This window comes from Culex pipiens, chromosome 1, assembly GCF_016801865.2.
Source record: "Culex pipiens pallens isolate TS chromosome 1, TS_CPP_V2, whole genome shotgun sequence".
Lineage (NCBI taxonomy): Eukaryota > Metazoa > Arthropoda > Insecta > Diptera > Culicidae > Culex > Culex pipiens.
The window spans coordinates 58,036,943-58,109,031 of record NC_068937.1 but is presented as its reverse complement, the minus strand read 5'-3'; the positions used below and the strand labels follow the sequence as shown (position 1 = coordinate 58,109,031).

The following is a 72,089-nucleotide window of genomic DNA, read 5'->3' as shown; positions in this document are numbered from 1 at the left end:
GGTCACCAGCGATGATGTACTTTGCACTCCGCCGTGTCAGCTTCTGGATATCGCCCTTCAGTTTTGCTGCTGAACCATCTCTGGAATTCACCTGACGTGGGCAGTAGGCAGCAATGAAGAGTACTGGGCCAACAGAAGTGGGAATTTCCACCCCAACGGCCTCGATGATGTCCAGCTTGAAGTGTGGCAGCCGGCGTGGCTTGAGATCACGATGAACAGCGACAAGCACACCTCCTCCTCCAGAGGTGGTCCTGTCGAGCTGCGTCGCGATCTTGTAGTTTTGCAGATAATCTTTTTCACCGGGCTTCAGATGAGTTTCCGTGATGGCAGCTATGTCGATCTCCTTCTCGCGAAGAAAATCCACCAGCTCTAAATTCTTCCTCCTAATCGAGCAAGCGTTCCAAGTCAGCAGCTTGAGGGACCTACGATCCATACTGTATGACTAGGGTTAGTGAAATTTCACGATTTCGCGGACAGCGTGAAATTCGCGAAATTTGGCTTTTTCCGCGAAATCCCGTGAAATTTTATGTTTTTGTGAAGCTGTAACGATTTTCCTCAAAATATTTTATCAAACTCAAATAGGAATAAACATAATCTTGAAAACTACTGTAGAATTAAGCGAGTGAATACCCTTGTTCAATTACTTATGGTCAGTGAATTTTGACGATTCCGCGGACGGTGTAAAATTCTTGAAATTTATCAATTTTCTCAAATCATTTTTTTTTTCAAATAACTTCATAATAAACATTTCAACCATAAAGACTATTTAAGTAAATTTTATTAATCTTCGTTTGATAAGCTTGATATGAACCATTTGAAGAATTATTAAAATTTTCAGTTTTTATAGCAACTAACTAAATTTAGTAATATTTTAATTCGCTGTAGTACATATTTTACTACTATTTTAATAAAAAAATTATGATTTCTAAAGAAATTAAAAGAATCAAGCATTGTTTTATTTAAGATAAAATGAAGAGTAATAACCTTTTTAAAACATTTCAGATTTTTTTCTGAGTCCTGTTTTATTTTTAAAATATTTGATTATTTGGGTGAATAATTCCCTTGAAAGTTAAAAAATACACTCTTTTTGTTTTCTGTTCTTATTTTGAATAAAAATTTCGATTTCGTAACCATTTGTTATATTTTTGCCTATGGATTTTAAATTTAGTTTTTTAAAATGAGAGATGAAAACCCTAAAAAATATTTTGATTGGTCTAAATGTTGAAGAAAATTTAAACTATTTTACATATTTTGGATGGACAAGATTGTTGAATTTCGCTTTGATATAAAATTCAATAAAATTTAAGCTGATTAAACAGAAGCAAATCAGCGAAAACTTTTTAACCTTTTATAGTTGAATATTAAAAAAGCAATTCAATAAATGAGAATACGCATGCCTTACATTTTGTTTCAAAATATAAATTGAGCCCATCCGTAAACCAGACGTTTTTTTTTTTTTTTTGATAATTAGGAGATTTTTTTTTGTCACGTTCACGTAAGTTTATTGAAGAATAATATATAATGAATAGGCTTAGTGATTTTTCACGCTCGAAAATAGCAAATTTCACGGGGACCTCAATTTCAAAACACCGAATTTCACGCAAATTTCGCGGAACGTGAAAAATGTTAAAATAACTCTGAAAATCTTATATTTAAATCACAGAAACTACTTTTTATGCTTCATTATATATTATTCTTCAATAAACTTACGTGAACGTGACAAAAAAAAATCTCCTAATTATCAAAAAAAAAAAAACGTCTGGTTTACGGATGGGCTCAATTTATATTTTGAAACAAAATGTAAGGCATGCGTATTCTCATTTATTGAATTGCTTTTTTAATATTCAACTATAAAAGGTTAAAAAGTTTTCGCTGATTTGCTTCTGTTTAATCAGCTTAAATTTTATTGAATTTTATATCAAAGCGAAATTCAACAATCTTGTCCATCCAAAATATGTAAAATAGTTTAAATTTCTTCAACATTTAGACCAATCAAAATATTTTTTAGGGTTTTCATCTCTCATTTTAAAAAACTAAATTTAAAATCCATAGGCAAAAATATAACAAATGGTTACGAAATCGAAATTTTTATTCAAAATAAGAACAGAAAACAAAAAGAGTGTATTTTTTAACTTTCAAGGGAATTATTCACCCAAATAATCAAATATTTTAAAAATAAAACAGGACTCAGAAAAAAATCTGAAATGTTTTAAAAAGGTTATTACTCTTCATTTTATTTTAAATAAAACAATGCTTGATTCTTTTAATTTCTTTAGAAATCATAAATTTTTTATTAAAATAGTAGTAAAATATGTACTACAGCGAATTAAAATATTACTAAATTTAGTTAGTTGCTATAAAAACTGAAAATTTTAATAATTCTTCAAATGGTTCATATCAAGCTTATCAAACGAAGATTAATAAAATTTACTTAAATAGTCTTTATGGTTGAAATGTTTATTATGAAGTTATTTGAAAAAAAAAAAATGATTTGAGAAAATTGATAAATTTCAAGAATTTTACACCGTCCGCGGAATCGTCAAAATTCACTGACCATAAGTAATTGAACAAGGGTATTCACTCGCTTAATTCTACAGTAGTTTTCAAGATTATGTTTATTCCTATTTGAGTTTGATAAAATATTTTGAGGAAAATCGTTACAGCTTCACAAAAACATAAAATTTCACGGGATTTCGCGGAAAAAGCCAAATTTCGCGAATTTCACGCTGTCCGCGAAATCGTGAAATTTCACTAACCCTAATAATGAAGCATAAAAAGTAGTTTCTGTGATTTAAATATAAGATTTTCAGAGTTATTTTAACATTTTTCACGTTCCGCGAAATTTGCGTGAAATTCGGTGTTTTGAAATTGAGGTCCCCGTGAAATTTGCTATTTTCGAGCGTGAAAAATCACTAAGCCTATGTATGACGAACGAGGTCAGCACTTCAATCTGCTGGGTCTTGGTTTTGCATCCACGCAGTGCAGCGGACATATGTTTGAAAATATTGAGGAGTTCGGTTGAGGTGTAAAGATCATTACCATTTTCCTCAACTGCTGGTTCTTGGGTTGGTCTTGGCTCCTGGCTGAAGAACGGTGGTGACGGTCTCGGCTCCTGGCTGGAACCCGGCCGCGGTTGATTCATCTCAGCTCTCTTCCTGGGATCCAACGGCAACGGTGCCAAGTTCGGGACCTGGCGTCGCGGTTGAAGAGGTGGAAAGTTTTGCTCCACCAGGGCTGGAGGAGTTCTACGACGCTGAGGCTGATTCTTCGTCGATGCTTGCTGCCGAATTTTCACGAACTCAGCTCTCTTGGGGCACTTTCGGTCGGTTGACGAGTGCTCACCGTTGCAGTTGAGGCACTTAACCAGCGAATCTTGGATGCACTGGGATGTGATGTGCGCATCGGTACCACATTTGGCGCAACGACGCTTTAGGTGGCAGTTCTTACCTCCGTGCCCGAAGCCCAGGCAGTTGAAGCATTGTGTGACGTCACGGTGCACTGGTCGGTATCGCTCCCACGACACGATAATGTTGAAAACCGCTCGGATTGCCTTCAGCTCAGGAAGCGTCGTCGATCCCTTAGCCAAATGCAGCAGGTAGAGCTGGTCACGGTACTTGATGTCTTTGTTGCGTCGGCTCATTTTGTGCACGGCCAACACATCCAGTTTCAAAACTTTTAGCTCGGCAGCTGATTCCTCCACTGGCATGTCGTACAGACCTCTGACGACGATTTTGTACGGCTTATCCATGACGACATCATGGGTAAAGTACTCCGCCTCGTTTTCGGTCAAGTAATCCTTGACCAGTTGATAGTGCTGCCTGGATTGCACCAGCACCTTAAATCCATCCTGACACAGACGAATGTTGCCTTGGACTTTCCCAGACTTGATGAGTTCAACCAGCCCCGCTCGAAAGTCGATCGTTGCTGCTGATTGCCGTACATAAAAAGGAGGCAGTTTCTCCTTTCGCTGTTTCACTTCATTCTCCTTTGCTTCCGCTACCTGGTCCTCGTCAGGCAGTCCAGCGAACTTGTTGTTCTTCAAAAGCTGCTCTTCGTGCGACGAAGAGTTCTCCTCCTCCTCCTCATCCATGGGTACAGTACCGTCGCTCTTTTTCGTCTTTTTGCTGTTCGATGTCACTTCCAAAAGCAACTTCCTCTTGGAAATCCCCGGTTTTTGGCCATCAGTTGAGGCCTCAACCTTTCTTTTGGAAATTCCCACTTTTTTGCCTGCTTGAGCCGCAGGTAGGGCGATATTGCCGGCGTTTTGCGCCGGGACGCGACGAGTCATGTTGAATCAGACAACCTTCTCCAACGAATGCTCGGATAACAATGAGACAGTTTGCTTTGCGCATGGCAAAACATCAAACTTAAACCATCTTCAACTCATTTTAATCATGAAATATCTTCATGAAACTTTCAGCAGTGATTGGAAATCATCTTTTGCAAGGATTTAATGTATTTTCGGAATTATAAAATTTTGAGATTTTCTATATGTATGTAACCCCTTAACTCGCTGTTTAGGGTTGTACTTTTCAATACTTGTTGAAGATTCAAAAGCAGAGTTGGGTGGTAGAGGGTTAAAGCTTTATACATAAAAATTTAGAGAAAGCAGCTTTTATGATGCTACTATACATCACTTACATCATCATTTACATAATTGTTTTACAATTTTTACCGAGTTTGCAAACCAAAAAAATTGTTGCTATTTTCACTGTAAAGGTTTTAGGTTCTAAAATTACGGAAACTACTCAATTTCATATGGGCAGTGAAAGACCGCACAGGGTAAAGCCCCCAAAAATAAATAAAAATTTTCTTTCAAAATTTCAAAATTTTCAAAAAATGAGTTCATTTGAGGTAAAAAAATGTTTTTGTTCAAGTCACATTGCTCAAAATTTTATTCAATCTTGTTGGAAATAAACCAGGCATCACTTCCTTGACATTTGCTGTGTCAAGACGTAAACATTCCAACAAAAATGAAATTGATTTTTTTAAATTGATAGTTCTGTAAGTTTTTGGTATACAATGCTATACTTTCTATACATCAAATTGAAGAAAATTGTCTAAACTAAAACCTGTCGAGACTAGTTTTTCCAAAATAAAATATGTTTTGTTTTCTTCTACACGAAGGGGAACTTAGCGGAAATGTTACGTTCAACAAAAGTTGTTTACAAATTTCATATTTCTATGAACTAGAGATTACCTACAAAGCTCATATTTGCACAAGACATACTCTGAAATGTCCTTTAGGACCTGTCGGGATTAGTTTTGCGAAAACTTTAACCATTTTCGAGAAATTTGGATTTTTTTTTTCAATCCTTAACAACAACACTCATTTCATATGACTCGAATCAATTTCCCTCAAAAGGTTTTTCCCAAAATACAAAAAAATGCATCTCAAAATTGTATAATCACGCCACCAAAAATAGTTAGACGTGCAGTCTCCTCACTTTCAGTGCAGTAGAGGAAGGGAGGAAGCGAAATGACATTGTAGAATAGCTACTGCTGCAATACAAAATTAATAATAAGAATCATAAAACATTCGCGAACGGACGGACGAACAGCAGCGCGCTTTATCCCATCAACGACGAGTTGGACAAAAGTGGACCAACCGACCCACTGACAGTGGCCATAACAAAAACCAGCTCTTAGTGGGACGCATTTCGCAGGATAACTAAGAGAAAAGGGGTTGGAATAATAGAAGGGCAAAAAAGTTATAAATGTGTATTAATATTTAATTCTTATTTTTCGTTGAAACGTTTCACTCACTAGACCGGACCGGAATCGTTTGATTTCAGTTCAGTTTGCATTCTATTTTTTGCACTTTTGCGCCAGTAGATATCACTTGAAGCTATACCAGTTGTAGGTAAAAGTGGAGCGAACTCTTTTGTATGTTTGCGTGTTTGAAATAAATAGTAGTGGTGATTTTGATTAAATGCGATGCATGCAGCTTTAGCGTGAACGTGGCCGCGATTATATCTATATTTCTGGTGTTTTTGTTTCAACTGTTTCAATTGTTTCTGATTGATTGGGTTTCAATTCGGACTTTAAATGTAAAAATTGTCGCTTATTCGGTTTTATTACTGTTACCGATCAGTGGGTTGAATAATTCGTTGAACATGACCGTTTGTCATTGATTATCGTTATGTAAACTTAAAACAGTATAATCAAATTAGGTCGATACGACAATTTAAACAGTCAGCAACATACTAAGAATCCAATATTCTAGGAGCATTTTGTAAAGTGATTTGGGATGAATAATTTAATGAACATGATTTATGTTTTCTCGATTTTTCGAAAATGGGAATATCGAGGAAAAAAGACCATCGTATGAAGTTGGAAAGATATGACCAAACTATCGAAAGATGGAACAATATTGAGAAAGGAAAATCGACAACCACAGATTCGACTTTACCTTATCTTATAATAAACAATGCCAAACTCCACATTTTGATTAATCAAATTTCAACGTTGGAAGAAAAAAATCTTTGCAAAGTGATTTCTTCAAGAACTCTCGGACAAAAAATCTATATTCGCTAGCGTGGTATTTTGAAATAGCATCTTCATCTTGCCATTTTGCGGAATAGATTTTTCTCTCAGTAAAGTATACTGAACAGACCCTAACCCCTCATACACGCAGATGGGGGGAGGGTGTGATGGGAAACGCAGTGAATCAGCAAAAACGGGGTCCTCGAAAGCACAAATCCGTCCAGATCTCGTCGAAAGGATTTATGATACTTTCCACTCAGCGATAGATCCCATATCATAGCAAAAATGAGTAAAAGAAAATAAACCGTAAATATCTTGGCTTCATCCCACTGAGTGAGTGTGTGAGTTCACATGGTTATGGTAGAAATGAGGCGCTTTTCCGCTGGCGAGAGTTTGTTGACAGCGTCCTGAGTATGATGAAAATGCGTGCTATACATCTTACAGAACGAGCTTTGGCGGAGATCAGAACAGATCCGAGAAAATTGTGTGCTCTGGACATGATTAAAATGTTGTATAAAGTGGCTTTCGCTGTAGCCTTGCTTTTACCGGAAGTCTGTCTAGAAGTGATTTGAACTATTCAGATGATATCATCGAATCTGGTAGCGACTTTATATTGATTGGAAAAAATCAATTGAATGCGTCTGAATAACAGAAATTCTAAATATTTATTTTTTAATTCAACCACTCTGAACTATTCACATACTTCATCAAACTGTACCCGGGTGGCATTACCTGCTAAACCACATCCAAAATTGGTTCTGTCAAAATAATCGGTGAAAATGAAGCCACATTTTCACACTTCTTTACTCGATCCTACCAAATTACAGCTGGGGACGACGAGGAAGAGATGGGAGCACGTTTTCCAGCCATAATTAAAACGCAACACGTGGTCCGCTATAATCATGCTCATAAAACCTCATCCTGCTGCCTTGCCTGGTTGCAACTCCCTTTTGCTACTTCTACCCACGTGGCCACCAAAGTGTTGGTGGGTGGTTGTTGGCCAATGTAGCTGTACGAGCTCATTTCATTCTGATGCTGATTGAAGCTTCAAGAAGGCTGCTTTTACTCAGATAACTTTATTATTGAAGAGACCGAAAAAAAATGATTTGATAAAAAGAAAAAAAAACTGATTTTATATGGTTTCCTAAAAATGCTGCTCATTGTTCCACAAGAATGTACATTACATATAGGTTTTGGAAAGGGGCAAAAAACAGTTTAAGTTCGACTAACTTACATTTTTTATTGCCACCCTAAGGAGGTAAGACATTGCCACGCATGTTTGGCAAAAGTCACATTTAGTCATGCAAACCGACCGGCCGACTAGTGCTTAGCTTAACCAGCAGCCAGTTATGGTGTGTGAGTCTTATGGCCTTTCAATGTGCATAATTGATACATTCGTCAGGAGCTACATATTTAAGGTGCTAATTAACGCTTAACACCGACTGACGTGGGCAAACATCGTTAGGGGCCATATCATACGTCTGCTCTTCTTTTTGGTTGGACTTGACAGCTTTTAGCCAGAATGCGTTTCTGTAAAGTGAAAGCCTCCAGAATAAAAGATGCAAACATATCAATCTCGAAGCGGTGTACGGTCAAGTTATAAAAAATGTATCTGGTTTGGGTACAGGAAATGCAGTGTTGGGTTTAGATTTGGATTTAGAAAGCTCATATTACAAACAGTTTATTAAATCTTGTCTACCCGTAAGGATGAATCAGACCTCGCATTCGACTAAACAATCCAGAGGTCTAGGTTCGAATCCCGCAGTAGACGAAAACAACTTCACTCTTAGAAGACCCGGGAGGTGAAGATGAAGGTCTGTAGCAAAATGCGATTCCAGCCAATGGTACATGTAATTCTAGCCAAGAACGGGACACGACCACGAGCCACGACGTTTGTATGGTCCCAAAAGGCGTCACGTCACTACACATTGTTTTTTTGTATCGTAGTGATAAGTAGTTGTTAATGTCACAGTAATAAAAAGTATTTAAAAAGCCTTTTCAAATACTTTAAAAAAAATAAGGCGTAAAAAGAGAAATATCTAAACATGAGCACTTCAAACGGGTCCTCAAGCAGTGCAAAAAAGTTTATATCAAGTCATCAAAAAAAAAAAAAAGTCGATTTGCAAAATCATAGGGAACCACTAAATAAGGGAGGTCCGTTTATTCTACTATATCAATTAGGCCGACAATTTCTGGGTTTAGTAGTTCATAAAAAATTGATGAATTTAACGATTTTAATACCTACTTCAGGAAATGTCATACAAGCTATCGAAAAAAAGACTCCAAATTCAGAATCACACGGAGAAAAATCAGTTCCCAAAGTCGTGAACAAGCGTTTATTAAATTCGGAACCACGAACAAGTGTTGGCAGTTGGACTCACAATCCAAAGGTCGTCATTTCGAATCATGAGGTATGTTTAACATCCTACTATGCAGCAATGTGTCTATAAAAGTCTCTCAATGGATCCACTACTTAACCCTGCCCTAGCTTAACATTGAGGCGCGCAACATGATGCCCTATTAAAACCGGACTCCCATATAGGGCAATGGCACGTTTCGGAGTCATCTTACGAGGCGGGCATGACTTTCACTACAAGAAGCAAACGTGTTGACGAAGGCGACGGTGCGACTGACTACGGATGCGGACGAAAGCGCGATAACGACACTGCCCCTCGGCACTTGACTTGGCCCCCGGACCATCCAACCGACCAATGTGTGTCATGTCAATGCAACGGTGCAGCAAAGTCGTCACTCACGACGACGTAACCTAATCCAATATTCCAAACACACTCGAAACTGTAAAATTTGAAATTCAGTGTGAATACTGAAGAGGAACTGCTTTGGCAGACAGCAACCAAGTTGGAAGTATATTGTCGATTCAAAGAAAAATGGCCATCTCGCCGGCGACGGGGCATCTTGTTCTTCTCCGCGCCAGCCTAAAAACTAATGTTTCTGAAACAAAACATCAAGGATTTCGAGTAGCTGTGATGAAAAACTGTTGATTTTCAAGCAGTTAGGCAGATTTCATGCAGTTTTTCGTTGTTGTTTTGCAAACCCCTAAGGTTTTCATGCAGATTTTTGTTGACAAAATATTTTTTGGTTCGATTTTCGAGCTGCGCGGAGAAGAAACCGACGGAGCCTTTGGACACGTTTCATTTATTCGGCAATACTTTTTCTGCGTTTACTTCTACTCTTTGCCAACTCTGGGCAAAATCTGCTTACAGAATCCAAACGGAAGAGATCTACCAAAGTTTAGAGGAGGAAGATTCAAAAATTTCGTTGGAGAGAGAGAGAGTCATGTTATTTTTTGCAATGTCTGGCAGATCCTAATCTTTTAAATCGTCCTGCAAAACGAGACTCAAGTTTTGGAGCAGAGCTGCGGGGAGGACGTTAAGGTCGGTTGGTTGGAGGTTGGTCGTCGTTTTGGCAAGAACACCACGGGCAGGCGGGCTTCTTGCCCGAGCTGCGGCAGCGATGATGGTTTATTTCCGGTTCGTGTGTCTGGATGTAGGATAACAAATTATTAGCAGTTAGACAGAGTTAATGGTCGTTAGCAGTCTTTAGGCGTGAACGTGGTGTGTTCATTTTTCAATTCAAATTTTGCATGTCGGTGGAGCCGATTTGATTTCGGCTTTTCTAGATTGGCCGACTTTAGCTCACCAAAAAGGACTCGAATGTTGAAACTCTGACTCCAACATCAACTCTAATACAAAGTTATTCAAAATTAGCTGATTCTGAATCTACCGAACTCGAAACCCAGACATTTTTTGATAAATTATCGAAAAGTTTTGAGCAGGTGCAGTCTCCTTCACAAAATACTCAATCCCGATGGTTTGAAACTTTTTGAAATTTTTATTTTGTACCCCTTGGTTCGAAAAAGTTAATCAAACCATTTGCAGAACAAAGAAAAATGCATTCTTAGTCAACAACGACACTGCCTCCACCTCTGCAATGGTGTTGCCTGCAAGCCAACGCATACATGAACCAATAAAGTTGTCGGGCAAGTTTCGTTCCGGATCAACTCGATGCTGGAACGTCAAATGGCTGCGTAAAAGTTCAGTGGTAGTACATGTAAAGCAAGCATGGTTCTAGAATATACTCCATCGACAGTTTTTACTGTGTTCTTCGCTGATTGGAAGATTTATATAAAAAGTAAATTTACTTAGTTTAATTCTATCGCTATTTCTGTTTATAAACTTTCATAGAAAATGTGGTCCGAAATTATTCATTCTATACTGTGCACATATCGAGCAATGAGTTCATTACATTCCAGCAACTTTTTTCCTGTTTGCTAATTTCAGCTCCTACCACCAAGTACTAAGTGGCCAAGTAGGACCACGGAGAGAACACGAACGGAGACCTTGTTTACCTTCGAATCGATTTTGCCGGTATTTGCTGCACTTTTGCTGTTGTTACACCCCTTTTACGTCACCGGCCATGGCTGCTGGACCGGGACCTGGTGCGCCGACGAGAGCAAATCTGGTGATACCTTTTCCTGCCTGAGCTCTCCTTCTCACTCTCAGTGATTTCGTTCGTTATGAGTATAGTTAGTTATGGATGGAAGCATGCGGTCAGGTCATGGATAGAAACTGAATGTGCCACTCAGTTTTGAGCTGGCAGTGGGTACCTGCAGCGAAGAAAACAGCCCTTTGAAATAAGCTCTCGATGAAGAATGAACAACTGAAGCATGAGATGTCCATGAAGACGACGACAACGACTGGAGTGGAACAGAAATTATAGATCTCTACTCAAAACTCTTCAAAAGTTAATAAATTTGAGAATTAAGAAAACTGCTCAAAACATTTCAAAATATTTTTAAAAGCCTTACTGAAAAAGAGCTAGATAGATGTCTAAAAAATCCAATCTGATTGATTTGATTTGATATGATACGATTTGACTGTTGACGCAACGTGCTTGTATTTTTTTGGAGAATTTCTAATGAAAGAATTAAGGCTACATTCCATCTGGGACAACTATGCAAGTTTTTCCTAGTTTTAGCAGCCGTGATGGGGTCCAATTGTTTGAAACAAGAGAGAAAAAGTTAAGTGCAACCGTGAAGAAAGTGAGAACAACAAGAATATCTCCACAGCTCGATACCCACTGCGAAAGGAATGCGAACAGACAACTCGATGACCTGGCCCTCATGCACTGCAGCCTGCCGCTATTCAACCGACTTCTGGGACACCTTGGCGACCTTCAAGCAGTTTTCCTTCTTCTCGACGTTGCCGCGTGGATTGGCGTGTTTAATAGCTTGAGTGTTTATCTTGTCATTTACCGCTGAGTCAACTAGTTTTGTTTGGTAGTAGAGTATTTTGCTGAAATAAAGTTGATTTGATCCATTTATAAAGTAAAGTGAAGATAGTTGTTTTTTCATTCGTTTTGTTCCGTTCTGTTTTGTTATATTTTGTTCTGTTCCGTTCTGTTTTGTTATATTTTGTTCTGTTCCGTTCTGTTTTGTTTTGTTTTGTTCTGTTTAGTTCTATTTTGTTCTGTTTTGTTCTGTTTTGTTCTGTTTTGTTCTGTTTTGTTCTGTTTTGTTCTGTTTTGTTCTGTTCTGTTCTGTTTTGTTCTGTTTTGTTCTGTTTTGTTCTGTTTTGTTCTGTTTTGTTCTGTTTTGTTCTGTTTTGTTCTGTTTTGTTCTGTTTTGTTCTGTTTTGTTCTGTTTTGTTCTGTTTTGTTCTGTTTTGTTCTGTTTTGTTCTGTTTTGTTCTGTTTTGTTCTGTTTTGTTCTGTTTTTTTTTGTCTGTTTTGTTCTGTTTGATCTGTTTGTTCTGTTTGTTCTGTTTGTTCTGTTTTGTTCTGTTTTGTTCTGTTTTGTTCTGTTTTGTTCTGTTTTGTTCTGTTTTGTTCTGTTTTGTTCTGTTTTGTTCTGTTTTGTTCTGTTTTGTTCTGTTTTGTTCTGTTTTGTTCTGTTTTGTTCTGTTTTGTTCTGTTTTGTTCTGTTGTGTTCAGTTTTGTTCTGTTTTGTTCTGTTTTGTTCTGTTTTGTTCTGTTTTGTTCTGTTTTGTTCTGTTTTATTCTGTTTTGTTCTGTTTTGTTCTGTTTTGTTCTGTTTTGTTCTGTTTTGTTCTGTTTTGTTCTGTTTTTTTGTCTGTTTTGTTCTGTTTGATCTGTTTGTTCTGTTTGTTCTGTTTGTTCTGTTTGTTCTGTTTTGTTCTGTTTTGTTCTGTTTTGTTCTGTTTTGTTCTGTTTTGTTCTGTTTTGTTCTGTTTTGTTCTGTTTTGTTCTGTTTTGTTCTGTTTTGTTCTGTTTTTTTTGTCTGTTTTGTTCTGTTTGATCTGTTTGTTCTGTTTGTTCTGTTTGTTCTGTTTGTTCTGTTTGTTCTGTTTGTTCTGTTTGTTCTGTTTGTTCTGTTTGTTCTGTTTGTTCTGTTTGTTCTGTTTGTTCTGTTTGTTCTGTTTGTTCTGTTTGTTCTGTTTGTTCTGTTTGTTCTGTTTGTTCTGTTTGTTCTGTTTGTTCTGTTTGTTCTGTTTGTTCTGTTTGTTCTGTTTGTTCTGTTTGTTCTGTTTGTTCTGTTTGTTCTGTTTGTTCTGTTTGTTCTGTTTGTTCTGTTTGTTCTGTTTGTTCTGTTTGTTCTGTTTGTTCTGTTTGTTCTGTTTGTTCTGTTTGTTCTGTTTGTTCTGTTTGTTCTGTTTGTTCTGTTTGTTCTGTTTGTTCTGTTTGTTCTGTTTGTTCTGTTTGTTCTGTTTGTTCTGTTTGTTCTGTTTGTTCTGTTTGATTGTTGTGTTTGAATGTTCTGTTTGTTCTGTATTGTTTTGTCTAGTTCTGTCTTGTTCTGATTTGTTCTAATTTGTTCTGTTTGTTCTGTCTTGTTTTGTCTAGCTCTGTCTTGTTCTGATTTGTTCTAATTTGTTCTAATTTGTTCTGTTAGGTACTGTTCTAAGCAAGGCAAACTACTTTTGATATGGAGCTCCACCTGGTCCACGATTCGACCATGACTAAACATTTAGTGATTTTAGTAGTTCAGCGTGTATACAAAACATAAATAAACAAACCCCTTATCTGTTTAAACATATACGCACGCGTGATCAGTTCTCATGCCACTAATTTATCACCCGGTTGTGTCGGACAGCAGGCTGCATCTGAACCGATAGCAAAAAAGCACCCTGCCAAACCACATCATTGTGGTCGGCACTCGTTCGAGACAAAGCATTTGCACCTGACCAATCCGGCCCTGGTCGGCTTGACCCAACCTTCCATGGTATTCAGGCACGGTCGTCTACCTTCAATGTCAAACGTCCTTGTTGGTCGTGTGTAAAACCAGTATTCGAGTACGGGTTTTGTTATAAAGCATCCGTTAGTGGAGATTAGTTCAAGTGAGCACCAGCAGCGTTGTATCGCGATAGTCACGGGATTAATTGATGATTAAATTTAGAATGGTTTCAACTGTAATGGATCCATGTCCAAATGTTTCAATTGGATGTTGCGAATATATTTTGAATACATTTTGTAGGGTATTGTAACGTCGAAATAGATTTGGATAGTATTTTTAAATACAACTTTGATTTCAAGTTACACATATGTACATTAGGGTGCCCAGAATACGGGACTTTTTCTCAAAACCTCGCTCCACAAGCTGAATATTGTTCCTTGAGCTATTTTAGAACTCTGGGCCAAATATGAGCAAAATCGGTTAACATTTACCCATTGATACTCGGGGGTGAAGTTTGTATGGGAAAAATCGAAAAAATGTATGAAAAACCCTATTTTCATACGGTTTGGTCTACACGGTGCGCTACTTACATCCAAGTATTCCCAAAAGTGAGATTCTCATTGGAAATTTAATGCTCCACAACTTTGTAGAACATACCAAAGCTGTAAAACTTGATCCTGAAAAGTTATTAGCGATTTAAAAAAGTCATTTTTGTATGAAAAACATTTTTTTCACCAACTTTAGGCTCGGGTATCAATGGGTTAATCTCAACCAATTTCGCTCAAAATTTGCACAGATGCTTAAAATAACCCAATAAACCGTTTTCCGCTTGTGGAGCAGGGGGTCATTTTTTCTGGGCACCCTAATGTACATCCTAACACTTCTGCAAAATCATGAGCATTTCTATTTTAACACATAGATTTTCTTCAGAAAGACCGATAATTTTAATTTCAAATGCATAATTTAGATCGATATGGTGTCTTATACCAAATTGAAGGTATTCATAATTGCTAAAAGGGGTTAGAATTGTTAGAATAGTCAAATAAAATGTCGCAGTATGTTTTGTTTTCAATGATAAAAACTAGTAGATAAAATAGCAGTTGGCTGCCGTTTGCACAAGATTGATACCATTTTGAGCGCATTTGAAAAGCATCTTACAAAAAGTGGCCATATTGCAATTTCTGCGGAATTTTCATCCTGTGGGTGTAGCCGAGCCTCAAAGTAACAAAAGAAACACTACCAGCTGCAAAATAATTCACGCTGGGCTAATATTTTAAACAATCCCATAATGTTGCTGAGTGAGTGCTGAAACTGGAACCTTCTATTTTATTCCTTGATCACTTACGGTGACTGGAATGTGAATTGCGATGGCAAATTACAGATCGAAGCTTGAGTTCGCCAATCCGCCCGCAGCTGTAAGTAATTCTACACCACCCCAAGTTGAATCGCTTACCGACATTCTTCTGCACTCGATAGGGTAGTGGCCAGGAACCAAAGACGGAACGATGGCGACAATGTCCTTGAAAATAAGAGAGAGGAAGCAGAGGTATAACGACGACAGAAGAAGGAAAAAACTGGTTTACCAACAATTCCACTTGGCGATTGTTGATGGTTGATGTAATAACTGATTTAACTTGAGCTACTTTTTTTCGAGAGCAACTTTCGATTCACGGCCCACAACCAGCCAGAGTGGACAATGCCAATTTTCATCTGATTGTCATTCGCTGCATAATTCTGTCATCCATCAAACTACTGGCTCACTTTTGGCGTGGCGTGGCAACAGCAGTTGCTTACGGACTATCCAAAAAGTGAACGACCTTTCTCTGTTGGCAGTTGAAATCTTTCTGACCGTGAAGGAAATCGCTTTTTCTCGCGAGTTAATTTTCTACCTTTGATGGACAGGTTTACTGTTGCACGAAGCCAAGTTGGTGTGTGCTATTAGTAAAACCCAGCAACAGCAGCAGCCCCTAAACGGAAGATTGCGAGAGCAATTTTACGAGTGAATAATATCCACATCATGCAGGTCATAAATTTTTAAACATGACCGATTGCTGGCAAGGTACCGAACGGGGCTAAATTGCGTTATAATGTTTTTGATTTGGTTTGTTATCTTTCAAACAAAGTCTGATGGTTCAATAAATTGATGGGCTATAAAACGAATATTTAGAATATTTATAATGTTTGGCAGCACATTTTGTTTAACTCCAATTTTATTTCCTTGATTTTTTTCTGAAAATTACAAAGATTTTGAATGTGCACTTAAAAGATTTGAAAGAAACTGTTTGCTTATCAAAACATGAGATGAACTCATGCCAAATATGAGCCCTTTACGATAAAAGGAAGTGGGATAAAACGGGCGTTAAAATCTTACAATTTGCTTGCATTTTCAGACTACTTGATGAAATATAATTGTCTTGGTTGCGGTTGCATTTGAAAGTTCATTTGAAACATTTTAAAATGTGACATTAGGATTGGTTTGACTTTTTTCTCATAGCTTAAGCAAATTACTGTTAAGTATTTTGCAACAGCGTCCAACATCCTTACTCCATTAGACAAACACATCATAATCGGAGTACCTCGATACGACCTCTAGAACAAACAGAGCAAAATCTACAAAAACTGGATCTTAAGTGAATCTTGTTAAACAGTTCAGTCCGGATGCGAACCGTTCTGCGTGTTTCTGATTTCAAGTGATTCAGACATTTTACTGAAATCATGTTATTTGTTTCTTCTTCTAACTTTTGATCTAATCTGAATTATTTTATTACTTCAACACAGACCTAATCGGTGTGGAGGTACACCAGGTTCGCACTTTTATAAAAAAAAAAAATGTTATTAATTTTTTTAAAGTTACATTGGGATTTGAAACCAAAATGATTTTTTACATTTTGTGACAACTTGTAGAAGTGCATTAACACCTAAACTCCCAAGCTCGAGAAAAAGGGGTAATTTCCACATAAATTTGCCCTTTTTCTTAAGCTTGAGAGTTTAGGTGTCTAAAAAGTCTAATTATACTATATTGTCTCGTCAAAAAGGCTGGAGGCAAAGATAAAATATTGTCCATGTTGTTTCTGTATACAAAAATGAAAACAAAAAAAACTGGATGTGTCTCCGTTATTTTGGCCTTTACAATCAAACGCGGAATTTTTTTTGTAAAGGGAGTCTAAGAACCGGCTATATAAGTTTGTTTCATAAATCGATGTTTTAACATTTCATTGTTCAGAACATATCTATAAAAATTAAAAAAAGTAAAAAAAGCAACAAGCATTTTCATATAAAAAATATTATTCAATTTCATAGCACTTGAAACTCGAAACTTTTTTTAATACCCTCCAATCGGATTAATGACGCCTCTTTTTCAGGCTCATTAACGATAGACCTCCCAATATCTGCCTACCTCTCTTCATCTATCCGTAACCATGAGAACATATTTTCAATCCTCTTCCCCGTTACCCCAAACCCGACTCTGATTGCCGATAAGCATAATCCACGTCATTAGCAGGCATTTCCAAAAGTCACGTAACTTTCATCCTTTCGTACACCTTCATTTTTTCATCATCCACTTCAGACTGATCCACTTGGCCCTAGCCGGGGAATAAAGTTCAAATTCCCTCCGCCTAACGATGGTTGATGAAGAGTCTCGAGCCTCGATGTGTCTGTGATAGCGTGGAATGTAATTTTGCAAATTCCACCCCCACAGCAGAGGCAGCATCCATCAAAAATCCTCTCGGAATTTGATTTGTGGTCGCCAAGCTGTTTCCCACGGGTTCAAATCGATGATAAGGAAATAAGAAATTTGAAAAGATATTTAACAAATGGTTAACAAATTTACAAAAGAACACATTTTACAGAACAATATTTTTCAAATTAAAAAAATGTACTTGAATACCACTGACTGAAGGGGTTGGATGGAGAGCATCACATCAAATCGCATCACTTGATGAAGCCCAGTACTTCCAACAAACGGCAAAGTGGCAGGTAATCAATATCAATAAGCGTTGCATTTAATCGTCTGCGGTGCTCTTGCAAAAGGTCTGATTCCGGTCATCAGTCTTGAAACCACACCAATGGGGTTCTTTGTGCTGGCTCAGTTGGCGCCTAGGCCTTCAGACTCGTTCTATTTAATGGAATTTCCAGCGCCCTAGGTTGTCCGAAGAGAATGGATGTGCACCACGGTGTGGAAAATACTACACGTGATGGTATGTAAATTTCACGCCGCACACGGTAAAACTGAAGGATTCACCACCATCAGCCCAAATTAATCTCCTGTAGCGCCGACAACGACGACTGTTGACGTGACGTGGAACCGCTTGACGGAATTTGTGGAATGTACCCGTGAAACCCAAAAGAAGTGGTGAGGTTGAATGTGTAGATCGAATCGAAACCGCTAAACATGAATGGTGAAAATTGTGTGGAATCTGTATCGACGATCCTCTGAATGTAAACATTGACTATTAAATATGTTAACATTGATTAAATAGCTATTTTTACTGAATCCGTTTTTTAAATGCTTGTCCCGATACATTTCAAGGAAAATATAAACCTTGAAACCTTAAAATATGTCGCTGTCCCAAATACGGTTCATTACAGTCCTAACTCGATTATTCGAAGCCTCAATTTTCCGAAGTTTTGATTTTCCGAAGGTTTGTTTGAGACTTCTGATAGCCGAATCACGAAGAAAAAAAAACATTTTTTTTTATTTTCTTACTTTTGACAACAAATTCGAGTTATGCGACCCCATTTTAGCCAAATTAAAGAAAATGCATTTTTTCAATATTTCAGCACCTCTATTTTGGCCGTCATCTTGTATTAAAAAAAAATCTGAATCAATTTAGAGTAGTTAGAGTAGGCCATACTTAAGGCTACCAACTGTACGGATTTTTTCCTTACCGTACGGATTTTTGACTCTCTTCGCGGATTTTTAACAGGCTGAATTTTTTGCATAATACGGATTTGTACGGAATTTTAAAAACTTAAAAAAAATAATTGCTTTTTTGATGTGGCCAAAGCTTTGCCAACTAGACATTTTTATTTAACTGTCAGTTTGATTTTAAATCAATAGTTTTCATGTTTTCCTCAGTTCAAAGTTGATTAACAATAAGGCCGATGCAAACAAATTTCAAAGTTTTTGTCCTTCGGCTCTGGCCGAGATCGAGGGGGGGGGGGGTCAAAAAAAAAATAAAAAAAAATATTGAAATAACAAGCCATACTTTCAACAGTTGCATGGAAAAGGTGTTTTAAATTGCATTTTACACTACTTCAGTTGTTTTGCAATCATTAGTTTTCAAAAATGTAAGATTTGACGAAAACAAAACATAGCAAATTGAAATTTGTCAGCTGTAAAAACGACACAGTTTTATATTTTTAATTCGCAAATTCCAAATTTACAATTTTTGTTATACCATGGTGTCATATCGGCAAAATGTACGAATTTTTGCTCAGCAAGAATTGGTAGCCTTAGTCATACTTAAGCTCGACAGTCAAAAATATGACAACAACAACAAAAATCCTGATTCGATTATCCGTAGTGAAATTTGTCCAAGGCCTTCGGATAATCGAGACTGAACTGTATCATGAAGAAACAGAGAATGCAAATGAAACTAAATTGGAAAGGAATAAATTTGAATCTTTTTAATATGTGTGACAATATTTTTTTTAATAATTTTAGTTGCTAAGGGGGCACCGACACTTGATTCTCCCTTGTCTCCTTTAAACAAGTTTATCATCAACACACTCCGTCTTCCAAATCCCTTTCCTTGTCCGAGTGCGGTGGAAATGGTAGCGGCCATCAATGGAAGGCTGTCATGGAGTTGAGGTTGGTTGGTTCTGTTCCCAATTATCAATTCCTGGGTAATTGGTTTTTCGGATTAGTAAAAAAAGAAACCAGGCAAAATTCCTAGAATATAAGATTTTGGTACTTTTTTTGTTTCAGTGTAACTTCAACGTTTAGAGCAGTGTTTCCCAAAGTGGGTACTTAGCCCCAAAACGGATGTATGGAAGGTGGGGCCTGAAAAATGGTTGGGAATCAGTGGTCTAAGGGAACAGCATCTAAAGTGCCTCTAATGTTGCCATATCGACTTTGAAGTTCAATTACTGCTCATAAAAAGCGTTTTCAACTAAAATCGAGGGATAATTCCAATTGGAAGTGACCATGAAAGTTTATATCAACAGTTTTACAAAAACAAAACTTGTTTAAATAGTGAAAATCATTTCCTCTACTTCGCTTCCAAAAATTGCTTTAAAAATGGTATTCAAATAATGAAACGAAATAAACATAATTTATTAATTTTTAAAGTTGATTGTTCAGAGAAATAAATATTTCTATCTAAATTTATTGCAAATATCAAAGGGAGCGTTCTTTTATTTCGTAACGCAGTTGGGGGGGGGGAGGGGGGATCGGAGGCCGTGTTACGCCCCATACATTTGTATGAAGATTTTGTTCTGAGGGGGGGGGGGTCAATAAATCCAAAATTTTGCGTTACGTAATAAAAGAATGCTCCCAAATTAAAACTGCAAACTTTTGTTCAAAATGTTATCTAGATAAAATTGCAAAGCACAAAAGCTCTGCTCGATATACACGCCATCTGGCTGCGAATAGCAAAATAAGTATCAAGCTTTTAGAGCTCAATACATTTTGATGGGCACGTTTAGTACGGGAAAAATGTTTGTGGTGAGAAGGCAGCCAAAAGCCATAATAAAATGAAAAGTTAAAAGAATTATTTTAAGACTGTGTCACCAATTATTCTTTCATGTCCCAAACTTCATTTTAACCTTCCTAGGATGTTAAGAAAAACTTACGTTAAAGGTGTTAAGGGGTCTATATGACCCCGGAATTGTAAATGCTGGCAAAAATCCATTTTGCAACCGATTTTCGTTCTTTTGGACGCAAATGAAAGGTATGGATGTCTAGAAAGGCACCTGTGCTATGCGGACCCGATTTGGCCACTTTGGTTCCTGGGAATCGATTCCAAAGGAACAAATTTTCCGGCAAACCGGCTCTCATAAGTTTTATTAGATTTAGCTATGGATTAATGCATAATAAACTATAAATAATCTCTAAAAATACGATTCATACGCTCCGGAACAGGTTGCATGCCATTTGGATCATATCTGGCCACTCTGGAACAGGTTCCGGATACCCTGGAAGTGGCCAGATTGCTATTTTGGTAGAAGCCTATCGTGCGACATATCAAACTTCATGGAATTACATGCCATGGACACTGGAACCAGCCAAAAGACAATTGGACCATATCTGGCCACTCTGGAACCGGTTCCGGATACCCTGGAAGTGGCCAGATTGCTATTTTGGTAAAAGCCTATCGTGCGACATATCAAACTTCATAGAATTACATGCCATGGACACTGGAACCAGCCAAAAGACAATTGGACCATATCTGGCCACTATGGAACCGGTTCCGGATGCCCTGGAAGTGGTCAGGTTGCTATTTTGGTAAAAGCCTATCGTGCGACATATCAAACTTCATGGAATTACATGCCATGGACACTGGAACCAGCCAAAAGACAATTGGACCATATCTGGCCACTCTGGAACCGGTTCCGGATGCCCTGGAAGTGGTCAGGTTGCTATTTTGGTAAAATCCTATCGTGCGACATATCAAACTTCATGGAATTACATGCCATGAACACTGGAACCAGCAAAAAGACAATTGGGCCATATCTGGCCACTCTGGAACCGGTTCCGAATACCCTGGAAGTGGCCAGATTGCTATTTTGGTAAAAGCCTATCGTGCGACATATCAAACTTCATGGAATTACAAGCCATGCACATTGGAATCCGTAAAATGGTGGCCAGATATGGTTCAGTTGGCTTTTTACTAGTTCCAGTGTGCATGGCATGTAATTCCATGAAGTTTGATATGTCGCACCATAGGCTTTTACCAAAATAGCAATCTGGACACTTCCAGGGTATCGGGAACCGGTTCCAGAGTGGCCAGATATGGTCCAGTTGGCTTTCTACTAGTTTCAGCGTGCATGGCATGTAATTCCATGCAGTTTGATATGCCGCACGATAAGCTTTTACCAAAATAGCCATTTGACCACTTCCAGGGTATCCGGAACCGGTTCCAGAGTGGCCAGATATGGTCCAATTGTCTTTTTGCTGGTTCCAGTGTCCATGGCATGTAATTCCATGAAGTTTGATATGTCGCACGATTGCCTTTTACCAAAATAGCCATTAGGCCACTTTCAAGGTATTCGGAAGCGGTTCCGGAGTGGCCAGATATGGTCCAATTGGCTTTTTGCTGGTTCCAGTGTCCATGACATGTAATTCCATGAAGTTTAATATGTCGCACGATAGGCTTTTACCAAAATAGCAACCTGACCACTTCCAGGGCATCCGGAACCGGTTCCATAGTGGCCAGATATGGTCCAGTTGGCTTTCTACTAGTTTCAGCGTGCATGGCATGTAATTCCATGAAGTTTGATATGCCGCACGATGAACTTTTACCAAAATAGCCATTTGACCACTTCCAGGGTATCCGGAACCGGTTCCAGAGTGGCCAGATATGGTCCAATTGTCTTTTGGCTGGTTCCAGTGTCCATGGCATGTAATTCCATGAAGTTTGATATGTCGCACGATAGGCTTTTACCAAAATAGCAATCTGGCCACTTCCAGGGTATCCGGAACCGGTTCCAGAGAGACCAGATATGGTCCAATTGTCTTTTGGCTGGTTCCAGTGTCCATGGCATGTAATTCCATGAAGTTTAATATGTCGCACGATAGGTTTCTACCAAAATAGCAATCTGGCCACTTCCAGGGTATCCGGAACCGGTTCCAGAGTGGCCAGATATGGTCCAATTGTTTTTTGGCTGGTTCCAGTGTTCATGGCATGTAATTCCATGAAGTTTGATATGTCGCACGATAGGCTTCTACCAAAATAGCAATCTGGCCACTTCCAGGGTATCCGGAACCGGTTCCAGAGTGGCCAGATATGGTCCAATTGTTTTTTGGCTGGTTCCAGTGTTCATGGCATGTAATTCCATGAAGTTTGATATGTCGCACGATAGGCTTCTACCAAAATAGCAATCTGGCCACTTCCAGGGTATCCGGAACCGGTTCCAGAGAGACCAGATATGGTCCAATTGTCTTTTGGCTGGTTCCAGTGTCCATGGCATGTAATTCCATGAAGTTTGATATGTCGCACGATAGGCTTCTACCAAAATAGCAATCTGGCCACTTCCAGGGTATCCGGAACCGGTTCCAGAGTGGCCAGATATGGTCCAATTGTTTTTTGGCTGGTTCCAGTGTTCATGGCATGTAATTCCATGAAGTTTGATATGTCGCACGATAGGCTTCTACCAAAATAGCAATCTGGCCACTTCCAGGGTATCCGGAACCGGTTCCAGAGAGACCAGATATGGTCCAATTGTCTTTTGGCTGGTTCCAGTGTCCATGGCATGTAATTCCATGAAGTTTGATATGTCGCACGATAGGCTTCTACCAAAATAGCAATCTGGCCACTTCCAGGGTATCCGGAACCGGTTCCAGAGTGGCCAGATATGGTCCAATTGTCTTTTGGCTGGTTCCAGTGTCCATGGCATGTAATTCCATGAAGTTTGATATGTCGCACGATAGGCTTCTACCAAAATAGCAATCTGGCCACTTCCAGGGTATCCGGAACCGGTTCCAGAGAGGCCAGATATGGTCCAATTGTCTTTTGGCTGGTTCCAGTGTCCATGGCATGTAATTCCATGAAGTTTGATATGTCGCACGATAGGCTTCTACCAAAATAGCAATCTGGCCACTTCCAGGGTATCCGGAACCGGTTCCAGAGTGGCCAGATATGGTCCAATTGTTTTTTGGCTGGTTCCAGTGTTCATGGCATGTAATTCCATGAAGTTTGATATGTCGCACGATAGGCTTCTACCAAAATAGCAATCTGGCCACTTCCAGGGTATCCGGAACCGGTTCCAGAGTGGCCAGATTTGATCCAAATGGCATGCAACCTGATCCAGAGCGTATGACTCGTATTTTTAGAGATTATTTATAGTTTATTATGCATTAATCCATAGCTAAATCTAATAAAAATTATGAGAGCCGGTTTGCCGGAAAGTTTGTTCCTTTGGAATCGATTCCCAGGAACCAAAGTGGCCAAATTGGGTCCGCATAGCACAGGTGCCTTTCTAGACATCCATACCTTTCATTTGCGTCCAAAAGAACGAAAATCGGTTGCAAAATGGATTTTTGCCAGCTTTTTTAATTCCGGGGTCATATAGACCCCTTAACACCTTTAACGTAAGTTTTTTTGTAGCGCCCTTTCTAGGTGGCGCTGGAGGTTGCTTCCGGTTGCAAAATGTTTATTTTACAAAGTTAGGAAAAGTCAGAAAGTTTCAAGTCTGTAAGTAAGAATGAATAAAAGTTACAGCACATTTTATAAGCCGTCTGGGTCATATAGACCCTAACACCTTAGGAAGGTTAAAAACATCATCATATACTCTTTTCAGGTCGGTCTGATTCTCTGATATTGCTTCATCCATAAAGTACGTCACGCAAAAATCAGCCAAAATTTACCACCCCCCCCTCCCCCCCTTTGTCACGCTTTTCCTATACTTATAACATGCAATGTCACACTTGCTCAGACCCCCCCCCCCCCCTCCACCCCTAGAGCGTGACGATGACGCCTATCCAAAGTTACAATCTAAATCACTCTGGTAAACTAAGACAAAGTATAAATATATATTAAAATTGTATAATATAAACATTTAACTTTTTGCAGCAGTTTTGAAAATGCAATTCAACGTTTAGACTTTTGAGTTAAAAGCCGTTTTATTGCATTACCTTCACGAAATAACACCAACAATTTTTTTCTACCAAATTTAACTGAAAGAATTGTGGTCAAACGAGAGCATAATTCTAACAAGTGCACACCATCATTGAAACAGTTCATCCCCCCCCCCCCCCCCACTTTGGGGCTTATATAGTCCAGGTCCAGAGTCCATGAGTGCTGAAAAGTTGAACTTTTCAGCACTTGTTTCGAAAAGTAACACTTTTCAACATATTTTGATTTAAACGATTTATTGACAAAATACATGAAAATTTGACTTAACATTTCACTCAATGGGTGTTGTTCGGAATTGCAAAAAATGTTGTATGGAACTCGTTGCAAAACTTGATTTTTTCAGCACTATTCATATTTATCCAACTCGGTGAACCTCGTTGGATAAATGTACGACTCGTGCTGAAAAAATCCTCTTTTTGCATAAACTACTATTTTGCAATTCCACTGTGAAACTGTCAACTTTTCCTGCCCTTCTGGAGAAGCGAAACGGCCTACTTTTCCCTACCAAAAATAACAGAATGGTAAATTAATACCTTTCAATAAGAGTGTTGAAAAGTTCTACTTATCAGCACTGAAATGGATGCTGAAAAATTGAACTTTTTAACACTAGTATCGAAAAGTAACATTTTTCAATATATTTTTTGTATTGAACGATGAATTTACTAAACACATGAACGTTTGGCATAAAATTCCATCAAAGAAGCGTTTTTCGGAATTGCAAAAAAAATGTAAGCAACTCGCGTTGCAAAACTTGATTGTTTCAGCACTAGTCGTATTTATCCAACTCGGTAAACCTCGTTGGATAAATGTACAAATCGTGCTGAAAAAATCTTCTTTTTGCAACTTATTGCATAAACTACAATTTGCAACTCCATCGTGAAACTACCCACTTACGTTTCCTGTCATTTTCGAACGACGAAAGGGTCTGCTTTTCAAAACAAAATGCGGGAATGCTCACTAGAATTACAGGCGTCGCCATTTTGGTTTAGTTTTTAAAACGTAAAAACCGACGCCTTACTTTTCAATTCCTTTTATAGACATGAAAACATTATTGCAGTAATTAATGACTACCAGGTTGGAACAGTCGTTGAATTTGACTATACGCATGTTTCTTTCACTTAAAAACCTATTCAAAGAATGTTTTTGGAATTTCAAAATTGTTGTATGAAACCCTGTGCAAAATTCGTTTTTTTAGCACTCGTCGAGTTTATCAAACTCGGCAAAGAATACGATTTACGACTCGTGCTGGAATTAATCTAATGTTTGCACCTTGTTGCAAAAACTACTATTAGAGTAGTTTATGGATCAAACTTAAGCTCCTCGATTAAAAATAAGACAACGATTTTTTTGTGATTTCATCATCTGAAGTAGAAAAATTACAAGTCCTTCAGATAATCGAGTCTGGACTGTATTAGTAGTGATGATGTAATGATTATCAATCTGTGGTGACCGATACTATAATGGCAAAGATTCGATTTGTCAAAGATTGCAGAATCGATTCACGATACAGACACAGTTTTGCTAGAATGATTTTTGCAAATAATTTTCTCGGTCATTTCGTTAATTCTCTCAATCCATTCACAGTATCAACGTACAGTTCCTGTTCTTTTTTCTCTCAACGTAACTTCTTAAAATTTGTAATTAAAAAAATGCAAACGTTGATTCTAAAGGTGCGTGTGAAATTAAAAACAAGTAGTGACTAGAGCTTATCACTCCGATCGTATCACAACCACAAGAAGAAATCATGCACAATAAAACAGGTACGGACGGGCCCCATGTTGGGAATCACACCTGAGAATGACGAAACACGATGCCGCCACGAGAAATGATGATTGATAGCTGGGACCGTACGCTTAAGTGAGGTTTATTTTTAGCGACTAGATTCTGATCAATGTTTCTTCGTCGTTTCGTATCAGAAGTGCATTCATCCTTTGCACGCTTTCTCAAAACTACTAATTTTCTAGTTATTTTCGTCAATTAAGGTAAATTTTTAAGGGTAGATTTATTTATTCAATTACTCAAACCTAAGCGTACGCTTTTTATTTAATTGAAAACCGAAGAAAAATAAACCAAAAATATGCATTTTAGAATAACGTGTTTAACATGGTTAGCAGATCACAAACTAACTGACGTTGACTTTAAAAGACGCCTTTTTCAATTAGGCTTGACACATTTATTAATTATTGCTGGTGTTAATTTATGGCCCTGTTCAATATATTGCTTGAGAATTCCTGTTCGCATCTTCATTTCTTTATTGTAGCCGTATGCTTAAGAAGAGTTGAAGCCTTCGAGGAACTAGTAATTCAGAATCGATGTACATATCCGCACACTGGCACGCATAAAGTTCAAGGCCACTATAGGCTAGAGAATCCTTGCAAATTCAAAGTTTAAGGGAATGCAACCAATTTTCGTTTCTGTAATTGTCGTCTTGTCGGTATTTCGACTGCTTCTCAATAATTTTGAGAATGTTTCCAAATTTCAAATAAAACAACAGAACACGCAAAAGTAAGCTTTTTGCTCCATGTTCACTTTTCAAGTACTTTTACATTTGCTTAGACCTATCCGAGATCAATAGCCCTCCACATACTAAAGGTCCTGATTGGTTCTAAATTATCACTCGACACCTCGGCGTGCACATTCAGATTAATGAACGAGATAACTGAGAGATGCCTTCAGAGGCAAGAGCATAGCGTTCGATGGCGTGATGGAATCTTCGCTCGTCGCGCACTTACCACGTAACATGATCTAGGGAAATTATCATTATGCATAAATTCTTCACTGACATAAATTCTTCACTGACAAGTCTTGTCATGTTGCAGATAAAGGTGGGGTAAACTGAGGTGGGCGTTTAAGGGAATGAAAATTCATTCATTTTGCGTTTTTGCCTTCCTCATCTTCTGAGGAAAGGCTATAAAATCACTCGAAAAATCAACTTATTAACTTGACCTCGTAGACCCACCTTCACGTATACATATCGACTCAGAATCATGTTCTGAGCAAATGTCTGTGTGGATGTGTATAAGTGGGTGGACAAAAAAATTATCACTCGATTATCTCCGGACTGGATGAACGGATTTTAACCGTATCAGGCTCATTCGATCTGTCTTGGGGTCCCATAGGTCTCTATTTGAAATCAGCAAGTTTAGTTATGTACTTCAAAAGTAATGCTAGAAAACGATTTTGGCGTATGTCTGGAAGATTGTAAATAGGGTGGTTTTTGCAAGGAAACCTGTCATGTTTTACATACATTTGTATACATACATTTTTAGAAAGGTATTAAAAAGACCTTTCAAATGAGCCTAAAACATCGAAGATCTGAAAACCCTATCAAAAGTTAATACCACTTAAGTGATATTTATACACTTTGGAGGCCGGATTTCAGATATTGTGATAGAAATATAGTCTGAATCTTCCATGTGAACTATCGTTGGATAGGTTTTTTATCAGAACTTGCCGATTAGCCAGAAACATTGAAGGTCTGCGAACCCTATCAAAAGAAATGAGTAATAAAGTTGATTTGTTAAACATGTTAAGGGGAATGTTGCTATTTTTACTGAATGTATTGACTTTATGAATGTGAGGAAGGCACCAACCACCTAAAGGTGGATTAAGTAACGTTTTTTTTTTCTGTATTTTCGTTACCAAAAACAAAGCGTACCTAGGAATTTCTACTATCTCAAAATAAAGAAGAGAAACATTTCAACATTTTCAAACCGCAGTCTTGGCCTGAAAATCAAATAATTTATAGTTGCTCACAATTGTTATACCGCCTTGGTTTCAACCCGACTGGAGTTGAAATTGGTCTCCTAAAAATATCCGTATCTAATTGTTTCAAACAATCTACATCATCACTTCATTAATGTAGATTATCTACCTCTCTATCGTTGACTTGACAGCTTTGATAATACAAGATAAATTTTCCACATCTCACCTGTCGGATAATCCTCCCAGCTCATCCCTGTCAGCTTTGGAATCCCGCCAAAGGAATGCAATCAGCAGCAAGATGATTTGTAGAACATTGAATGTACTATGCATTCTCTCTCACTGCCGTACACTGGTTTTTATTGCCACACGCACAGCTGGATCATCACAAAAGCTCATTTGCCACCAAGCAAAACCAGGTTGTTGTTCGCAAATCTTCTCGTGACCATTGAATCGTTTTATTGTGCGTCGATATGAATCTTGCGCGGGATAATTTATCACACTCTCCACTCCCATGGGGGGCGGTCTCGTTGGTCATTCCAGTCCGGAATCCGGACCTTAGCTTTACGCAACGAAATATGGCATTTTACTACTAACCCTTAGATTGTCAGGGTGAGTTTGGTTTAATTCGTATCGTGCAGCTCTGAACTGCTAGGGGTTAATCCCCTGTTAAATTATCCGACTATTCACTTCTACGCAAGTGACTCTCAAAGGATGGGAAATTGTTTCAGAAGTTTTTGCAGGATTTACAGTGGACTATCATAAAGTGACACACACTTTTAATAGTTGATAGTGATTTTATTGTCTCCTTTTCTTTGAAGCAATGTCGCTACAAAGAACGCGTGTGCTACGTGTCAGCGAAATGAATTATCATTCTGTTTATTATAATTGGAAATTGGTAGCAGCTCTTAATTGATGCAGTGGTGGATAACTGGAAATCACACCGTGGCGCCACAATTGGAAACTTGTTGAATCTGGTTGAATGCTTTATGTGCAGTAGCAAGGTCACGTCTTTCAGCAGTTTGATAAATGAGATGTTCAAATGAATTAGAGGTTAGGATAATGCAGAATTCTTTATTTGTGAATATTTATGGGATTGTTCTTCAAGGCAGTGCCATGGTCAAATCCACACCATTTAAAAAAAATAATGTCAATTTCAGTGTCAAACTAAGCTTATATTTGGAAATAAGTTAGCACTCCCCAGAAACGATCCCATCGAATTTGGCAAAAAATTGTTTATTTGCCGTTTATGTTTTTTATTTTTTTTATTTGATCACCATCGTGTTTCCGAACCATTTTACAAAGGAATCATTGAACATTTCAAACTAAACCAAACCATTGGCAGGAAACAGCCATCCAAAAATAAAACCTATGAATTTATTCACGGTATGGAGGAAGCAAAATATTATAAATCGAAAACACCCATGGGAGATTTATACGTAGAAAGTTGTGTTTCACCTTCCTGATTAAGAAAATGTTTGATTCAAAATATTCTATCGGTGAAAATTGCGTTTTTCAGAAAAAAATGTTTTCCCATATAAAATAGCATGGGTGGAAGCGCATGGTGGGCCACCATTGGTGGCTCAAGTAAATTTTAATAATTTGTTAATAAGTCTGTGTTTCAAAATGTTTTACATTTCTTCTTCCTTTGGAAAGCATAAACTTAAAAAAAGTATTTTTTTATAAAATTTTCCAATTTTTATTTAGTACCAAGCGTCTCCATTAGTATTAAAAACACTTATTTTCTGAAAAACGCAATTTTCACTGATAGAATATTTTAAACCGAACACATTTTTAATCAGGAAGGTGAAACACAACTTTCTACGTTTAAATCTCCCATGGGTGTTTTCGATTTATACCGCCATACCATGTATTTGGAAATGTCTTTTAAATACCTTTCTAAACTGAAATTAAAAAAAGTACAAAAATCCAATATTCAGAATTAAAATCGAATTTGGGATCTGTGAAGATCATTGTGAGCTGCACAAAATGGCGTTCTTAACTCAATTTTGCCTAAAATGCACGTGCGACAAGTTAGCACGACAGCGACGAAATAAGGAAAGAAGGCAAAATTTCAAGAATATAAGAATTTTGTACTTTTTTTTATTTCAATGTAAATAAAAACATGTAAAATAAATGGGTTCCATCCAAAAAACACAATTTCTACAATCGCACAGTGTTCGTCATGGAAAAATTAAGTGGAATAAATTGATAACTCCTTTATTTGACGTCCTAGCCAAATGGTGTCTTTGCAAGAATTGTTTTACTTGATAAGGGCTATCTTTTGAAGTTATTGACATACAGGGTGACGACCTTCCAGGTCAAACTTTGTTGGATGACGTTGTAGCTGAAAATATCTCCGTGTCTATCGGTGTCTATTTTTAGATATCTCAAAATGAATTTGACGGTTTTTTTTTTCATCAAAATAGGCTCAAAATCGCTTAAAAATGGTCATAACTCCTCAGTAAAGGCTTAAAACATTTTGCTGTCTTCGGCAAAGATGTGTAATTTTATGTCATAAACAACTGCATTTTTGCAAAAATTGCGTATATCTCGAGTAAATTAGGAGCTACAAATTTGGCGCTTTCGACAAACTTTCATGAAATCTTCTCCTCTACAACGTTGCCGAAGTCACCAAATCTGTATGTCAATAACTTCAAAACATAGCCCTTATCTAGTACAACAACTCTTTCGAAGTCACCATTTAGCTCCGGACTTTAGATAGAATCGTTTTTAGCATAATTTACTATACTTCACGAAACTTCATAATTTCCAATAGGGACTTATGTCCCAAGACGGATTGAATAAGACCGAAACGGTCCCAAATCGGTTAAGCCAGTGCCAAAATAATCGAGTGAAAATTGTCGGTGCATAGGTTAGGTATTAAAACTTAAGGGTATAGCAAAGGACAATACTCGCTTACTTTTTCAAAAGGTTCTATGGAAGAAGGAAGATGAAATTTTCTTCTTCTTCCCTCCCATATGTCTTCCGAAAATTTTGAGGGGACCCCCCTGGCTACGGGCCTGGGCCGTTTGTTAACGCTTCATATGGAACAAGATTTTTTTGTATGAACAATTGTTCACGTGGGGGGGTCTACAATTTCCAAGTGTCCACGTGTTTTCTGGATGATTACAGAGTGATATTTCACCAACAAAAAAATAAAAAAGATTTCTGAAAGGAGATTTTTTTTAATTCAATGAGACATTTTGATTACCATAAATGACGGATACTGCTAGTGGTCTTTATGATTCATTTCCTTGTTTTTCAAAAAACACTTTTACCATTCGTTTTGATCTTCATTAATAAGAATAGCTTTAGTTGCCACCAGTATATTAAAGAGAGTGAACCTTGTCTTCAAAAAGCTCGTGCAATGCAAGCATGGTGGTTTCATTGATGCAACTGCAACTTTGATATTTTTAGTCAGCTGTCTTATCGGTTCTTAAATCAACTTAGCTCAGTATTTAGAAAATGTTTTCAAATTAGAAATCTTGCATGACTCTCCATCTAATATACCTGCAGAATCTATGAATCTTAGGAATCTGAATAGAAATTTTGCCTCAATTTTTAAAAGAAAGGTTAGAACGTTTTCCTAAAAAGAGATTACCGTAAACTGGGGTCGATCGGGACACATGAGGCGAATTGAGACAGCAGTTTTAACCATGTTGGAGCACAATATTTTGATTTTTCTGGTTGGTTTCGGTTAGAACAGACTCAGACCAACAAAATGTGTACATCCATTACTAAATTTAGAAGCTTTACGTGCTCTAAAAACTGCTGTCCCGATTCGCCCCAGACTACGGTACGATTTGTTGCAAATGGTTTGTTTTCTTGACTTATTTATATTATCCTTACTAATTTCTTACTTCTACCATGTTTCAGTGCGATTTTGTATGGCAAGAATTATACATCCATTTTATTTTTATTTTTCAAATTAGACAAGAATAATGAAGTGTTGATCAATATTCTCAGCAGTGATCCATTTTGAGCATTTCGTGGTATTATATCCTGCTTTTGTTTATGTACTTTTAGTTTTTTTGAATCTTCTCTTAGTAGTAGCCTGACTAATAAATTATTTACCCTATTCTACTATCACATTCAATTCAATGTTCGTGAGTTTGACGTGTTCCAACTGTTTCGCGTGGTTTTTTTTTTTTTCGTACTAACTACAATGATTTTGTAGTCGCCAGGTTATTTATCGTCAATTCAATTAAATAAGTTAACGACGCAAAGTAAAAAAGAGCAGCGATATTTTGTATGGCATCGACTATGTATAAGTTGTTCTTCCCTTTAAAAATGTGGTTTTAGTTGATGATTTTACAAAAACAGTAAAACCCCGCTAGTTTGAAAATATTAGCCCTAACAACAATGTATTATCAACAAGCGTGGTTGTGATGTTTTGGCTATCCAGATTTTTAGGCAAAGATGGCGTTACGAATGGTCCACTCCCTCAATGTCGAAAAGGCGCAGTGGTACCAACATTAGAAAAAAATGTTTTTTTTTGTTATGTTGGTAAACTGCATTATTTTGACATTGCGGACGTGCACAATTCGTTACCCCATCTTCGCTTAAAAATCTGGATAGATCAATCTAAGCTTGACTGTGTTTCGTGTATACTGAACTCCTGATGGTTGGTCACTTTTTAAACTGTTTTTTTTTTCATGATGGTCAATCAAACTATCAAAATGAACGTGTGGTATTGTTTCGTTCAATACGTTTCGAAAATTCGTTCAAAAATTACGTACATAATTAGGGGGAGATAGGAGGGGTGTCTGGAGTTTATGACAGACCAAAGGAAAAGTGTGTGACAGGGGAGGGGGACGTGGATTTTGCAATGCCTAAAATCTCTGGACGTAATATTTGAATAACCCCTAAAGAGGGTGTCAAACTAAAAAAGTCTACCCGAAAAAGTCTTATGACGCGCTGCTGTGAGAACGAGAAACGTCGTAAATGTTTATTTTGGTGATATTAATATTGATTTTAGAATAACCAACACTTCGCTCGTCAGGTAGCTACATTGTCAAAAATTCGAAGCTTTACTGTATACGTCGACGTGTGATGCATGTCTCCATGAGGTTTGATTCGAAATTCTTTGAAACACAGTGCCTTCATTAGATTTCGGTGCCACAAAGGGAAGAAAGTTGACTTTTTGGCAACAGTTACCTTCTTCAGACCACATCTCATCCCGTCTTATACCAGTGAAGCCGTCACAGCGACAGAAACTTAAGCAACGCATCGTAAATTAATCTCGGATTAATGTCGGAGTCGGCAGTGTAGCGAACACCGCGGAGATTCCCATCGTTATGACTTAGAACTCCATACTCCCCGACGATGAAACCGTCCGGTGTTTTCTCCTCTACACGGTACTTGCGATAGTTGCGCCCATCAACTACGTAGCCGACCTTGGAGTCTTCCGATGATCCAGCGGCTGGAGCTAGGGTTTGTACGACGGTGGCTGAATCACCATTTCCGGCGCCTTGCTTTTCAACGTATGGATCGATGATTTCCGTGGGATCAGGAGTTGGTTTGTGAAGTTGCTTTTTTGGTGGCTCGTGCACCTGTTTTGGGACAAACTTTCCGATGGCGTTGTGAATTGATCCAGTTTCGTCACCATCAGCAGGGGCATTCAACTCGTCGTACGGAATCTTGTCAAGTTCGTTAAAGACGAGACGTTTCGGCTCGTCGGACGGATTTGGAGTAGATGTGGTCGAAGGTTTAGGTTTGTCGTACAGGGTCTGCCAGTAGCTTGAAGGCCGGGAGTAGATCTTTGCCGGCTCTGAATAGATTCTAGCCGGTTCTGAGTAGATCTTTGCTGGCTCGGAGTAAATCTTTGCTGGTTCTGAGTAGATCTTTGCAGGTTCTGACCAAACCTTTGCGGGTTCACTGTAGTTTTTCTCTTGTTCTGACCAGATTTTTGCTGGTTCAAGTATTACTTGAACGGTCGTAGGAGTGTCCACCGTTTCAACCGGGGTATTATCAGATTCGTTTTTCAGTGGTAGATATTCTTGGTCAATGTCCTTCCATGTTTTCAGCGTTGGTGCAGTTTCCCCTATGAAGCTGTACGAAACGGAGCGAGGTTGATCTTTGTCGTTCTTTTTGTCATGATAGATGACGGTTTGAAGAGGAGTTGCAGCTGAGTCCTGTTTGCGTTGCATGCGCCCACGTGCTTGTTGTTGGCCGAGTGGTGCTATGACGCGATGGATGTTGCTTGACTCGCCGTGCACGTCCTCGGTTCCGCTTGTTGACGGAGCAGACTCTTCTATCGTCAACTCACTACGGTACGAGTTCGAGTCAACCGTACGTTCATTTTCACTTGCGAGTATTTTCGATGACTTGGTGGTAGAAAGAGTCTTTCTCCGTGTGTTCAACCACGATCGTTGACTAGTTGAAGTTATTGTTGAAGTCGTGCTCGTCACCGTACTGCTGTACGTAGCATCTGTCTCCTCTGAGAAAAGCACCGTTGTCGTAGTGCTCTCAATCTCCCCACCACTGTTGGTTGTTTCACTGGAACTTATACTAATTTCGCTGGCAGCCACTGCCAGATCATCACCAGCTGCTTCCGTAGTCGTCGTACTGGTACTCGACAACAGCTTTCCGCTACGGGGTCGATACTTACTCCTGTAGCCATACCCCCGGGAACTACTTCGAGACAAATCTTCCTGGGAGGTAAACAGCGCTTCGATCGGCAGTACACTTTCCTCGTCTTCGGCGTGTCCGTAGTAAACATGGCTAAACTTTCGCGATCCTCTGTGTGATGATGACAAGCGAGGACTGTCGGTGCTTTTGGAACTACTACTGCTTCGACTGCTCCTGACTTCCGGCTCCATGAGCAGCGATAGGAACTCTGGCCCAGAAAGGATTTCACTCGGGGCTGGATAGCTGTGGATTCTGTCGATGGTTGAAATCTGAGAAAACGAGAAGAGAGAATAAAAACGCTATTAATTGCTATCTTCACCACGATATATGAGCGGAATGCCGGACAACAAATTTGCTATAATTTATTTCAATTCAGGTTTCATGTTCCCATTAATTGGTAAAGTAGAAATAGTACATCTCTAGCCACGACAACGCGATCGTTCTTTCAGACCACACCTTTGTTCTGTGATCCTCCCGTTCCTATATGCGGTCCTAGAATCTGCCTCCAGGCAGTCCCAATCATTATAATTACGATGATTGGAAGAAGTCAGGCAAGGAAGCAAATGTATTTGCCCCAGGGCACGATATTTTGCGCGTACTCACGTCGTTCCGTCCCTTAAGATTATGATTCGATTCAATTGGATCGCGGAATAATGCAGCACATCCTACTAGTCCAGCCCAGTCATCATGTCTTTCTACATCGGAAGGTGCGGATTGTAGTATGATTGTTGAGTAAGAAAAGCCCTGATTCAGGTTTTGTCAACTTGTCAACGACCTGTTACGTGTGGCAAAGCGAATCAGAATGCGTTGAATCGTGTAGTGTGCGTGTTGAAATATTATACATGTTACAGCACAATGCTTCACTCGCAAGATGCTGGGAAAATGAAATCATAAACTGTACAGATTTTCAATTTTAAAGTATCATGGTGCATCACGTATTGACCATATAGGAAATAAAATGATAGTTATTTAATATTTATCTTTTTAAGTACATACATAAAACTGGAGAATCAAACACCAAATTATGTTCGTGATTAAACCCATTTGTAAACCCAAAATGTAAGTAAAACTCCTGTTTAGTAAAAAAACCCATATTTATCCTGAAGTGATGTCGAATAAAATTTTGAAACAAAAAGTTTCATAATCTTAATGCATTGTTCTGAATCACATATAAGCAGGCCTATCATTTTATGTTGAAATCTAAAGATTACAGTTTGTAAAAATAGTGTTCCAATCCAACTGATATTAATATGTTTGATCTTATCAGAATATTTATTAATAATTTAAACTGATATCTCAAATCTAATCTAATCTAATCTAATTGAACACATATTAATAAGTTAAACTGATATCTCGTAGCAAAATTCTAAATAACTAATAAAACTAATAGACTCATCAGCTTCTCAATTAGGAACAGCGTTTTGATGGAATGTTTTACTACATGGTTTATACTAATTGCATGTTTTGAATGCTATTAAACGCGGACGTCCGATCACCCTCGGATAGAAGTTGCATTCCATCCAAATTAACCAGCAGACCTCATCTTTCAGCCTTACAATGTCAGGTTCACGCCATTAGCAGCGGTGGCGTCGGGAGTCATTGGACCAGTTCAAATACCGATCTTATCGCACCTTGCACACCTAGGGTATAGTGCATGGGAGGGCGTACTAAGTGGTCTTCAGTAGTAGGGTACGCTTCACCACTTTGCAACAACACTTTCAAATGGCCACATATAATTATTGGTTTCCTGAAAGCAAATTACTAGAACGGCGGCAAGCCAACCAGTCAGACAGTACATTCTCGAGTTGCTGCTAGAGAACTGGATCTCTCTGCAAGTTGGGTTGCCCGCTGAATGATCAGCAATGTACGGTAGTGATCACCACAACCAGGTGAGAAACATGTTATATATTAGGTGCCCATGTAAAGGTGGTATGAGATTTAGATTTCAATGAAACACCCACTATAACTGGTGATCCCGAGTTTCGAATTAAGTGCCCAGTTGAGAAGTACAGTTTATGAATGAAATAATTGTAGCTGAGCTACAATTAAAGGAAATAAGAACTGAAACAACGCAAAAATTAGCTTGACTTAAGAACAGCCTCCTTCTACACTTCGATTAGATCACCGCCGCCAAGTTCCGTACTCTATCTTGTGAGAACGTACTTTGCTGACCAAATCTCAACTGGCCAACCAGCTACAGATAGGAAAATGTGTGGTGTGGCACAGGTATCGCTGCTTGTCAGCATAAATAAGGCTGCGAAAGCTGTTTCAGAGAACCGGGGAACCGCCCAACCTGGAAAAAAGCTCACTTTGCTCGGTGTGTATGTAAATGTTTGTCGAACGGAGATTTATTTGACACTAACTAGTGCTGCTTTGTAGTGTTATGATGAATGGTGAATTTGCAATGATTTTAACACACCGACTGCGTGAGAAACACCGTGCATGACTTTGCCCGGACAAATTGGTGTTCTAAGGGATACGGAAAAGCAGGATACAATAAACCCCGGTGGTTTGGCAGATAGAATTTGTACTCCGTTAGTTTGTCAAAGTCGAACAGCGACGAAATACATAGCCTTCCCGCAAAAAATAGCTCAATTTTATTTAATACGAAATAAATATTCTCAAATATTTTATCCTAACAAAAAATCAAAAATTGTAATGTGACAGAATCGCACAACTCGAAACGAAATTCTCAAACTGTTCCAATTAGCTTCCAGATGACTGTCGGAATGCGTAAACAACATCAGGTTCGAATCAGACTTGATGTGTGTGCAAAATGAAGCGTGGTACTCAAATAAGTAAAAAAAAAAAAAGAAGAACTCCAAGCGGCCTTCCAAGGCCGTTCAATGCCGTTTTCGCCGGCGCATCGTCGAATCCGTTTGGCCTGCTTTACGTCCGCACCACCCCGACTCTGTCCAGAACATGAGGTTCGCAAAGTCTGGCTTACAACTTCAAGCATTTTGAGTTCGTTCGTTCGTTGTTTGCGGATGTTTCCGTCTGAGCAAATGAGCATTCTTTAGCTGATCCGTCGTCGTTGTGCTTGTCTTGTCATACGTTTTCACATTTTTATTACAATTACTTTTTATTTTTATTTCTAATCCGGGTGTTGAATATCTTTAATATTTTCTTATTTTTGTTAGACTGTTAAATATCAAAAGTCGCTTTTATGTAAATTCACCCCAAAATTAACGTGAGACAAGATATCACAACAGCGACGATCTGTTCCATCGATATAAGTGGGCTGTTTTTGGTGCAAAAAATGAAGAATAGAAATTCTTCAGCGAGCAAATATCTGGTAGGAGCTTACGAGCAGTAGTGTAGTAAATTCGATGATCGACAGATCCATAAACTCTGCACTGATGGGCTATTGGACGAGGAGACGATTAATCCTACCACAATTGTCGCCTTAGAGAAGTCGTTCGAACTCAAAGCTGGGTTCTTACCACAGTACGGGCTACGACAGCATTTTAATGAGTGCAATTCTTCTTCTTCACAACTGTTGAACCCGTAATGTGACGATAACGAAAGAAATAATCTCAGCTAATAGGAATAATTTGCAAGTCGAGTCCCCCATCAACATGAATTGCAAGCTAAAGATAGCTCCCCTTTGATTAATGGTATTTATTGGTCGACTCTTTAATGACGTTAGGGATAACACCAACACTTTTAGCTCGCAAACAGCGGCCAGCTACCCCTTAAGCTCTGTGCGAGACTTGGCCTGGGCATCCATTTCATATGATGCCGTGATGACTGAGCTGGTTTGAGAGATTGATGAGGAATTTGCGGCGCGCCAAAGACTGGTTCGAAAATTGAATGAAAAATTAAATCAGTTTAAAGTATATTTAGACGATGAATAGGCAGCCTTCGAGCTTTATGAAAATCAAGAGCTGGCAAGGACAAATGAGCAATTCTCTGAGATTTCGGTCATTCGATTTTTTTTGTTTTTTTAATCCGGCTGAAACTTTTTTGGTGCCTTCGGCATGCCCAAAGAAGCCATTTTGCATCATTAGTTTGTCCATATATTTTTCCATACAAATTTGGCAGCTGTCCATACAAAAATGATATGTGAAAATTAAAAAATCTGTATCTTTTGAAGGAATTTTTTGATCGATTTGGTGTCTTCGGCAAAGTTGTAGGTATGGATATGGACTACACTGAAAAAAAATGATACACGGTAAAAAAAAATTGGTGATTTTTTTATTTAACTTTTTGTCACTAAAACTTGATTTGCAAAAAAACGCTATTTTTAATTTTTTTTATTTTTTGATATGTTTTAGAGGACATAAAATGCCAACTTTTCAGAAATTTCCAGAATGGGCAAAAAATCTTTGACCGAGTTATGATTTTTTGAATCAATACAGATTTTTTTCAAAAAATCGAAATATTGGTCGCAAAAAATTTTCAACTTCATTTTTCGATGTAAAATCGAATTTGCAATCAAAAAGTACTTTAGTGAATTTTTGATAAAGTGCACCGTTTTCAAGTTATAACCATTTTTAGGTATCTTTTTTGAAAATAGACGCAGTTTTTCATTTTTTTAAATTAGTGCCCATGTTTGCCCACCTTTGAAAAAAATATTTTTGAAAAGCTGAGAAAATTCTCTATATTTTGCTTTACTGAACTTTGTTGATACGACCCATAGTTGCTGAGATATTGCCATGCAAAGGTTAAAAAACAGGAAAATTGATGTTTTCTAAGTCTCACCCAAACAACCCACCATTTTCTAATGTCGATATTTCAGCAACTATAGGTCTGATTTACAATGTTAAAATATGAAACATTCGTGAAATTTTCCGATCTTTTCGAAAAAAATATTTTCAAAAATTTAAAATCAAGACTAACATTTCAAACGGGCCAAACATTCAATATTACGCCCATTTGAAATGTTAGTCTTGATTTAAAATTTTTCAAAATATTTTTTTCGAAAAGATCGGAAAATTTCACGAATGTTTCATGTTTTAACATTGTAAATCGGACCTATAGTTGCTGAAATATCGACATTAGAAAATGGTGAGTTGTTTGGGTGAGACTTAGAAAACATCAATTTTCCTGTTTTTTTAACCTTTGCATGGCAATATCTCAGCAACTAAGGGTCGTATCAACAAAGTCCGAAAAAGCGAAATATAGAGAATTTTCTCAGCTTTTCAAAAATATTTTTTTCAATAGTGGCCAAACATGGGCACTATTTTAAAATAATGAAAAACTGCGACTATTTTCAAAAAAGTTACCTAAAAATGGTTATAACTAGAAAACGGTGCACTTTATCAAAAATTCACTAAAGTACTTTTTGATTGCAAATTCGATTTTACATCGAAAAATGAGGTTGAAAAAATTTTGCGACCATTATTTCGATTTTTTGAAAAAAAAAAAAAAAAAAAAATCTGTATTGATTCAAAAAATCATAACTCGGTCAAAGATTTTTTGCCCATTCTGGAAATTTCTGAAAAGTTGGCATTTTATGTCCTCTAAAACATATAAAAAAAATAAAAATGGTGTTTTTTTGCAAATCAAATTTTAGTGACAAAAAGTTAAATTAAAAATCACCAAAATCATTTTTACCGTGTATCATTTTTTTTTCAGTGTAGTCCATATCCATACCTACAACTTTGCCGAAGACACCAAATCGATCAAAGAATTCCTTCAAAAGATATAGATTTTTGAATTTTCACATATCATTTTTGTATGGACAGCTACCAAATTTGTATGGAAAAATATATGGACAAACTAATGATGCAAAATGGCTTCTTTGGGCATACCGAAGGCACCAAAAAAGTTTCAGCCGGATTAAAAAATACAAAAATTAAAATTAAAGAAAAAAGACCGATTACGTAGAGAACTGCTCAAATGATGGTACACATGTGGAATGTGAGATAAATCGACCCGGTTGGTTGATTATTTTTTACTGGATAATAGTGCTTAAAAATACGTGATTCAAGAATTTACTACACAGAAGTGTTCAAACAGCTGCAAGTTTTTTTTTTAATATTTAGAATGGTTTAAAAGTTTATTACCTCCAAATCTAAAAAGCAGCTTAATATGATTAACTTAATTCTCATGATGTTATTGATATCAGTGGCAGTACGTGGCCGAATGGTTACGCTGTCCGCTTTGTAAGCGGATGATTCTGGGTTCGATTCCCATCTGCTCCAACCTTCCATCGGATGAGGAAGTAAAATGTCGGTCCCGGTCTTGGTTGTTAGGCCGTTAAGTCATTCCAGGTGTAGGAGTCGTCTCCATGCCATAAGTACAAACAACACACCAAACCAAGCCTACTCCGGTGGAATCGCTGGTGGCGGTTGGACTCGCAATCCAAAGGTCGTCAGTTCAAACACTGGGGTGGAAGGTTCCTTGGAGTAGAAAGAGGTTTGGGTGCTCTCCCCATTCAAGCCTTCGGACTCCTAGGTTCAAGCAGAAACTTGCAATAGAGACCACAAAAGACCCGGGGGTCGTTAATGTGGATGGTTTGATTTGATTTTTGATGTTATTGATTTCATCATAAAATTGAGTTGAGAATGTATGGATTCTTTGAACAATATTCCACTTAGAACAGTTAAAATTGGTTTCTTAATTACAAGTTTAAAGGCACTGCAGTTACGTCATATCTGCAGTAGTCGCTTCCCACATTCAGCTGACCCTTCACTTGTTTCATTTGACCTACTATTTTATTCATAAATTAATTAGCATCCTTGAAGAAGCATTTAAGTGCCGTGTAAGTTATTTTCGATGCTCCTTTCAATATCAATATCATATGAATCCACGTGTATCGTTTGAGCAGTAACCGGAGCGCAATTATTCTCGATTGAAAATTGTCTGATTGTATCACAAATTTATTCTCAAATTATCATCTAATTAGCATTAAAATGTCAATCTGTCAACTTTGTAAAATATCTGAGGTAGTGATTTATATCTTAACTTTTATTGAAGCTGATGTTGCTCGTGCTCGTGAATATCTTTTCTCGCGAGCTTCTTTTTTGATAAAGTTATGCAGGAAACGAGGTGTGATCTCTTTGATAGATTCAGTAAACAAATCTAAACACCATTGGTCATTCGGAAGCAGTGTTCGTGATCAAAAGCCCCGTGATCATAAGTTATTGTCTCTTGAAAACTTTCCTCCTGTATCAAGCGATTCTTTACTCTGTAGACACTCCTCGAACTGTTTGTTGAATAACGAGCGTGATAATTAGAATGTTGTTATCCGATAGTGCAAATTTTGACGTGATCCAGACCGCAGGCGAGGCTCTCCAAGAAAGCCTCAGGCGGCATGACATGCATGGCGGTATTCTTACTACCAAACAGAGGCTCAAAACAAACACGGTGAGTTTTAAATGAGTGCTTTCATAAAATCAACCAAGCCGGTAATTAAATCTTCAAACACCCCAAATTACACGCTTCGTGACAGAATCAGAGACGTTCGTGGTGTGGTGGAAGCAAATTGCGAAATTTGAAATTTGTGTTAAATTTCAAGGCCGCTTGTGTGATGGGCGTGATCTAAGCACCTTCAGTTGCTTTTTAAGAACGGATTGTGAATATTTTTAAACAGATGAAGGAATTTCAACATTTTAACGCCACCAGTTCTCAACATGGTCTTGACAAAAAAGGTTTAGCATGAATAAATCGCCAATCCGGTCAAAAAATTAAGTGGTTTTAAAATGAAATTAATCTTGAAAAGGTACACTGAAATGCAAAAAAAATAACAAAAAAAAACGGAATCGACGTAACACCTTATAATGTGGCCCTATTAAACCTTGCGATTTCGTCAACGGATCCACAGGCGTGTATCGTTCTTTTTGCGACAAGACTCCGCCTCCCAGGTCTCCTAAGTGTGAAGGTATGGCACGGGGAGAGGGCACCGAATACCTATATTAACACTTAGAATTTTTGCGTCTGCCTCGGGATTCGAACCGGCGACCTCTGGATTGTGAGTCCAGTGCGCGGTCCGATTGATCCACACAGGCCGACACCCAATGGTTATCCATAGTTTTTGTAAAATAACATATCTAATCATTTCAACTAAGACATTTTAAGCCTGGTAAAAAAACTTATTTTCGAATTGTGCTATTTTCGTGGAAAATTGCCATTGGAAGAAATGTTATTTTCACTCCAGGTGGTGAAGAATGTTCCAATGCATCTTCTCAAAAAAGAAGTTCACTAAAAATTGTTTGCTTTTAGCTGACTCCGAATACTTGATTTAGCTAAATAGCCGAATTTTCAGTTATAGGCAGAACAGTTTTATTGAAAAAAAATAATACTATCAATTAGCCAATGTTCAATCATAGTGTAAAATCAATCATTTTTTCCTGACTGAAGCTTCCGTCAGCAAGCTACACACATTCCACAATACTCGTATCCAATGCTATGCTAATGAAGTCGTTCTTCCGAGAGTAAATGGCAAACCACCGCCCAGTTGATCCTTTTGGTTCAGCCCAAATTAGCTGTACCAGGTAGCAAAAACCGCTTTAAAGAATGTGTATTTTTGTTTTGACAGTGGAAATTTGATATCTCAATTTGCGATCTGAGAACGAAACGGAGTCAAACGTTGACATTTTACTGCTGAGACCTGTGCGCGCGCTTGAACAAGTGACGAACCCACCGTGGTTGATAGGCAAGGTCCGCGCGGGCAAATTAAGTTGCTGATCGTGGAACGTCTGATGTTCGTTTATTGTCCGCAATATCGCATCATCAGCCAAGCATCGCTGGTAGTGGTTAAGGAGCATCCTTTTCTTTGCCGATGCTCCGAGAGCAATTATTCTGTCAATTTTCAACCTGGACGAGAGTGTGAACTTTAATTGAAGCGATTAAACTTGGTTAACTTGCTTCGGGGCTCCAAATGCAATCATCGTTCGTTTGCTTCTGTGTGTGCAATTTAATTGGCGTGAAGGTCAGGATCAACAGCGATGGCAATAAAGTTGTAACGAGAGTGTCATATTCTTAAACGGGGGATATTTGAGACGAACAAACTAGCGGCTGATGGCTTTCTTGCCAGTCAGCTTGAAACGAGGTCTAGTTCAACGGCAGGGCTAAGCCACCGACAGACCATCGCGCGAAATTCAATCTGTTTGGGTCTTTCCATCGGCGAGCTTAGCATTCTTAAGCAATATGAGTCAATGTCACGGCTCTTGAACGGGGAGACAGGAATTTCAATGGTTAACTGGAAAACCCCTTTGCTTTGCTTTTCTTATGTCTTTTTATATTTAATAGTTTAGATTGCAGAACCGTTGAATTATTTTCTTATTTAACGAACTTGTTGAAAATATTATCAAAAAAAAAATACAAAAAATAACGAGGTACGTTACAAAATATATCCAATACGATGCCTTTATAAATCGAAATTCAGACAACCTCGTTACCTAATAACTCTTGATAATTTTTGTAATCTTCTATTGTTTAAATTGCAAAAATGAACAAAAAATTCTCCATTCTGTTTCTTGCTTTTACTTCAATCGTTACCTTTTTTTTACCAATTAACATAATAAATGGTTTTCTTTGTGTTACGTGTAGAAGCATTTTACATAGAGTGATTATTTTTATATTTCAATTAACTATTTCTGGACCCTGAGTTCAGAACCATCATTGACAGACATTGTCCCAAAAAAGGAAGACAACTTCTACAACCTTAATATAAATTTAGTCCCTGATCACGAACCCGAGGTTCTTTGTTTGATGTCTCGGTATCAACGGTACGGTCCCTTCCATTTTGAGGTGTTTTTGTTTTTCAATGATTTCTAGCTACCGTCATCAGGGATGACATTGGGTCTGGGGGTGAGATTGGGTCATACAAATTTCAACATTTTTGTATAACCCAATCTTACTCCCAGACTATCAAATACTGATCAATCAGCCAACAAAAAAAAATCATATGTGTTCGGTAATCCCAACCAAGTTAAACTGAGAACCGTTGACCCACCTATAAGCAAGATGTCACCCGTGCCATTGACACAAATAATCAATTAGTGACGCAGAACTGCATTGAACCAGTGACTTTGAAGTTCAGCGCTCGGTGCTTGCGATTTGATCTGACATTTGAAGAACCAAGCACCAAACTCCGATCCGATCCGAAGCTGGCATATTGTTTTGTCGTTTGCCAGCAAAACACTCCACATTATTGACGAACCGAACCACTGAGAGAACTGCTGAGTATGTGGTCAGCCGTAATTAGTTCCAGATCGACGACTTCGGTAGCAATCGACCACCAGCGTGGAACATCGACGACCAGCAGCGAAGAGAGAACCGGGTGGTGGTCACCCGCTGAAGTTCATTGCAGGTGATGAAGCCATAATCCCAACTGCTGGAGGTGCTCGATTGCTGCGGCTAGACTGCGAATCCCGACGCCGAACGTCATTTGCTCTAATTGGAGTCAATGACAGTGCCGATGCTGTTATTGTTGATCAGTGGTCAGACTTTTCGAGCTTGAGATTAGTCTCTCTGAAAGTTCCGATGAAACTTTTAAAAATGTATTTTATAAGAACTCTTAGATTGCTCAAAACAATCCATTGTTATTTCCAAGAATTCTTGATGTGAGCTTGGTATAACAGTCAGCTTTTAACATATCAATAAGTCACACGCTCTGACGTCAAGGTAGCTCTAAAAAGGATCCTCCGCCACTCAATCAATCCTGTCAAGACGTGGAAGTTCGCTCATTGTTACACTCGGAAGTCGTGATCGGTGTCAGAAAAGAATTTTGCCACCGCCTAGCAATGAAGATACACACCAGCTACCGACGTTACTGTTTGAGGTCGGTCATGTGGCTTTGATCTGGACACGTACACCAAACTCATGGACCTTTGATAGCACATGGCAATGTTAACCACTGACCATTGACGTCGTTCAGAATGACAGGGGGGCTGTTAACCTGCAATAACAGTAGCGATTCGTTGATGATGCTTGATGATGGAGTGAATATGCCTTTTGTTCATGTGTGGTCAATACATAACTTAAATCTGTCAAGTTTGGCATGATACATTTAATTTGATACGGAAATTCTGAAATAAAGCACAGATTGTATCACTTCACCGAAAAATATTTTATTTATTTCATTTGAGTTAAAGTATTTTCTCTCGCTTGGAGACAGTGATTTTAGTAGATTGCAGACTGCAGACAAGAAACAAGGAATTATTAACTATAGGAATAAACCAATTCCACCTGAATCGGATCCTCATTACCACGACAGCCGTCCATTGTCGGTCGCTCCCATCTCCACTGCGCACCAGGGACAAGGAAAGGCTTTTTTAAGGGGGTATGGAACTTAATCACCGAACCGTGGTGGCCGATAAGGTAAAGGCGCAGTTCAGTAACAACTCCAAACATTTTTTGCGGCGACCATAAAAAGAAAAATAAAGATTTAGTAAAACTAAAAAAATTGCTGCCTCGCGTCCTAAAACAGGTAGCAGTTAATGGATTCCTGGTTCACAACATATTTACGGCCTGAAGAAATATCAATCATTCGTATAGAACCCAAAACAGATAGCAAAAGCATTGCCCAGGGGCCTAATGATACGCTGCCAAACATAACAAGGCACAATTTAGCCAAATGCAATATCAAATTTTATTTTCCATGTGTCATTAAGCCCCCCAAAGCAAAACCCATTATGGATTAGATGGATTTTTTCAAGAACTGAGCTCCAAATCATCACCATACAACAGTCCTATAGTTCTAGCGCAGATAATGACAGCTAGGCGTTGGTGGACTCCACCACCATGCCACAGCCTTAATTAATTGACCTTGATCTAATTTTCCCTTTTACTTGCTAGGAGAACGCAACCTAATGTGCAACGACAGCCTCACCACACCGGTGACGATGACGATTCTAACTTGTAGCAATAGCAAACGTGCTCTGTTGTCGCACGTCAATTTTAAGTAATATTTGTGTTGAAATTGTCCCCTGTACTCATGATATCAATCATGGTTCAATATTTTTAAATGACGTTACAAATTGTGTTCCAAATACTTGCCGATACTTGCCATCTTACAAAATCAACTTATATACGTCATACTTTTTTCTCGATACATTAAAATATGAAATGCGACAAGATATCATGACGGTGATAAGTTGCACCTACAACCAACCAGGCAACAGCTGAGTGCTAAATTTGTGTTGTGGTTCTAGAAAGGGGCGTCGGTCGTCAGTCCACTCCAACGGAACGGACCCGCCATCAGAAGGACCCAAATTTGGTCAATCTCGTCAGTTCTAGGGAACGCACCAGCACCACCACCATACCAAACCGGTCGTTGGTCGTAGACAATTCCCTTAAAACAAACATTTCCGCACAGAAGCCAGCGGCGTGGATAATAAAAATTGATCTGATTTATGACGGCCCTTTCATCGAATGCTGGTCCTCCCAAAATGAATAAATCAAATGCCTGGCTCCGGCTGTATCATGCAAGATAATAAGCCTAGTACAATTGGTCATGGTTAATTTTATCAATGTTTAATGCGTCGCTGCAATGCTTTGTTGAAATAATAAAAAAATAAAAAAAATATTTAAAATCAAAAATTTAAAAAAAAGTAGCATTGAAATTTTTTAATATATAAATTTTTAGATCCAAATTTATTAAAGCATAAATTTGTCAGATCAAAAGTTGTCTAAAACTTCACTAATACTATTCAGTTACTAATACGATAATTTATTTGAAAATTGCTTTTCAAGTTCCTGTTCAAAACTTTTGTATAATGTCTGAAAAACGACAAGTGCGTCAAAAACTAATAAATCGCCACAGTTACACTCTTTTTTTAAGGTACGTGTGGAGCCAACTCATAAAACTGGTCACGGAACAACTTTTTCCTTTGAGGGCCCCTGGCAACCATGCTCCAGCACCCGTTCCCCTCCATGTTATTCCAAACAAGCTACAAAGGTCCGTAAATGTATTTATTTCATCACTCACTTTTGATAAGCGGAAATCAATCAAAAATATCGAGCCTGGCGCTGCTAAGACAACTAACCACGCCTGGCCTGCCAGCAACAGATCTGGATCAAACGATTGAGAATGCCCGTTCTGTTGGGTACCCCCCTCTCTATCACGTGATCAAGTGTTGAAGTCTGAGCTAAAAGTCGCCGAGAGAGGTGTACATATATTAAGCTTGTAGCGTAATTACGGAACCTGCACACAGAGACTCTGGACGTCCAGAACCAGTCTGGATATTTGAATTATAAAAAGAGGCTCTACCGAGAGTTGTATGTTTAATTTCTGGAACAACCTGATTTTATGTTATCGATAGTCTAATAGCTTTGCTGAAGGCCATAATTGTTGTGGCGTGACAAAGCAGATTTTGAAAATATTGCGTCACAACTTTTATAAATAAACAAGTTATTTATTTAAGGGTTACTCGATACTGGAATGCGATCAAAATGTTCAAAGTAAAGGTTATATTTATGCTCAAAATAAATAATATTTCAGTAGCATCTCAAGGGTGGAAACCAGGCCGTTACATCAATAGAAAATATAGGTGCTCAACAAATAGTTTGAAATAACAAAAACAATCATCTCTTGAAGAGAAAATTAATTGAATATGTTATCGTTACCTGAATGATATCAATTAACCAATGCATGCATTTTTTGTGTATTTCCACCATACACTTTCAAAAGAGCAAAGTAGTTCGAAATATTCACTAAAATTGACAAACAATAAAACGTGACTTCAAATCTAATCAGCAGCTGCAAATAAAATAGTAAATTCACATGCACACAAAAGTTATGTCAAACCAACGGGGTTCAAAGCCAGGAGACTGCGCCTCAGCCCACACGGCTATCAGGCTGTAGAACAGAGGGATATATTAGATCCAAAATTAGCATGACATTTCGGCCAAGCATACTGATGCGCTACACATATCTGCGTGTGATTGCAATGCAAAATTTATTTTACAATCTCGCCTTTTACATGCAGCAGTTTTACAACTTTTTTACATAACAAAAAAATGTACTTGAATGTAAATGGATGAAGATATCAAATTGTTTCGAAAAATGAATATTTTCAGTTTGTATCATATTCACATGATGACTCAATCAGAAATTATGACGTACATATTCCAACCTCAAAGTAGCTAATTTGCTAGAGTCCTTATGGCTGAGAGGAGGAAAAAAGCTTTTAACACGGTAGCAATCGAAAACAAGCCATTAAATCTCGCAAAAATCAAATTTGCATAGCCAGTCTATTGAAAGTAGTGTTAACGACTCTGCCAATATCTCTAGAATCTCATTCCAGACAAGAATTCAATTAAAACATGCCTGGCAACCAAGTGTAATAATTTTTAAGGTGATAGTATCTGCAAGCACGAATCTGCGCGTGCAAATTCTTTCATTTCGCAACAGCTTTATCGGTTTTGTGTCTCTATTCTGGATTATCCAGGACTTCAGGATTCCATAAAAATCCTGGTGAATGGCGCCTTGTAGCGATCAAGAATTTTATTCAACATAACTGTGTGACTACATCCCATGAAAGAAGCAATTATACAAAGTCAAACCATCCACATTAACGACCCCCGGGTCTTTTGTGGTCTCTATTGCAAGTTTCTGCTCAAACCTAGGAGTCCGAAGGCTTGAATGGGGAGAGCACCCAAACCTCTTTCTACTCCAAGGAACCTTCCACCCCAGTGTTTGAACTGACGACCTTTGGATTGCGAGTCCAACCGCCGCCAGCGATTCCACCGGAGTAGGCTTGGTTTGGTGTGTTGTTTGTACTTATGGCATGGAGACGACTCCTACCCCTGGAATGACTTAACGGCCTAACAACCAAGGCCGGGACCGACATTTTACTTCCTCATCCGATGGAAGGTTGGAGCAGATGGGAATCGAACCCAGAATCATCGCGATGTGATTCATTAGGGTAAGCAAATAAAAAATACGTAGGATTATTGATCGATAACATTCTGAAGAATAGCATTTTAATGCAATTGTTCTCGGGTGGGTTTTCAAAAAGCCGTAAGAGCCACCGCGACCTCTGACACTAATTTTCGTTTTTCTCGAAAATGAAACAAAATTTCATTTATTTTAAGTTTGGGGCACTTGAAGGACGTGTAGATGAACAATCTCGAGCATTTTTGATTTTGGTTTTTTGGTAAGTAGGTGGAGTACCGATGCAAAAAGGACTTTGTTTACCAATGGCTCTTACGGCTTTTTGAAAACTAATCCAAGTGTTATACTTTTTTATTTTTGCTACTCTCATAGATACACATTAGGGTGACAAGAAAAAATGAAAATTTTGGGAAATCTGAAGAGATACCCCCTGGATCGATTCTTTAGGCAATAATAAGTTATTGTGCCAATTTTGAGTCAATCGGTTAAGGCTAAGGGGTCGCTTTTTGTTGAAGTTTATATGGGGAAAATCGCTAAAATGTATGGGGAAAAACATCGTTTCAGGATTTTGGCAGCAGGTGGCGCAGGTCTCGCCCAAAATTGTCCAAGTGTGAGATTCTTGTAGGAAATTTAATTTCCTGCAACTTTGTCCAAAGGTGCAAGAAGATCCGAGTTGATCCTGATGAGTTATTAGCAATGCGATGAAAAGAAATTGGCTTATATACTTGAAAGAATATAAGGGGTATATAAGAAGTACATAAGAAAATATTTTTTACTAGAAAAATCATCAAAAATCAGGATCAACTTGGATCGTTTTGCACCCTTCGACAAAGTTGTAGGAAATTAAATTTCCTACAAGAATCTCACTATTTGAAAATTTTGAGCGAGACCCGCGCCACCTGGCAGAAAAATATTAAAACGATGTTTTTCTGCATACATTTTTGCGATTTTCCCCATACAAACTTCAACGGTAAAAAGCGACCCCTTAACCTTTACCAATTTGGCTCAAAATTTGCACAGATACTTATTTTTGCCTAAGGAATCGAATCAGAGGGTATCCCTGATGTAATTTTTTTATGGTCACCCTAATACACATCCATTCTGTAAACATTGGGTGCTCTTAAAACTTCTGAATAATTACACTAACCTACAAAAAAATTAAAAAAATAACTGCGCAGGCTCAACTCGAGGAGAAGCTTTAAATTTTGAGTCCTCAGAAACACGTCCACTTTGAATTATTCAAAAATGTTTAAACTGCGTCGAATGGTTTTTCTCCAAAGTTTTGTATGGAGAATTAAGGCGGTTCGTCGCTGTTGCGTACAAGCCCAAATTTTGCATGCTATATGTGGGAGTAGCGAACAGCACTAATTCTCCATACAAACTTTGAAGAAAAACCAATCGGCCCTGTCCAAATATTTTTGAATAATTCAAATGGACGTGTTTCAGGAGACGCAGCAGGCTTAGCCGAATGGTTAAGCTGTCCGCTTTGTAAGCGGATGATCATGGGTTCGATTCCCATCTGCTCCAACCTTCCATCGGATGGGGAAGTAAAACGTCGGTCCCGGCCTTGGTTGTTGTTAGGCCGTTAAGTCATTCCAGGTGTGGGAGTCGTCTCCCTGCTATAAGTGTAAACAACACACCAATCCAAACCTGCTCCGGTGGCATCGCTGCGGCGGTTGGACTCGCAATCCAAGGGTCGTCAGTTCGAACCCTGGGGTGGAAGGTTCCTTGGAGTAGAAAGAGGTTTGAGTGCCCTCCCCATTCAAGCCTTCGGACTCCTAGGTTCGAGCAGAAACTTGCAATAGAAACCACAAAAGACCTGGGGGTCGTGAACGTAGACGGTTTGATTTGATTTTTTGATTTGTGTTTCAGGAGACACTAAACTTCATGCTTACCCTCGAGTTAAGACTGTTCAGAAATGTTGCTGGTCTGTGTTATTTTTCCAACATATCATAATGTTATAAGCGGGCCACCCCTTACTGACAAAATGGACGTTAGTGTACCCAGAAAAAAATGACCCCATGAGCGGAAAACAGTTTTTTAGGTTAATTAAAGCAACCGTGCAAATTTTGAGAGAAATTGGTTAAGATTAACCCATTTCCCATTTCATAAAAAAAATGATTTTTTTAAATTGCTAATAACTTGTCAAGATCGAGTATCACAGCTGTGGTATGTTCAAAAAAGTTCTAGAGCATTAAATTTCCAATGAGAATCTCACTTTTGAGAAGAATTGGATCAAAGTATCGTACCCTGCAGACAAAACTGTAAGAAACTGCCACGAGGGCGGGGTTAGATTTCCAAAATAAGTGTCCACGTTGATGGTCTCATTCAAATGAAAAACATTTCACAAAAATTTTTTTTTGGCAAAACAAATTCAAAAATCAAAAAATCAAATTATTCGCTCTACAGCATTGCCTTGACGTTCTCGATTGCGAGATTCCTACTCGAAACTAGGTGTTCGAAGGCTTGATTGTTGAGGCAATTGCAAACCTCTTTTTACACCTTAGCTTCCATCCATCCCGGGATTCGAACTGACGACCTTTGGATTGTTAGTTCAACGGCCTACCAGCGACTCCACCGAGACAGGACCCAGGGAGACGACTCCTACACCTGGACTGAGCTAACGACCTAACCTTTTTTAGGTTGGTCCGGGGCCAACATTCACTTCCCGTCCGACGGAATGCGTGTTCAGACAAATCTCGTCTCGAAATTTGCCACCGGGACCATCTGAGATCGAACCCAGGCCGACTGGGTGAGAGTCAATCACGCTTACCCCTTCACCAAGGTCCCGGTTAAACAAAATTGTAGGTTCTAAATTCTTTAAGTCCTAGTAAATTGTGGTAAATAATGTCGGTTTTTATTATGTAAACAGCTTTTTTTCATTTCATTTTATTTCAATCATTTCGTTGTTTTAGCATGACTTGTATGAAGTTACTATCCTAAACTGAGATGTGAACTACCTTTCAACAGCTGATTAATTCGATCTATAGTAGATTATGATACAGTTTGATAATTTTGAATAGAATACTAAATTGTTTGCAAAAATGATATACTACTAAATGTCCTATTTCGAATCATGACGTTGTAAGGGGCCATCCATAAACCACGTGGACTTTTTTTTAAATACAAAAAAAGTACATAAATATTACTTAAGTGGTCTGAACTCGAGATAGGGTTGCCAGATTATCAATGTTTTGGACTTGTTGGAAAGGTCTTTCGATTACCTTACCAACGATGGGTCGGATGATGGATCCGGACATTGTTCACATACATTAAGGAGAGATCCGGCTACAAAAAAAATACATAAATGTCACTTAAGTGATCATAGCTTGAAACAGGGTTGCCAGATCTTCTATGTTTTGGACTCGTTGGAAAGGTCTTTCGATTACCTTACCAACGATGGGTCGGATGATGGTTCTGGACATTGTTTACATACATTTAATTGAGATCCGGCTACAAAAAAGTACATAAATATTACTTAAGTGGTCAGAACTCGAGATAGGATTGCCAAATTATCAAAGTTTTGGACTTGTTGGAAAGGTCTTTCGATTACCTTACCAACAATGGGTCGGATGATGGATCCGGACATTGTTTACATACATTTAAGAGAGATCCGGCTACAATAAAAAGTACATAAATGTCACTTAAGTGGTCATAGCTTGAGACAGGGTTGCCAGATCTTCAATGTTTTAGACTCGTTGGAAAGGTCTTTCGATTACCTAACCAGCGATGGGTCAGTTGATGGATCCGGACATTGTTTACATACATTTAAATGAGATCCGGCTACAAAAAAGTACATAAATATCACTTAAGTGGTTATAACTCGAGGCAGGGTTGCCAGATTATTAATGTTTTGGAAAGGTCTTTCAATTACCTAACTAACGATGTATAACATGATGATGTTTGGTTCAGTATACTGCCATTTATTCAACTTCAGAAAATATGCGAAAACACATTTTCATACATAACTTTTGAACTACTTATCGAAACTTAAAACAATTCAATAGCACCGTATGAGACCCTAAACCAAGTCGAATGCGACTGGTTTATTCAAATCGGTTCAGCCAGTGCTGAGAAAACTGAGTGACATTATTGGTCACATACACACACACCCACATACACACAGACATTCGTTTTCGATTCTGAGTCGATATGTATACGTCAAGGTGGGTTTTCGAGCTTGAAATAAAAAGTTAAATTTTAGAGCAGGATTATAGCCTTACCTCAGTGAGGAAGGCAAAACATGCTGTTCCGCTATGTGTGGTAGTATCTAAATTAGAAATTTTGGTAAATAAGTTTCTAAGAAAATAATGAACAAAAATTCAAAAAAACCTTCGAAACTTCTAATCTATAAACTGATAAAATCTTTTTAACTTACTTTATGAACTTCATACTAACAAAAAATTCGGCACCCCAATTTGCCAGATCTAATCTTTTATCTCTAGATTACATTTAGAAGGTAGAAATATTTCAACAGACTTCAACTTACCATTAAAAAGCAAACAATCAAATTAACAATTTGTTCCATCCTACTCAAATGTGCAATGATTTTGTATATGTCAGCTACAAAATAAACAATTTTCGTTTCTGCGGACTCCTTCGGCGGATCTCCTTCCACTGTGGTCTCGGTGGTCGATGATGATGAGCGTACAGCACAAGAGGTAGCCGATTCTTTGTTTTTCTTTATTTTCCTTCTCCCAAACTCCAAACTTGAGCTCACGGTAACGATGTTCTCTTCCTGAAGTGTACTTCTTCTAACGGTGAAGTATCAAAAAAGAGTGCTCAAGTTTGCTGTGCATTGTCCGGAACAATCCGTTATCTAATCTGATCTTTTCTAGCGTTCAAGGATCTCAAGATGTTTCAGAACTGATGCATTCCCGAGGTGTCCTGAATGGTGTCAACCTGCTGATGCTGCTGCTGCTGCCAAATGCCGTAAAATAGTTGGTCCATTTTTGTGTCTCCAAACTCCAATCTCCAGTACTGTTGACGTTCTCTACCTAGATTCAATCGATTGGCATATCGTTCTAGCCACCGACCGGTTGGTAGACTGTACCGTGACCTTGACCAAACGCTTTCTTGACCGCGCCACAACCACTACCAAGGGTCTTCTACACGAGGCACACTAATTTGTTTGAGCAAATACTTTCCGGATGACTAACTTTTAACGGCACGCGCTAGTTCTTCAAGATCACCGGCGGACACTCTCACCAACTCTACTCAATACCATTCGAGCTAGTTCCACACGGACTCCCAAAAACCCGGTCAATTCAAGTGCATCACACACACACACACACACAGAGTTCCTTTCTCTTCCGAGGGCGTAGTTACTGTTGTTACGTCCTACAGGAGTGAGTCCTTCTGATCGCTGACTGACTCCACCACTCGATCTCGATTCTGACTCTGTTCCGGGACTAACCAACCGCTGCTCTAGGGACGACCGACCCGCCGAAGCATCTATTCTGTAACACGGACGGCTGTGCACTGACAAATGCTATGTGAAACAGAAATTAAATTGGTACGATATACATATTTTGTTCTATACGTTTATTCTTCGGGCAGGCGCGCGTCGTAACGATCGTGCGGAGAATTCGCGTACAGAACTTCGTCGGAGTTGAAGTCGCGAGTCCAAGCGAGATCAAGAGAGCTTTCAGAACTACTTGCTCGCTGAGTTGGTTGCGGTGGGTGCGCAGTTCTACAGAGTTGTTTAGTCCCTTTAAGGATCATTCTCAGCAATGATGCTGCTGCGGGTGTTGGCTGTGGGCTTTGACCATTGAAATTCTAATCATTTTCTGATGCAGATATAAATCAGTTGCATGATCAGTTGCGATTTACCATAAAAGAATTATTGATGCAAAAATCTTCCTAGATCATGATAAGCCATTATCGCCATCTAGGGAGAATTTGATTCTATTTTTGACAAAGGACATTGTCTTAAAGCTCTATCTGCGGTTTCAATTCAAAAAATTCGAAAATGTAGCATTACCATCGCATGCCCTCGGCGTGACATTCTGTTGCGTGGAAGCTGCAACATGCCGTGCCAACTATTTAAGCTAACAGATAGCCTCTTGAGGATTTAGTGTCCATCAGACTTTTATCAAAGACGAGCCTTACGTTGGGAATTTTATTGTTCATACACACACGCACACGTTGAAAGACACAGTTTGTGCACGAACTTGAGTGGCTTTCCAAGAAGTTATTGACGATTGCCATGACAGTCACCGGATTACCGAAATGGTTTGGGGCAATGGGGTTCCCAAGCAGACGGAAATAACTTTGAAATAACATTTTTTGATATTTGAAAATACTAGGCTAATAACATGTTATGTTATTTATAACAAGATTTGTTATTCGTCGTTATGATTTTTTTGTTATTGGATTGTCATTGTAATAACAGACTAATCACATTTTTAGTTACCGTAAACTGGGGTGAATCGGGACTACAGTCTGAATAGGGACAGCAGTTTTTAGAGCACTTAAAGCTTTTAAATTTGGAAATGGACGTACACATTTTGTTGGCCTGAGTCTGTTTTAACCGAAACCAAACAGAAAAATCAAAATACTGTGCTCCAACATGGTTAAAACTGCTGTCCCAATTCGCCCCATGTGTCCCGATTGACCTCAGTTTACGGTATTCTTCAAACAAATCTTTGTTATTATTTTTTGTTATTTTAACGGTGCACAGCAACCAGAACTTTTGCACCCAGATTTTTGTTGCAGACATTTTAGTATCTTCAAAACTACGGGTACTATCGAAATATTTTTTGATTCTTCCACTAAAATACTGTCCACAAAGTAATTTACAACAAAGTTTCACTAATTTTACAATCCCGTAGTTGCAGGATTGGGTCCGTAAGTTTGACAATTTTGGAATAAGAAGACAACAACATCCTTCGTTGCTGTGCACCCTTAACAACTAATCCGATCATCCTAATAACAATTGGCGGTATTCTTCCATAACAAAAAATGTTATTCCTAAGTTGTTTTGGCTTTCAACCAATATCAGACCAATAACAAATTTTGTTATGATAACATAAACTGTTATTAAACTCTTATGCGATAATAGATTTTTCAAGAAGATTCCATAACATTTTCTGTTATTTTAACAGTATTTGTTATTGAAATGGCATGAATTTTGTTATTGCCGTCTGCCCGGGTTGGGAACTGTTTCCTAACAGCTAATTATTTTCTTAAAAGAAGTAGAAGTAAGTGACAAAATTGAGTTTTCATAAGGAATTTTAGTCAATCATGCTTACGCTCATGCTCAAATTGAGTTTTCATAAGGAATTTTGTTAATTCGCCATTTTTATTTTACTAAAATGATTGAATTTTGGCACTGAAGTGACAAAGCTAATAACAAAGCTAAATTGTTCAGAAATTAGATGCCTACAAGATGATGGTAGTAAATCGTATTGATTTGAAATGATTTTTACCTGGCGGAAACACAAAATTGAAAATTGTATATAAGTAACATCACTTTGAATCAGCAAACAGATGCAAGAGTCGCGGGAAACGTCTCATAAACAAGATGTCATAATGAATCAGCGACCATTGAATCCTGTTCATCAATGCGTACACATGATTTCTTGGAAATTTCAATAGCGGTTACAACTCATCATTACATCAAATAGCTGCAGCTGCTGCTGCTGTTGCGGCTGCGAGTTTTCCCAAGGTCGGGGACTTCCTTTTACTAGTTCTTGCAAGTTATGGTAGAGCTGGGAATTGTTGGCAAAAATAATTACTTGTATTTAATTGGTTAAATTCTGTCGGGTGCGTTTGCCAAAATGAAGATTTTTCAGCACGAGTCTTACATTTATCCACGTCTGCTGAATAATCATAGGACCTGTCACAATATATCACACAAACGACGACGTGCTGAAAAGTTTAAGTCAAACTTTATACACCCAAAAATTGTCTGTACGAATGATGAACAACACTTTTTGCTGAAAAACGAACGATACCATAATTCTGCATCGTGGTGCATTACAAAAAAGGTTTCTTTCGGATCGTTAACGGCCATTAAACTTGTTTTTACCACAGTTCAACAATCGAAAACTAGTGCACAGAGAATGTGTCTCTCTTACTATGCTGCAACAGAGATCAGATCCATGACCAGAAGTTACCAAGCAAAGTTTAATGTGACTGCGCTGCCCTGCTGCCGTTCACCGACCGTCAGAATCAGCTGTGGCTTGAAGAGTCGATCGCCGGCAAGTATAGGTACCGTCATCTGGGGCGAATTGGGACACATGGAGCGAATCGGGACAGCAGTTTGAGCAATGTTACAGTCTAATATTTTGCTTTTTTGAAGTAGTTTCGGTTAGACCAGACCAGATCAGAGCAACAAAATGTGTTCATTCATTTCCAAATTTGATGCTTTTAAGTGTTCTAAAACATGCGGTCCCTATTCAGACTGTAGTTCCGATTCGCCCCAGGTGACAGTACTAGTTGATACAGCCGATCGGTAGTTCGCACAACTGTTGCACAAATCTTGATCTTGAACTTGGGCGGTTAGGGTTGGTTGCTGCAGCGAAGAACTTGAAAATTGCGTAGCTCACTCACGCCACCGACAGCGAACCAGTTCGAGTTTGACGCGGGAAAGGACGCGGTTTGAACTGACAGGTAGGACAGGGTGGGTTGGAATTCTTCTGATGGTGGACAATAAAAAGTCTTGTTTAAGTGACTGCAGCAAAACAGAGGCGTGCTGTGCTGCGTAAGAGATTGATTTCATGTAAAATGGCCAAATTTAGCTGCTGTGTGCAGTTACGGATGGGTTGTTTGTACAGAATATTATACACAACAATAGTTGTGCAATGAATCGGGCAAGGTTCTGAAGAGGCGAATAAATTTTGTAGTTGTATTCAGTTGGATGCAAATCAACCAAAAGAGGCTCATTTTAGTGCAACTTTATGATCTTTTTTCCCAATACATGACAAAACCCTACTTGTTTACTGAATATTTTAAGAAGACTTGTATACATCATTGAATGTAGATTGACAGTTCCAATCTTGAGGATACAAAATATAATTGTACTGTGATCGAAGTCATTAAAAAATATTATTATCTGATGATTGGTTTCAAATGTAAATTATAGTAAGATCATGTAAATTATAAAATGTTATCAATTAATGACACAATGTTAAAATATTCCACTTTTGGGAGCGGCCGTGGCTGACTGGTTACGGTGTTCGCCATCTGCCCCCAACGAGAAAGTTTACGAAATATAAATTCTTGAAACTCTGAACATAAAAAGAAACATCAAAGTTGCTCGAGTCACGGCTTGGGGAGCTATGATTGGAATTAGGAAAACTGTTACTACACGGATAGAAATCCTGTAAGCATATCCGGTAACTCTATGTTGTCGAATTAGTAAACATTGAAATGTTTCTAAAATCGTCCATATTTTTTCGATTTCGCTGTAAATGTTTTAAAAATCGACAACATTGTTGTTCAATTTCGGAAAAAATATTGACGATTTTGGAAACATTCAAAAGTTTACAAATTCAACAACATACAGTTCCAGATTAGCATACAAGATATGTACTAACTAACTATATACGCACTGGGTCTTTGTCCATTTGACAAGGGTTAAAAAAATAAAACTATTCGCTCCACAGCATTGCCTTGGCGTTCTCAATTACGAGATTCCTAATCGAAACTATGTGTCTGAAGGCTTGATTGTTAAGGCAATTGCAAACCTCTTTTTACACCTTAGGTTCCATCCACCCCGGGATTCAAACTGACGGTTTTTTTTATTTTGAGTCCAACTGCCTACAAGCGACTCCGCCGAGACACCTGGACTGAGCTAACGACCTAATCTGTAGGTTAGACCCGGGCCAACATTTACTTCCCCGTCCGACGGACGGACGTGATCAGACAAATCTCGTCTCAAAATTTGCCACCGGGACCTTCTGGAATCGAACCAAGGCCGACTGGGTGAGAGGCAACCTCGCTTACTCCTACACCACGGTCCCGGCAAGGGAAGTTCTAAATAACGTTTGAATCCGCTTGATCCAAACGTTCTTTAGGGCGGGGCTTGTCGATTTAAGCTGAGGTACCAAGCGCACGTCTAGCCTGCGTAAAAATGGGTCACTGAAGCTCAGCAGAGCTAACACCATCCAAATGCCTATGCGAGTTATTTGCATGTATATAATCCGCATGGCCCCGTTTGGTTGGTTACACGCACTCACACACACACACACACACACACACACACACACACACACACACACACACACACACACGCGTAAATAGCGACGTGGCGTTACATCGTGCTGCCACCGGGTTATTTTAAGCGCAAGAGTGTAAAAGTGCTGAGTCATCATCTAAAAATAGACGGCGTCCTATCTCGCTCAGCAAAATTAAATGGATAAAGTAGTCGGTTTCGATGAGAAAAAGTGGAAAACGTGGTCTAAAAATAGCGACGCCATCCCCCTATTGTTCGCTCTACGGCTTGGCGTTCTCTATAGGGACGTGGCGTTACATCGTGCTGCCATCTGGTTTTTTTAAGTGCAAGAGTGGAAAAGTGCTGACTCATCGTCTAAAAATAGACGGCGTCCTATCTCGCCCAGCAAAATGAAGTCGATAAAGTAGTCGGTTTCGATGAGAAAAAGTGGAAAACGTGGTCTAAAAATAGCGACGCCATCCCCCTATTGCAAGATTCAAACTAGAAACAAAGTGTCCAAAAGCTTGAAACAATGAGACAATCCAAACCTATTCATACACCTTAGCTCCCATTCACCCCGGGATTCGAACTGACAACCTTTGGATTGTGAGTGCATCTGCTGATCAGCGATTTTACCGAAGCAGGTTTATAACTTTTCCACACCCAAAGGAAAAATATATCTCAAAATCTGCAACAGTGGATTTGCTGCAGAAAATGTCACATTTTATAACATTTTTTGCAGCAAGCCAGTAGATCATTTTTGCCCGCGATTTCAGCGATCTGCAATTCTCACCAACACATATAATGCTGGCCCGTCCCCGAGCAACACTCCAAAGAGAAGCATATGTTGGTGCTCTTTCACACACTTTTTATCAGTGGTAGCATGTCGGATCAATAACCAAGAAGTTGGTGGTTCAATCCTCGTTCTGTTAAGGGTTTTTTTTTGTGAAATACAACCAAAAAGCCGTCGGTAATGTCGATAATTGTCGGTAACGGGCAAAAATGTCATACCCCTATATCGCAAAAAATGCATGGGGACAGTTTTCATGCAGATTCTGATATACTTTCATGCCGCCATGCATCACAATCATGCGACTGCCAGTTGGGTGTGGGTTCGATTCTCGCCTCATCCTCTTAGATCTTTTTTCGTTCATTGTTTGTCCTGTTTAATATTGATATTCAGTCTGCGTTATGTTTTTTATTTAAAGATTATATACAGCCCCAGTTCGCATCAATGTCCCATATGCATTTTCATCATTTTTGAGTTATTAATGCAGTTGGGTTTAAAATCGTGTGCTCTTTCAGAAAAGCCTGAAACATCCAGTACTTTGTTCTAGTAATCAGGAGGAAATCCAGTTTATTCGTGAAAACTTAACTGTTCGCACAAATGTCCCAAGCTGAGAAAAACGCATGGCAAGTTTGTCCCAAAAAAAATCGACTTTTTGGCGATTTTTGAGTGCAACTCCTATTATAAACCTATATAAACGGTGACCGTGGTGTAGGGGTAAGCGTGATTGCCTCTCACCCAGTCGGCCTGGGTTCGATCCCAGACGGTCCCGGTGGCATTTTTCGGGACGAGATTTGTCTGATCACGCCTTCCGTCGAATGGGGAAGTAAATGTTGGCCCCGGTCTAACCTAGAGGTTAGGTCGTTAGCTCAGTCCAGGTGTAGGAGTCGTCTCCCTGGGCCCTGCCTCGGTGGAGTCGCTGGTAGGCAGTTGGACTCACAATCCAAAAGGTTCGTCAGTTTGAATCCCGGGGTGGATGGAAGCTAAGGTGTAAAAACAGGTTTGCAATTGCCTCAACAATCAAGCCTTCGGACACCTAGTTTCGAGTAGGAATCTCGTAATCGACAACGCCAAGGCAATGCTGTAGAGCGAAGGTGGGGCAAGACGACCATATGGGGCAAGAGGAACAATCGCTAGTAAGGCCGTAATTTTTACAATTTTGATTATTTCCAGTATGAGGAATTGTTGCTAGCAAAGCAATTAGCTGATTCTACTACCACATAACCGCCAAAACGACGTAAACGCCACGGGGCATAAAATTGAATGAAGTTTTTTTCAAAACCTTTGTTTCCTTATAATATTTGGAAAGTACAAAATAAGGCTTAGGGTTCGTTTTAAGGCTCATTTTATCAAAATGCTATTTTTCCTAGATCAGTTGTGTCCCTACCAATGACTTGCACGTATTATAAAGTATGCTTTATGTCTTGGTTATTTTTGTAGAGAGCTTTTAATAAATCTTGTTAAGGTGGGGCAAGTGTATATGGATTTTTAGTATGGAAAAAAATACGAATTGCTGCAGCAACATATTTTATTGTGAAAAAAATACAAAAAAGTTCTTAAAAACTGATGAACAATTGTTTAAAAAATTGTCCATACGCGATATAATAATATCATGAAAATTTACTTTTTATCATCTAAGTAATATTTTTTTTCGTAAAAACGGTAAAATTTTTAGTAAAATATTATTTTTTTATCTAAAAATGAAAGAAACGTTTCAAATACATCCTAATCTGATGTATCTAAGTGATAATAGTTCAATTGTTAGTAAATTAGCATGCTTTTTCATGCATTGTTCCTCTTGCCCCAACTGGTTGTTCGTCTTGCCCCATTAGTTGAGTAGAACGTACGAAAAATCAATAATTTTAAAATCAATTTTTTAACATTAAAAAACAGATTTTTTTTTTAAAAACTTGTTCTATCAAAGTCTTAGTCAAGACCTGGAATAAGATGCTTCTAAAAAATCCGACAGATTTTTTAACGTTTTTAATGAGTTATAACGAGCATTTCCTTAGCTTGTTACACTTGCCCCACTTTCCCCTAATTTGATTTTTTGATAAACGGTGATAGCACAGGAACCACAAATCTTATAAGGTTGGTCTTAAGCTCAATTTTGAAGGAAATTTAACGTAGAATCCATTTATATGATCAAAATTTAAACTAAGTTATTTTTTCTACCTGTATTGTGCAATTGAAAAAAAACAGCCCTGTTTATTTATTTTATTTGACCTCACCATCGTATTCTCCGGCCAATTTTAAATAAGAATTATCGACAGAAATGAAAATGTTTCCTTTGAGAGATACCGAGATACATTTTAATTTTTTGGATTTTTTTTTGTAATTTGACACAACTAATACCTTGAACAATCTATTTTTTTCTTCAAGAAATATTTATTGGCTCATTTTAAATGCAAATTCACTCTTCTTTCCAGAATTGATCTTATTGTTATTGAACCATGTTATAGCTGGCTATAGCAGTTGGAATAGTTTTCATGGAAACTGAACTATCATTGACTGGTATGGCAGAATGGATTTGTGGATGGAATAGAATTGATTGTTTTTTTTTCGTTGACCGCATTCCCTTCTTGGATGCACTCTGTTTTTGAAACAAACACTACATTAAGATTACTACTTGTTTTTGTCTAATTGTATAAATCTGTTGGTGTTTGAATTTTAGTTCCTTGTCAATTTGCAGGTGATGGTAACCGTTTCAGAGTACCCCCGAGGCCATCATTTTGCCATGGGCATGAAAGAAATAGTTCCATCAGCAAAAATGCCAAAATCTGCTATATGGTTTAAAAGATTGATCATATAAACCAACTTTTATACTGTAAGCCAGCTCTATCTATTTTGTTCAAGCCTGGTACATTTAATTTCAAAAACAAAACAAAATACTTCTGATATCTGTAAATAGCAGCCGAATTGTGTTCAAAGAATTCGAAATGATTGAAAAACAAATCGTTATAGTTCGAAGAGTGTCGAAATCATCGCAACTAATTTTGGGAATAAGCCGCTCCACAGCAAATCAAATTTTATGGTGTTTTAAAAACATTTTTCAGTTTTACACTTTTCAGAAATCGTTCTCCTACACCTTGTAATCGTCCTTCACAAGAATAAAACCATTATTTATTTTAATTTGTTCGGCCCGATCGTCCCCTACGTTGCGTACTTCTGCGGGGACGTCCAGAACAAGAAACGAACGAAACTACGACGGCAGACGCAAACACCACTGGGAGAACGACACTACAAAATAAAAACACGGCGACTTTCTAGGTCCCGATGCGACGACCAGTCTCAACGGGTGTCGTAACGCAACAGAACTTTATTCACAATAATTAAAATCAAAACATAAAAAGAAACACAAAACGTCACTTGTCATAGTTGCCCGAGCAGGGGTAAATAACACGGGAATACCAAATTTTGGTATTACTTGGGCAAATAACAGGGACCAAAATGTGGCCTTGGTTGCCCAGTAATATATGGTAAAATACCATGAAATCATACCAAAGTCTTGTATGTGGAAGGGCACAACAAAACCAAACCATGTCATTCAAAGGGTAAAATAATACCTCAAAATTAAACCATTTCAATACCAAGTTGAGGTCTTCTGGATTTTTGAACATTGCTTGAATACCAAAACTTGGTATTGCCATGATTTTATTTTGAGGTATTCCTGCGCCCTTGGAAAATCAGATTTTGGTATGATCATACATCATTTTGGTATGATTTCATGGTATTTTACCATCCCTTACTGGGCAACCAAGAGCTTATTTCGGTCGCTGGTATTTGCACAAGTAAGTGAACGGCCCGAGCGGTTTAGGCTTTCAGGATTTTTGTGATATTTACTCGTAGAGTCAAAACAGATCAGTAAACTTCACTTATCTGTATATTACACTTTTTGAAGATTACATTTTTGCGGTAACACTTTCAACTTTTACGCGCACGATCACATCACTTTGCATTGAGATCTTCATCGAACCAGTTCTCTACGTTGAAGCCAGACTTGTCCTCCAGACCTCTTCGCCGAGCCATGCCAGACCCGAACTCTGCTACGTCCCTGGTTGACTCCACGGCGGCTAAGTCCCGGCGGACTCTTCCCAGCGGCTAAGTCCCGGCGGACTCTTCACAGCGGCTAAGTCCCGGCGGACTCTTCACAGCGGCTAAGTCCCGGCGGACTCTTCACAGCGGCTAAGTCCCGGCGGACTGCGGCCTCCACCGCTAAGTCCGGCTGGACTGGGGCCTCTGCTACTGGTGGCTGCTGGCGGGTCCGGCTGGTCTGGGGCTTCTTCAGGATCTGGAACTGGACTGGGCTTGAACTGGCTGGAACTGACTGGAACTAACTGGAACTAACTGCCCTCCTCAAGAATTTTGGGGTTTTTATAGTCAGTCCCCGAAAACTCTACTAAATTTTGTTCTACTAAAAGTGGTCCGTTTCGATGAGAAGCATCGATGAACCTCATGAATTAAATTATGCAGACCTCTGCAATTCTTCATGACTTTCCGTATGGTGTAGTGAGTACACCTCAAAATCGGAAGTCATGGGTTCGAACCATTGTCGTGAAACTTTAAATTATGTTATTGGAATATCAAAATTATGTTCCTAAAACATTCTCAAAAATGTTGGTCAATAATGAGAAGGTCGAATTCTCCATTGAACAAACATGCCAATGAATTTGGTTAAGCCACACCCTCAATTTCCCCTGTGTAATAACATCGCACATTCATAATTGAAAGCTTAACCATTTTTTTGATTGCCTAACAATTGGCGAAATTTAATAAAGGGCTTTTCAGGTGAGGATGACTCATGATCCACACCTGTACATAAGCTTAATTATTTGTCGCGCAACGCGAGTCGACGGGTAAAATTATTTATGCTTGCGTAAGCGCGCATGGTCAGAACTGTGGTGAGGATCGAAAAATGGACAAATTTAATGATTTAAATTTGAGGTCGCTGCATTCCCCCACACTTACCAGCTAGATGTTTGTATTCTTGAAAAGCATTAAAAACATCTATCGAAAGTTATTTGTAGGTTGAAATAATATTCCCAAAGTTAATAATTTAAAAAAAAATACTTTGCAAAAAATCATAAAAAGATACTTTATTGGCTGGCTATAAAAAATTGATTTAAAAAAAATTGGTTCGGTTAATCTCCCCCACACTTATCAGCTAGATGATCGTCGGAAAGAAATGATCATCTATGGATAGAATATTGTCGGGTGTAGTGATCGTGCGGTTTACAATTTGTTCTTCTTGTGCTTTCTTGTAAATTGCTTTATAATTATAATTGCTCTTTTGATTTTTGTACTGTAAAATTATTTTCATTACTCTTTTGCTCTTCTGTCCTGTTAAATTACTTGAATTACTGTTTTGAACTTCTCTTGTAAAAATATTTTCGTTGAAACTGATTTAAATAAACTTGCATTTGAAATTAATTTTCATTATCTCTCCTAAAAAAAACATTGCATTTTTAAGCAAAATTTGTTGTTGTTGTTGAACTGTGTTGATCGGCTGGTTGTTATCGTTGTCGTCTTCCATCAAAAATTATCTTTATCGTGAGGCTATTCATTCCACAGTGACTTGGTCAATTGGTCAGTTTTCGAGGCTAAGGTGTTGAATTTCGTCGATTAGTGCAATTGTCGTTTCCATCATGAATTATGCTTCATAACCCAGCTGTGAGTTGACTATGGTCAGTTTTGAGAGTGCATTGACTTCTCATTTGCTGAGTATTGTGAATTGTTCGTAAATCCAGTATTTTTGTCCAAAATTGACTTTTCCAGTTGCTTTGTATCTTTGACAATCTCAAATTATTGACATCGGTTGATGTAATTCTTGTTTAGGAAATGTTGTTTGTCCAAAATTGTCTTTTCGTGTAATTTGCAACTTTGGCTTTTGTAAATTAATGACATCGGATGATGTTATCATTTGTTTATCATGATCTTCTCCTTTTCAATAGTTTCAGGCGTGTAGTATGCATTTTTGTTCCATAATTGATGTTTCGCATTTCAATCATCTTTACTTCGCTTGATTCCACATTTCGATTTAGTGATTTGTTTTACGTGAATGTCTCGTTACTAAAATTGCGTTTTAATTCGTACTTGATCCTCATTGATATGACCTTTTACATCAACATCAACACCGTTACCTGTCCAACCTCCCGCATGACTTTGCCACTCACCATCTTGCCATCACAAACTTCTGCATACGAACGCGTAGAACCAGCATACGAACGCGTCGATCCTTGTGTTTCGTCTCCCGTCTCTGCCATATTTTGCTTCTGTTTTTAGTTTTGTTTCTCCCACAAAAATTTAAAACTTGTTTTCTTCGCATGAACAATATTTTATAATTTTCAGGAATCTATCATTTAATTTCTGTGCAAAATTGAAATTCAAATTTACTTACAATCTTATAAAACTTGTTGATATTTTTATATGAAATCAGTTCTATTATTTTTATTACTAAAAAAAAAAACAAATCAGTTCTAATTGACTATTATGTTTATACTTTAATTAAAAAAATTACTCTATAAAGTTTTTCATTGATCTACAAATCCTATCATCTTGTCACTGCATAACTGCGCATGTTAAAATATCCTTTCTGTTCTTCCAACTTTTTATGAAATCTGTACATCACTTTGTGTTTTCAAATTTTTCAAACCCATTGAATTAATTTGTTTATTTGAGCAATTCGCAACAAAGCTGAATTTGCACGAAAGTAGTTGGTTCAATATTCATGTAGAAATTTTCTGAAATTTTATCCTTCTGAATTCTTTACAGTTTAAAGTTGTTTTTCCCTTGAAGCATTATTTATCCCTTGAATTTCCCTTGAAGCATTATTTATCCATTCCCTTTAATTATCATTTGACTATCCCCGTAAAGTGCAAATGTTTTGAAATGTTTTTAACATATTGAATCCCCCCATGGATTACAACTGTTTTGAAGCTATATTCGACATGAAAACTCTCCCCATAGAGTACAATTGTCTACTTTTTAATCCCTTTGGCGTTGCTTTATCTTATTTGTATATTACACTTTTTAAAGATTACATTTTTGCGGTAACACTTTCAACTTTTACGCGCACGATCACATCACTTTGCATTGAGATCTTCATCGAACCAGTTCTCTACGTTGAAGCCAGACTTGTCCTCCAGACCTCTTCGCCGAGCCATGCCAGACCCGAACTCTGCTACGTCCCTGGTTGACTCCACGGCGGCTAAGTCCCGGCGGACTCTTCCCAGCGGCTAAGTCCCGGCGGACTCTTCACAGCGGCTAAGTCCCGGCGGACTCTTCACAGCGGCTAAGTCCAGGCGGACTCTTCACAGCGGCTAAGTCCCGGCGGACTGCGGCCTCCACCGCTAAGTCCGGCTGGACTGGGGCCTCTGCTACTGGTGGCTGCTGGCGGGTCCGGCTGGTCTGGGGCTTCTTCAGGATCTGGAACTGGACTGGGCTTGAACTGGCTGGAACTGACTGGAACTAACTGGAACTAACTGCCCTCCTCAAGAATTTTGGGGTTTTTATAGTCAGTCCCCGAAAACTCTACTAAATTTTGTTCTACTAAAAGTGGTCCGTTTCGATGAGAAGCATCGATGAACCTCATGAATTAAATTATGCAGACCTCTGCAATTCTTCATGACTTTCCGTATGGTGTAGTGAGTACACCTCAAAATCGGAAGTCATGGGTTCGAACCATTGTCGTGAAACTTTAAATTATGTTATTGGAATATCAAAATTATGTTCCTAAAACATTCTCAAAAATGTTGGTCAATAATGAGAAGGTCGAATTCTCCATTGAACAAACATGCCAATGAATTTGGTTAAGCCACACCCTCAATTTCCCCTGTGTAATAACATCGCACATTCATAATTGAAAGCTTAACCATTTTTTTGATTGCCTAACAATTGGCGAAATTTAATAAAGGGCTTTTCAGGTGAGGATGACTCATGATCCACACCTGTACATAAGCTTAATTATTTGTCGCGCAACGCGAGTCGACGGGTAAAATTATTTATGCTTGCGTAAGCGCGCATGGTCAGAACTGTGGTGAGGATCGATAAATGGACAAATTTAATGATTTAAATTTGAGGTCGCTGCATAAGTAATTGGCATTTTCATACCATTTTTGAGTGCAGCAGTTGCAGTTAGTGAAAAAACGGAAATGATCCATATGCAACAGCCAAATCTACTCACCTGATGATTTCATGTTGTTCTTAGTGATATTCTTCACCACATCGAATGCATTTGTCATTGATGAACGGCCTGTGCTTGAAGTTCTTGAAGCTTCTGAAAAATAACAACATTGAAAAATAAGTGTTATTAAAATGAAACTGGTTTGAAATTCACCAAAATTGAATAATCTGTCAATTAACTCGTTTTTCAAAGTATTTGGTTATCCCAACTTAGAGAAATTTCAACGTTTAAAAAAAATCTTAGTGAGTACCGTCATCAGGGGTGACATTGGGTCGGGGGGGTGAGATTGGATCATACAAAAATGCTGAAATTTGTATGACCCAATCTCACCCCCCAGACCCAATGTCACCCCTGATGACGGTATATCAAAAAAAAATTTAAAATCAACTTTAACATTTTTGGGTTTCAGGTCATTTGAGCGCAAAATTAATTATTTTGTCAAAATTGGTCAAAATTTTCCCATAGTTTCAGAAGAATTTGATAAAACACTTTAATACCAAAATAATACCAAAATGTGCCATCCTGACTTAGAAAATTTTCCACAATTTCAAGTCATTTCTTTAGGGGGTATATCAAAATGTTTAAAATCAAGTTTGAAATTTCCGATTTTCAATGAAAGCATTCACTTTAAGACATCATTATAGCGCGAAATTAATTATTTTGTCATAATTGGTAAAATTTTTCCCATAGTTTCAGAAGAATTTGATAAAACACTTTTATACCAAAATAATACCAAAATGTGCCATCCTGATTTAGAAAATTTTCCACAATTTCAAGTCATTTCTTTAGGGGGTATATCAAAAATGTTTGAAATCAAGTTTGAAATTTCCGGTTTTCAATAAAAGCATTTGCTTTGAGACATCATTTTACCGCAAAATTAATTATTTTGTCAAAATTGGTCAAAATTTTCCCATAGTTTCAGAGGAAATTGATAAAATACTTTAATACCAAAAGAATACCAAGTTGTGGTGTTCGACCATTGACAAATTCTGCAATTTTGCAATATCAAAACAATACCTTAAATTGGTATGATAGCACATTTTGCTCTTGCATAATCCTTAAGACAAATTTTAAAGGGTCCAGGAATACCAAAATTGGGTATTGATACCAGAGAAAGGTATTATTACGCATTTCCCTTGTTATTTACCCATGCTCGGGTGACGCTAGTTTCGTACTACTCCGTGCATTTTCTTAAAATACAATACAAATACGCACCAGCCAAAGAGTAAGTAAAGAGAACAATTCTCGCTTACTTTATCAAAAGGTCCTATGTATAAGGAAACCCATGGCGCATAAGTTGTTTTGAAAAGGGAATTGTTTTTGGTTCGATATAGATTGGGACCATCCATAAACCACGTGGACACTTTAGGGGGAGGGGGGGGGGGGTTTATTGCCGTTTTTCCACGCGCCATGCAAAAATTTTGTTTTTTTGTATGGAAATTGTCCACGACACGGGGGGGGGGGGTTAAGATTTCCAAAAATCTGTCCACGTGGTTTATGGATGGTACCGATAAAAAAAACATAATACAACTTTTTTATCATTTTAATAAATTTGTCCCAATTATTTGAAATAATTTTACAAAACTTTGTATTGTGTTACACCTTACTTGCCTTTCCGAAGAGGGCTCATTTTTCTCAGACAGAAGACAGACAGAAATACACGAGTGCCGAGATAGCACGATCACGACGACTTCGTCTTTAGCTATCACCCATTTTTCCTTCAAGCAGCCCACAATGGGAACCAGTTCACTTGCTGTAATACTACAGTGCACTCGTTTCTCACCTAACAAGTTACGGTATTTGAATTACAAATAAACTCCGCCAGAGCAGCAAGATATCCTGCTGCATTCCAATGCAATTTCGTATTTTAGCCATGTGAGAAGTTTAAATAGAGAGTTCCGAGACTCCTGTCGTTTGCGGTGGCGTCCAAATTTAATGACAATTTGACCACATTGTACTGAATGAAATGGCGTCAACCTTGGTGTCGCCATTCGGTTGCGGCTTAATTGATAGTTTGTGCAAATTGAACGCAAATTTACCAGTAGGATCGTATCATTGATTAATTTATAAATTGCTACCTTGGGTAATATTAACGTAGGGTGAGGCAAACCTGCCTTCATTTATTTACGTAAATGAATTACGCTCTCCTTAATTTCATTTCATTTTCAAGCTCTAAATTTTTATGAACTCACACGCGCTTTGAGAGCAATAGAGCCCTTTGCGTTAAGCCTGAGTTGTATTGTTAATTTGACTTGGTTAACCGCGGTGGATTTTCTTGAAATAATTAGAACTGTCAACAATCCACCATACATTTTTCGATTTTCCCATAATCCCTTAACCTTAACCGATTTGGCTCCAAAATGGCTCAGATACTTGTTTTTGTGTAAGGAATCGAATCAGGAAAAACGACTTCATATTGCCATTTCTGAGCCAGTCATTAAAAATGGTAAAGTTTGACGCCCTTTGCCTTTGTTAGATTGCATTTGCTACGATTTTTAGAAAATACCATCATTGTCAGTACAAACATTTACACAAAAATTATAGAATGTTTGTCATTTTGGAATATTATTGCATTGCCAGATTATTTATTTAAAAAATATTTTACGACGCCGCGGTGTACCATTAATAACTATCTGATAGATAGATTGACATCAAGAAGAACTTGATGTACCAGCAGCTTGTAAAAGCTACTTGGGACTTGTAGAGAGCTTCAACAGATGCGAGAAAACATACTTGAGCCATTCCCACAACAAACAAGGGGGGTAAGGATCAAAGTTACCCAACGTTTTTAATGACCTGCTCACAGACACACAGGCACACAAACGCCTAGGTATATATGATTAAGTTAGACATCAGCTCAGCAAATGGCCCCATGTCGACTTGAGGAGCTCCACTTGAGATTGGATGGGATGGGTAGGTGGTTATAAAATAAGTCTGTTTAATAATTTATAAACTGCTGAATCGGATCACTTCGCTCCGCTAAATAATTACTTTGACTCGTCCTGCGCCGCTCGGAAACTGACTGTGTTCTAGGTGGTTGCTGGTGGTCAGAACAACTCCCAGTACTAAGGCCTGGCTAACAAAGGCTTTCGCCGTCTAGAATGACGACGGCGACGACTACAACTTCAGCGCAGGTACGTAAACGGATTTCTGGTCTCCACCCTGCTCTAGAACCGGCTTTTGGCCCCAACCTGACGACGAGAGAATGCGATTTGAAGCGATCTACAGTTTTTTGTTGCTGTTGTTGTCTTCCGATGGGGATCGTTCCTGGCGACTGGTTCTATTCCATATCAACGACGTCGATTCTCCTTACCCTCTGCCGGAGCGTGTAACGAGATACAAGTTTTATTTTTGTACTGCGAAGCGTTATTTTTATTTTACCTTATTTTTTGGGTGGAGG

At 38.4% G+C, this 72,089-nt stretch overlaps 1 protein-coding gene across 1 annotated transcript; it reads right to left on the bottom strand.

The window, feature by feature from the left end:
- Nucleotides 1-31,308: 31,308 nt before the first annotated feature.
- On the bottom strand, nucleotides 31,309-55,057 carry LOC120423048 (serine-rich adhesin for platelets). The gene is made up of 2 exons (XM_039586720.2): nucleotides 54,051-55,057; nucleotides 31,309-35,042 (listed from the first exon to the last, which is right to left on the bottom strand). Exons 1-2 carry the CDS (start codon nucleotides 54,087-54,089, stop codon nucleotides 33,345-33,347), a joined length of 1,737 nt encoding a protein of 578 aa, XP_039442654.1. The 5' UTR covers nucleotides 54,090-55,057; the 3' UTR covers nucleotides 31,309-33,344.
- Nucleotides 55,058-72,089: the final 17,032 nt, after the last annotated feature.

Coding starts and splice junctions, on each gene's coding strand:
- LOC120423048 (XM_039586720.2), bottom strand. CDS start 54,089: ATGGAACAAATTGTTAATTTGATTGTTTGCTTTTTAATG. Junction 35,043..54,050: donor TGATTGTTTGCTTTTTAATG/GTAAGTTGAAGT, acceptor TCGTTTTCTCAG/ATTTCAACCATCGACAGAAT.